General features: G+C 40.4%; 1 protein-coding gene across 1 annotated transcript; it reads left to right on the forward strand.

Annotated features, from left to right (window-relative positions):
* Window positions 1-938: 938 nt before the first annotated feature.
* Window positions 939-58,382, forward strand: pdzd2 (PDZ domain containing 2). Its single transcript, XM_049019117.1, has 20 exons — window positions 939-1,624; window positions 24,343-24,799; window positions 29,458-29,603; window positions 32,290-32,422; window positions 33,065-33,235; window positions 37,706-37,805; window positions 38,756-38,904; window positions 39,769-39,906; window positions 40,155-40,269; window positions 41,497-41,570; window positions 41,681-41,903; window positions 42,375-42,492; window positions 44,161-44,293; window positions 49,072-49,159; window positions 50,176-50,279; window positions 50,842-51,013; window positions 51,655-52,418; window positions 53,708-53,754; window positions 54,462-54,606; window positions 58,249-58,382. Exons 1-19 carry the CDS (start codon window positions 1,143-1,145, stop codon window positions 54,499-54,501), a joined length of 3,654 nt encoding a protein of 1,217 aa, XP_048875074.1. The 5' UTR covers window positions 939-1,142; the 3' UTR covers window positions 54,502-54,606; window positions 58,249-58,382.
* The last annotated feature ends 13,707 nt before the right edge of the window (window positions 58,383-72,089 follow it).

Here is a 72,089-nt window from a genome sequence, read left to right on the forward strand (position 1 = left end):
TGGGAGTTGTCCTACAGTTTCTACACCCAAAGAGATGAGGATGAATGGCCCAGATTATTAGGTCTGAGTATCATACAAGCTATTTTTTATGAAGAGCCCTCATTGTTATTTTTAGAAGACTTGTCTTGGATTTTAATTCTTAAAACAAAGTTGTCATATTTTCACTTCACGATATGTTGTAAGTTGTTTTGGTTTGTAACCCAAACTGCAACTGGCTGAAGTGCACTTTAAAGAGAAAGATAGGTCTGCTGAATTGTTGAACTGTTTTGGTTTATTTTGGGAGAAAGCTTTAAGCACTCATTTAATTGTGAGCTCTAAAAATGGCAAGAATTGTGGTTTCTCTCTCTCAGCATCTCGTGTAAACAAAGGACTACCCTGCCCAAGCAGGGAGATGAACCATGGCCTTTTCAGCTACTGTTTTTATACTTTCGCTTCCACGGGGGATGCCATCTATGCCATTAAAGCATATACTGCATCTTTCATAATTGGGCTGCCATATCTTTCATTTTTTTCTGCCAGGGAACAACGTTGAATGTTCTGACTGTTCACCCTCCCTCCCCCTCTTTGTGACTGCAAGCTCAGAAACAATAGTTATTTTCAGTGCTGCATGCCCACAAAAGAAAATAACTCTTTGTGCTTAACGACTGCAGCGAGATCTGAGGGGACTGTTCCCCTGTTTCCTCGCTATTCCATTTCTCTTACAGAGCTTTTATGTTTTTCTCTTTAGGTGACTGTATGACGCACCGGAGGAAGAATTGCCTTGCTCTCCTTTTACAGTGAACCAACATTTTCCGCTTTCGGCTTGACTGGAATCCTCTCAACTGAGCAGCTAATGGCTCCAGTTCCTCTGCTAATGCTCAGAGCTTAAGGCCCCGGAGCTGGTTGCCTTACTTCCAGATTTTTTTTTTGGGTCTTTTTTTATAGCATGACATCATGGCCCAGAGTTGGCTAGATTTAATGGCGGGAAGATGTGGTGGGCCTGTATGTTGCGCATGAGCCCAGCCGAGCTATTAGCATATCTGCAGAGATGGAGACGGATCAGGCCCACGCAAGCTGCTCCTGCCTTCCTGGGGAGCGACGACAGCTCAGGTGAGGTGGAGCCCCCATAATGTGACCTTCCTCGGACTGATTGAGCCTGGACGATGCCCATTACCCAGGAGAACTCGCTGAGCTACCTGGCCCTGCTGGGGGGCTGGCTGGAGGCTACGGAGAACCACGCGGGGCAGGGCGGCATGCACCCATGCCAGGCCGCCGTGCGTAAACTGGTAGAGTACATACAGCTAAACTTTGTGGAAGGGGACATGGCCCTGCAGCTCGTGACCCCTCAGGAGGACATGGACATGGAGGTACGTGCCATCTGGCTGCACAAGGCCCGTGGCGATGGCGATGAGTTCGGCCTTAGCTTCGGGAACATCCCTATTTTTGGGGACCCTGAGGGTCGCAAGAAAGGGCGTCAGAGGCGGAGGAAGGGCGACAAGGGCCCTGTTCTCGATGTTGGCTGCATCTGGGTGACAGAGGTGAAGAAGAATAGCCCCGCCGCCCGCTGCGGGGACATCAAGCTGCGGGACGAGCTCCTGTCCGTCAACGGGCAGCTGATGGTGGGCGTGGATGTCACCGGGGCCAGGTAGGATCCCTCGCACATGGCTTGAAAACACGGCGCCTTGCATACTTTAGATTAACTGGCAGGCTGAGTTACTTTCTAGTCATATCCATCCGTATTATCCTGGTTACTCTCACAGGGGAGCCTGAAACCACAAGGAAGGGGAATACAATCTGAATAAGATTCAAGGCAGACACACATGCACTCAGTCACATACACTACGGGTACATCAAATTAGCCTAACTGCATGTCTTTGAACTGCCAGAGGAAACTGGAGTACCTGTGGACATGGCTAAGAATGGAAAAAAGTGCAAGCTCTAGATAGAGCAGAGGCAACATTTGAACCCCCAACCCTGGAGGTGTTAGCCACCATGCCATCCTGACTATCTAGTCATAAGACAATGATGTTTAAATGTTCAGTGTTCAAATGATGTTCATGTTGCTGTAAAACTTTCATATTATGCCTGTCAAATTGTCTTAGCTTAGCCATTTTAAAACTTTTGCTAAACTCACCCCAGTATTTGCAGCAACCATCAAATACATGCATGTATCACTAGCTCACTACCTTGTATTTAACAGTTACATTGGCTGGGGTGTCCCTGAAGCGAGGTTTGGGAACTGAAGTGGTGTTCATCTAGCCACCCAACTTTTTGGAGAACTGAAGAAAGTTTTACCAGTTTTTATTGTTACTCTTATTTTGCATTTCTTCTTATGCTAAGTTGTCTTTTTCGTTCTGAGCAAAAGTGCACTTACTACCCAGATAAATAGCTTTTACACATTTCCTTTGACTCCCTAAGACTTTTGCACAGCGCTGTATGTTTGGGTTGAAAGACCAAAGGCCTAAACTCTGAAGTTTTACTTACATAAGCAGACATGTCTGGTGCCATTCGAGGTGACAGGGAGGATGACCCTGTACAGTACGTGGCCGGGGCCCTTTCCCTCTGCCGTCTCCACGCCTGCTGTCCATCTCAGCCCTGTGTCCCTTAGTGTGGAACAGCTGCTCTAAGAACAGGCAGCTTTTCTGTGGGAGAGGCAGCAAGCATGCGCTCCAGAGCCCCCGCCATATAGCCGCCGTCGTGCCCCCTGCCTCACACATCCAACTGCTACCTCTCCGTCCGCCTTTGTGCTGCTGTGACGTGGGCCTATGAGCCATATGCCTCCAGGCTGTGTGCCATGGTCTGGCACCGTGGAAACGGGCCAACAGGGCCTCAGCTTAGCTCAGAAGGAGCCCCCAGGGGGCCGGGAGACGCACGCCGGGCTGACGGCTGCGAAGGACAGCCGCCTGCCGCCTCCGGCGTAGCTGCTATCACGCCTGTCCCGCTGCCTGCTGATCTGCTTCCGTAGCGGCTGCTTTGGCCCCCGCCGCGTGTGACTCCCAGCCATTGACTCCCAGTCTCGTGGGGGAGAATTTCAAGGAAATAACAACCCCTGCTCTTGCTGTGGTCCATTTATAAGTAGGCCGGCATGTTCTCATATACATTTTGGAATGACGTTTTGGAAGGAGATGAAATTCCTCCTCGTTTGACAAAAGAAGACTATCTGTCTTCATTTGTGGAAAATGTCTAAAGCTTCCACCAGGAAGAACAATGAAATAGACAGTAGTCCTAGAAGTGAACAGGACCACAGCTCAGTGGATATATATTTGCCTTTAGCCCCTAATCCAGTCTCATGTGTCAGCGTTTCGCTCTGCAAAATCTCAGCTGGTGCTATTTAATTTTCTTGTTAAATTATATATTTAGGTGATGTGACATTTCAGTAAGTAATCGTGCAGTCGACTCTCGGAGCGAAACCACTAATAGGCCTGATGCTTTACATGTCATGTGTAGCAACTCAACCCAAAGGACGAAGTAATGCAGATGTAACGGTGCAGTGTTGTGCATGAGGGAGAACAAACGGTAGGATGTTTTGACGAGAAGGGACAAATCTGACACCACCCCCCCGGCAGACGCTTCCCACGCAGAGGCGCGGACATGGAGAGATTCTTGGGCGTAGCCGATGATTTTGCTGGAGCCTAAGATATCCGCTTGAGGAGTGTAATTACAGACCTGTCGTGCTGCCGTGACATTGCTGAATCGCAGGGCTCGCGGAGGAGGGAAGCAAAAACAAGACAGAATCGGTCACTTTGTTTTTCTGTAAATAAAAATGGCACCACTCCTATGGGAGGAGTTCTTTCCATGGCTTGAAAGGTGCTGCATTTACATTTATTTACATAGTGGTTGCTGTTTAGAAGAAACATACAATTTGTTCCTGTTTTATGCACTATTTTGCTGGTGGGATTTGGGTGAAATTCTTTTGCCCAAGACCACAGCAGCAAGTCCCTGCCTGGAAAAAGCAGCCTTTGGGCTACGAATCTGTGACTTTCTACACTATAACTACGTTCATGCCAGTGCAGTGATGACCCAAATCACCACCTGCCGTTTTGAATGGTCTCGGTTCACTGAAACCTCCGATTTCAATCGGAGCCATATCCAGTCGCTCACTTTGTAAAAATGCGTCACTAGGGTAGAGATAAGGCAGCAACGGGCTGGGGGACGAGTTTGTATTTATCACTGAAGGTTGCTCAGTTTGCCCTGAGCAAGAAAGTTAACCTGAATAGCTCCGGCAAAACATGCAGCTGTGTAGTACTGATACGCTGAGCCAGTTATTTTGCAGAGTAAACCACGCATATGGAAATAAAGAGTAAGGAAAAAAATCTTGGCAAATTTTCCTGAAGAGATTACCACTGACAGTCAGGAAAAGGCATTTTAAGGGAAAGAAAATAAATAAATATATGTGTGTGTGTGTGTGTGTGTGTGTGTGTGTGTGTGCGTGTGTGTGTGTGTGTATATATATATATATAAAATAAGGCCACGCCATTCAGTAGAACATGGCGAAAAAAAAATTTGTCTGTTGCAAATTACTGTTCTTTTGACCTTAGCTATAAGCTGAATGGATCAAGCACCAATGATTTAAGCATGCAATGAAATAAACAGCTGGCTTAATTCAATAAGCCCTTACCCACACAGAGCTGTGAAAAAGCTGGAATCACATGAGGGGGACGGTTACTGATTTCACTTGGGTGGAAACCTCTCCTTTGCTCCTGGCCAGACAACTGTGGCATGGCGGGAAAGGATTTCAAAGGATAAGATGTAAAGCCATGTTGATGAATTGAGAGCTGCCACCAGGTTTAATCAGAAGGGTAATCAATGCGCAAAAGTGTCTTCAAATATGCATTTAACTTATTTTAAAGTAAAAACTTAAGACAGTATTTTTACTGGTGCAAGGCATTTCACCTATTCAGTGTTATGAGGTATAAAGCTGAATTAAGTTTTAGGCTCTGGGTCTCTCATATAAAGTCTGACATACAGTATGTGAAATGTCACTTTACTACAATGAACTCATGGAAGCCCTGGATGGAACATTTTAAGAGACATGACAGACTGAAAGATTTTCTTGTATGTTTTTTACATCATTGTATTAAGAATCCCAGATCCAAAATATACTTCAATTGTACAGTCTTCTTGTTTTCTCATTATTTTTCTTTAATGTGTGGCTCCATATCTGTCAGTCTGAATAGAAGGTAATTCTGCATCTTTGAATGGTCTTTCAGGGTGTTAGAAGTATGGCTAATGGGGGCCACATTATAGGAGCCTTACTGGAGCAGAAATTCAGTTAAATTCAATTCAAAAAGGTTTATTTGTTGATTATATATATATGGTATATAATCAACCATTTAAGGTAAAATACTTGCTCTTCTGAAATATAAGGATTTTTCTTCCAGGCAAATGCCCATTCATAAAGTCGAAATTCTTTTTTAGCTAACTGCTGTAGGCAATGAAAATTACAACATATTTAGCATACATCATTTACTGGTTTGTTACACTGTCCTTAAAACTTTTTCCTATATTTGTTTGGTAAATTGTGCTTTTCAATAAGTGACTCTTACAGAAGCTTTTGTTCTAAGTTGCACTGGAGCATGGAAACAAAAAAACTGAAAATAAACTAAATTGATGATGCTTAAAGGCACTTAAACTCTATAATTTATGCTTTATGACCGTGTTTGTATTGGCAAATGCAATGCTATAGTGCACACTGGGCATCCGTCCTATATTTGCTGTTAATAATCCTGCTGTAAGTTGGTCTGACTTGTTGCCTGGCAGCTGCCTATGACTTTGTAGAAGGAGTTGTCCAACATTCATACTCACGATGACTTTGGTGTCCCAGGCACTGCAGATCTATTGATGTTTCCTACATGTGTAAGATAGAAGCGTTAGTGTGTATCAGGGAACATATCCAGCATTAGATTTCTGACTTGATACCCCCACATCCTACTGCAGACATGGTCATCTTGCCAGCTGGCTATGGATGGCAGGCTGGCAGAGCGAGAAGCTGACAGCATTTTCTGGTTGAGCTGCTGCTGCCTTCTATGGTCCAAAGAGAGGCTTCTCATTAGGTAAAGAAAAGGGAATACTGTATACCTTTTAATTTCCTTCCAGAAGAGTACTGTCCCTCTAAGCTTCTCAGACTCTGTATTGTATTAATATCTGTTGGGGGAAAAAAAGTTGCAGGGGTCATGTCCATTTTTTATTTCTGGATCATTGTTGGATGCTCCACTGCTCATAGTAGTTGATAATGCAGTGAATTCCATTTAAAAAGTGTTTCTCTAATCCTCAGGCAAACAGTAAGTAAGCCTCAGCCCCTTATGCATGCTGCATATACTGAGCTGCAGATGTATGACTCCCTGTTTTGAGAACCAAGCTACTTTCAGTAACTCAGTGTTCCTCAACCCGGTCCTCAGGGACCCACCAGACGGTCCACGTTTTTGCTCCCTCCAAGCTCCCTGTTAGACAGTTCCAACGGTAGGGAGCAGGGAGAGAGTAAAAACATGTATTAGGAAAAACCACAGTAACCAATTACAGCCATTAATTTTTCATCACAGTTTGAATGATTAAGACAACCACAGCCCTTTTATTGGTGTCTAATATTTGACACTATGTATATGGCAATCGTTCAGTCTGCTTTTATTTTTATCTTCTCTAGATAAGCCAAAGTGCCACAAACTCCAGATGGAGATGGATTTAAATGGTGAAATCCGGATTGGCTAGAGCTGTTGTCTTGAATTTTGGGCCAACTGTGGTGTAGGGGAAGAAGATATTGGCCTAGTTAAGCTGTGCTGATAGAATTTCTTTGTGAAATGAATGGAAATCCAAACATATTTTTACTTAATACACTGCATAGAACAAAGGAAATGTGAGTAATGCATTACATGTAAAATTCATCAAAGGAAGAATCTGAGGGAAAATAAACAAAATTAAATTACATGTTACAGATGTCAAATTTCAGTGTATGCGATTTTAGTGCAATTGCACTGAGAAAAACCCTGACCTATACCAAAACACTAAACCTATTGTTTACAAAGAATTTCCATATCAACCACAGAGCATTGGAACAACATCTGCTTGCTTTGCGGATTGTTGAAGCCTACCACCAAAATGGTAGTGGATTAGGGGTGTTTAGATTATAATTTTTGGGAATATTACTCTGGAGAAATATTGAAGTTCGTCTGTCCGTTCATCCGTCTATTCATCCAGCTGTTTACCCATTTATACCGAAGGGTATTTTATTAGAGCAAGCTTCTTCTGTTAATTCTGTGCCATTCACCACTATCTGCTGCCCTGGTACGTAGCGTATAGACTGTAGTATATTTATGGCAGGGGTGAGGAACCTGTTCCATGGAGGTTTTTGGGATTGCCTCTCCATCAGCCAATAATAGAACAGTGGTTCTCAACTCCAGTTCTGGGGATCCACTATTATTGGCTGATTGAAAGGCAATCCCAAAAACCTGCACCCACACTGACCTTCCACGCATCAGGTTCTCCTCCCTTGTTTTGTGGTAACACTTTACTTGAGAAGACACATATAACTTATTAACACAGTTACTACTCAAAAACAAATGCTGAACGATTATAGTTCCTGCATAAACTCTCATGACTAATTTCTGATGAACAAACATAGGATCAGTGCATAACTAACACTTAGTTACTGGTTAATTAATGGATGAAGTAAGCATGTACTAGTACATTATTTGTGCCCTCGTGAAAAGTGTTAGCTTTGTTTTTCCAAGGGGGGGGGGGGGGGGGGCGCAATTCAAAGTGAAATGATTTCACATGATTAGTTTTTCCATTGGAAAATTTAGTTGTGGCCACTGGGTGGCAGTATTAAACACATTTTCTTTTCTGCCTTATCTAGCACAGAAAAATACTGCAAACCTGTGGGTAACAGAGTGGTCATAACCAAGTGTTTAAGGCTTGTCTTAATGCAGTTATTCCTACATTTTCAAATACTGTATACTCACACTGTAAAATGTATCAGCTTAGTCCTATATGTGCAGTTGAATTGGTTTTGAACAAGAAAATGTTTGAGGGTGCTTATTAGATGTCATTTACTAGGAATGTACTTGCAAGTTGAGTGAGACTCTTGAGGCAGGTGAAGGACTTAACCAAAAAAGAAGAGTCACTTAAGTAAGCTATGAACTTCGGTCTGTGCAGTTGTTTACATAAACCTCTAACATGTAAAAAAAATCAGTTTAGTTTAAAATGCAGTACATGCGGCGTCCGTGTGAAGTGAAGGGGAGCTTTAGCACAACAAAATGTGATGAGGCTCGTGAGCGCGATCAGTGAGCGGAAAGCAGAAAGTTGCTTTGTACTCCTGTAATCCTTTGCCAACGTAAACATTCTTGATTAAAACGCTCGTTGTTGTACCGCACCAGTCTGGACTGTGAAATAGCAGTGACTTAATTTATCATCTCCAAGCTTTTACAGACTTCAGGATATCATCTTTCTGTTTTCTTTCGCTGGGGTGCGCGGCTTTCTGTCGTTTCACCGTTAGCAGGTGATTATCACAATTAATGTACTTATGGGATTATAAAACCTTACCAGACCAGATTAACCCTGGGTGCCAGATGGCCAACAGAGAAAACTGCGATCGGGGAGACATCGAAACAAACATGAGGTTCAAGTAAGATGTAGGTATTATCGAGTTACCGCTTATTATTAACATCTCTGTTAATAATTTATCTGTTTATCTCTTTTGCACGTAAAGCAGTGTACAGAAACCCTGGAGTATTTCGCGTAGGCCTATATCGCTGTATTTCCCATGTTTATTTGTTACTGGTAAATAGTGTGCAGTCGAATGCTGCTGAAGATCATAACTGGGCATGAACTTCTTAAAAGACTTCCAAACGTGCGAACTTTTCATAACTCGGGGTTAACTTACCTAACATTGTCTTTCAGGAAAACCATTAAGTTTACAACGATATCTGCACATTTTTAAAGATTACGTGTACGTCAATATAAGTATAATTAGGGGATTTTTTTAGACATGTCGTATTGTAAAATCTGCAAATCTAAATGATTCCTACTATTTTATAAGAAAATTATAAAGCATTTGTAACTGATCCTATGTCACAGTGGGAAGTATATAAAGTTACTGTACATATATAAGAAGAAATGTAAATCTAATGGCCTTTTAAAAAGTATTATATGAAACTAAGAAAAAAAGCTAAGTGTATATTTTTGTAAAGCATTACAGTTTTTCTGAATTTCTAAAACGATAAACCTCATTCTTAGAATAAAACTGTGAATTGCCAAAACGCATTTATTGAATCAGTCACTTATTCAGCGAAACTTTAAACAGTGCTCACTTAGTTAGACACAATTTGTAGATCTGAATCGGGCTTTATTGTTGCGAACTTTGCAAAATAGAAAACACAGGTCGTAAATGTCAAGCACAGCCAGCACACAGTAGTCATAATTTAAACAATGACTCAGAACTGTTCACAGATGTTTCTAAACATGAGAGGAAGCCAAAGAGTGAGTAAAACGTAGAATACATGCCGCATGAGAGTGCAAGTACCATCGGTGAGTTGAATTTCGACATCAAGGTACAAATGGGTCACACAGAGTATTAGGGGGTAATCAGTGTTACCTGCAAGATCGCTATTTTTCTTTTTGCTGTAATTGTCTTCATTATTACTTAATTTCACTTGACACACTACATCTTTAAATTCTCATCCTTGCATTAGAATATAGACCAGTTAATATTGATGGTATCTCATGGTGTGTCATATATTTTAAAATTACTACACACTGAATATTGAACTAAGCTTGACATAAACAATTTAATCGCAACTCAAATCGTAATCACAATGTCTGTCAGAAACATCGCGATTAGATATTTTCCCCAAATCATGCAGCCCTATTTTGATGAATGAGACTGTATTTAGAGTTTTGCAAAAAGGATGAGTCATCTGTAAATTAAAACATCACATTATTTCTGTAAGTTATATTATATATATATATATATAGTAGTGCTGGGCAGTATACCGGTTCATTCCAAAAACCGTTTTTTATTATTGTTATGGTATGAATTTTTCTTATACTGCAAAACCGGTTTTAATAGCCTACACAACGTTCGCAAAAAGTGGCGCATCTTAAAGACCGAGATTCTGGTGTTTATGAGAAATTTTGCGAGGTCAGTAAAGCTTGTATTCCAGCAACACTGAACTATTAAATACTTATCAAAAATGTTAACTTATGCACACCTTAACATTAGCTATTTATCTATAAGCAGTTAGCCAACAAACACGTTAGCCGTATGTTATTAAGGTAGTGGATAGGTGCAGTGGCTAATAATAAAATAATTTGGTTAATGTGGGAACAATGCAAAAATGTAAAACAAAAATGTGTCCTGTAAAATCCTGGAAAATGTGGTAAATGCCCAGTCATACTGGTTTTCCAATAAATACAGTCGTATACCATGAAACCGATATAACTTTGAAAAATACCATGATATAAATTTTTGGTTATACCACCGAGCTCTAATATATACACTACTCACAATAAGTTAGTGATATTGTGAGAGACTCAGTGGATGTCATGCATACGGTGTTTGTTACACTTCAGACATTTTTGGGATAGGGAGGCAATTGTATTGGGGTGATAGACACACCTCATCTTGTGTTTTCCATGTAATGGTCTCATTGTGTACTGGTGTGCCTTATTGGGGCCAATGCCACAACACAAACTTTTTCAATGTGGCATCAATTTCAACAGTCTGTGGGGATAAAAAGCTGGTATTCTCAGCAAGTCATTCCAAGTTCATCAGTCAAACAGCCATGAACACACAACGTCACTTAACGGACGACCAGCGCCACCTGGCCATGGCGCGTCTTCGGGTGGGTGGCAGGCAGTCAGATGTTGCTCGTGAACTTGGTGTGTCTCAAAGTGTCATCAGCAGACTTGCATCAAGACACAGAACTACTGGCAGAGTTCAGGACAGACCCAGGAGTGAAGCCCCACGAGTGACAGACCGCAACGATGACCAGCACCTAAGGACCACTGCACTCAGACATCGTTATGCAACGGCCACACAGTTGCAGGCCCGTTTACGAGATGCGTGGGGCACTACGGTTTCCAGACAAACCATTCGCAACAGACTCCACCGCTTTGGCTTGAATGCCAGACGATCGTTGCAGGTGACTCAACTGACACCAAGACACCGCCGTGAACGTTTGCAGTGGGCACAAGACCATGTGACCTGGACAATGCAGCAGTGGTCTACCATCCTGTTCAATGATGAGTGTCGGGTCACCTTGCACAGAAATGATGGCCGTCAGCGTTGCTGGAGATGGCGAGGAGAGCGATACACTGAGGTCAACATGGTCCCCAGGGTTTGCTTTGGTGGAGGAGGTGCAACAGTCTGGGCAGGCATCACCAGTCAGCGCAAAACAGATTTGGTTATTGTCCATGGCTCAGTCACTGCACGTCCTTACCTCAGAGACATCATTGAACCCATCATCATCCCCCAATTCCGCCAGCACACCCCCAACTTTCTGTTCATGGATGATAATGCTCCGCCACATCGTTGCAGCATTGTCACAGCTCGACTTCAGGAAGTTGGAGTGCCTCATATGGTATGGCCATCAATGTCCCCTGACCTGAACCCCATAGAGCACGTCTGGGACCAGTTGAAGCAGAGACTGGATGATCGTACCCCACCCCCACGTGACCTGGCAGAATTGCGTGTAGCACTTGTGGAAGAGTGGAACGCATTGCCTCAGGACAACATCATGAGGCTAGTGAGGAGCATGAGACGTCGCTGTCAAGCTGTCATTGCGGCAAATGGAGGAAACACCCGCTACTGACATTGTCAATTTTTGTTATTTGGGGCTGTCCCTGTTATTGTCAAAATTTTTGGGGTAATAAATATTAAGCTAATGACAATGCTGTTTCTTCTCTACATTATTAGTAATATCAAAGGAACTTTTACATATTTCATTAATATTCAGAGCAAATTGGAGAAGCACTCATGTACATTACAATATCCTTATTGTGAGTAGTGTATATTGCCAAAGCATTTATCAGTAATACAGTTAAGATGGAAAAAATATTAATGTGTTGCACTGAATGCCAGTTTAAGCAGTGCACCTAAATTTTGTGCCAGTGCCGCAAAATTTTTCAGGAAGTACAACTAGTGAAAAAGTTTCCCTGGAGCCCAGCCTTGGATATGGTGGATACCTTTGCAAAACTTAGCATTAATTAGTTGCATTCTCTGGACGTTGGATACAGTGTTTTTGACAAATTGCACCAAAACTGAAGCAGCGCTACATAGTGGTATCAAAGAAAAGTGTGCTCTTTATCATTAGTGTGATAACTGAGAAAGTATTTGTTAGATCTTTTTCAAAATTTTTTAACAAGATGGTGTAGAACTGGTTTAATTTTGAGATTAATCACACCAAAATTGAAGTAATGCTGCTTAGTAGCAGTAATTGGAAGGGTGACCACAGAAGAACATAAGAAATTTAAGAATGAGAGGAGGCCATTCGGCCGATCAAGCTCGTTTGGGGAGAACTTAACTAATAGCTCAGAGTTGGTAAAGTCTTATCTAGCTCGTGATTTATAGGAAACTAGGGTTTTAGCTTGCATTACACTAACAGGGAGATTATTCCATACTCTAACTATATGCTGTTTAAAGAAGTCCATCCATCCATTTTCCAAACCGCTTATCCTACTGGGTTGCGGGGGGTCCGGAGCCTATCCCGGAAGCAAAGGGGAGGAAGTGCTTCCTCAAATTCATTTTAAAATGTTCTTCCGTTAATTTCCACCTATGGCCATAAGTTCTGGTATTTAAACTAATATTGAAGTAGCCATTTGGCTGAACAGCATCCTGACCTATTAGAATCTTATATACCTGGATCATGTCCTCTCATAGTCTCCTTTGCTCCCGGCATCATCTTGCTGTCCGGGAGCAACTGAACCCACATAATTTCCTCAGGGATCAATAAAGTATTCTGAATCTGAATCTGAATACTTTTATTTTGAGAGAAACCATCCCAAAATTGGCGGAGCGGCACTAAGTGGCAGTAAAAGGAAGAAAGGGCAGCTGCAGTGGACACTTGATCTTGTTACATCCTGTTAGAATTGCGATATGAAATATTGCAATTGTTCAGGGACTTTCTTTCCCGATTGTACTCTGATGGACTTTTATAGTTGACCATGCAATTTCAATTGCATGTGAGGTAGACTGGGCGTTGTACTAATCATGAGAATTTAGCCACTTAGTTGCTGCACCCTTTTCTTTAATTTTAGGTGGAGTACGGTAAGGAAGGAAATGAAGAAAAGACTCTAAAAAGGGAATCAGTGTTTTCAGCAAATGAAGAATGTCCGGTTTCCCACCTAATAAAATTAGCTCTTAGCGAGGATTGTGGCTAGATTCCTACATTTCAATATTCTTGTTCCAACAAAAATTCCTGGGAGGGGTCTCCTGTATTTGCTTCCCCTCCCAAAGTCTGGAATGTCTTTAGTCTCAGAGAACGAACACCCCCTTTTCAGTGGTGTAATATGAAGGTTGGCTGACAGAATAATATTCCTGGAACCAGATTGTGGACCACTGTATCTCTTCTAATGCTGGAAGGAGTAATAAGCAGTGAACGTTTCACCTAAATTTCAATTCCTGAGATAGTTCAAAGTGAACAGTTTGAAGCAAATACTTCACGATTCTAATTTTGAAATTACATAAAAAATATTTGGTAATGCTATACATTAACTACACCTTCATATTGGCTTCATAATGCATTCATAGAACATTAAATGTATAAACACAAACATATGATAATAGCAAACATTGTAATTATATAATCATAATGTGATATATGTATATTAAAGCTGTTAAGGTAGGTTAGAATGTTAAGGTATACTTAGATGCTGCTAAGAACATTCTATGAATGCATTAGGAAGCTGCATTTAATGTTCTATGAATGCATAATGAATGCATTATAAAGGTGTAGTTAATATAAAGCGGCACCAGTTATGGTTGGCCTTTTGCATTTGTTGTGACAGAATACTTGTCTTGCAAAACCCATCAGTTCTTCTATTATTCAGCTGGTACCAAATTAGAGTTGCTTCCTCCTTTATCTTTATCTAAATTGAAATATTATTGAAACACAAGATTTACTTTAATTTGAGAAGTTAAAAAAGAGAGCGTATCCTTGTAAATTAAGTTTAATTTCTGCTGTCAAACAATCTATTGAGTAGTATTTTATTTTAGATTAATTTGTGTAGAGTAGTATTGCAGTTGCTATTAATTAATTAAGTGTTAGATTTTAAAATATCCATCTTCAGTGACTGCTTATTTAGCATAGGGTTACAGGGAGCCTGCAGCATATCCTCAAAAACCAAAGGGAAAAAATGTTTGCAAAGGCAAAAAATGAATTCATATTATAAAAGTACTATCCTGATAGTCTCTTTCTACAGTTTATAGCTTACTGACTGTCAGCTCAACCTGACTGTGACCTACTTCCAACTGACAGAAATTCCCTTAGCTGCACAACAAGGAGAACCTCTGTTTGTAAGAGCTAAACTTCAGCAAACGTCCATCACAAAAATAGATTCAGTCTAAACGATTGGGTGACAGTACACTGTAAGGCCACACCCCGACAGAGAAACCCAGAACGGCACGAAACGGAGTCCCCTCATAAGGTACCACGTTGGTCATTATGATCACTAGTAAAGAATATCAGTGGCTGAATATGTAAACAATGGCTTTCAGTGTTTCTTTTGAAATTCAGAGATGGTAGCAGTTTTGCGTTCCCTTACTCCAAATGAGAGAACCCAATAGGGCCAGCAGAAATGATGGGGATCGCCCTCTTCCAGGCTCAGAAATTCTGCTGACAGAGTGCTGCTGGTTTCATTCCTCTGCCATTCACCACTGCTCCTTTTGTTAGCCGGCAAAGCACGCACACTTCAGCAGCAGGGATGGTGAGGACACAGGATGGTGTGCTACTGTGAAAGCAGCCTGAAGGAAAATAAATACACAAAGGAAGTAGCAGCTTGAGCGTCAGCCTTTTTATTGTGTATAAAATGGAGAAAAGGTGGTTTTCCAGTGGTATTCCCAATAGTAGCAGGTCCCTTAAGCCATTCCTGTAACAGTATTGGTCGGTATACTTTCATGCTCAAACTAGTGTAATAGCCTGTAGCTATTATTGTTGAATCAGTCCTTAACTTTGCTGTTTGGTTTTATTGTGGACTGTTAAGTTTCTCTGCGTTAAAATTCTTTCTCTGTGTGCATGGAATAACGTCAAGCTAGGTTTGATCTTTGCTCAGTATTTCTTCTTGTTTATTCTATGAGCACCATCGTGCAACATCTGTCCTTCAACGCATCTTTTAGGCTGATGATATAAGGATGAGGTGCATTCAGACTTAAATGGCTGGTGATATAAGGATAAGGTGCATTCAGACTTAAATGGCTGGTGATATAAGGAGAGGTGCATTCAGATTTAAATGGCTGGTGATATAAGGAGAGGTGCATTCAGACTTAAATGGCTGGTGCAGCCTCCTGCTATGATCATTTGAGTCCAGTGCACTTGGACTCAACTGTTACCTTTTGTACTTGCCTAAAATTGTCTGGTGTCATCCCAATAGTGTATGATATCAGTTTAATACAATGCAAATAAAGCTTTTTTTGAACATACAAAATATCATAAACATTGTATGATAAAACTACCTGTAGTTGCTCGCTGAGATATACTTTTGTACCAGTTCTCCAGCTTCAAGTACCTGGGTGTACACCTCACCAGGGACCTCACTTGGACTATAAATACATCGTCACTTATCAGGAAAACCCATAAACGCCTCTATTTCCTCTGGAAGCTGAGGTGAGCTGGACTCGGAAGCACAGTCCTGAACTCTTTCTACAAGTGTGCGGTGGAGAGCATTCTCTCATTCTGCGTCACAGTATGGCATGCCAGCTGCATGGCTGCAGAAAAGAAAGGACTGCAGAAGGTGGAGAGCATTCTCTCATTCTGCATCACAGTATGGCATGCCAGCTGCATGGCTGCAGAAAAGAAAGGACTGCAGAAGGTGGAGAGCATTCTCTCATTCTGCATCACAGTATGGCATGCCAGCTGCATGGCTGCAGAAAGGAAAGGACTGCAGAAGGTGGAGAGCATTCTCTCATTCTGCATCACAGTATGGCATGCCAGCTGCATGGCTGCAGAAAAGAAAGGACTGCAGAAGGTGGAGAGCATTCTCTCATTCTGCATCACAGTATGGCATGCCAGCTGCATGGCTGCAGAAAAGAAAGGACTGCAGAAGGTGGAGAGCATTCTCTCATTCTGCATCACAGTATGGCATGCCAGCTGCACGGCTGCAGAAAAGAAAGGACTGCAGAAGGTGGAGAGCATTCTCTCATTCTGCATCACAGTATGGCATGCCAGCTGCATGGCTGCAGAAAGGAAAGGACCTCAGAAGGTGGAGAGCATTCTCCTTTTCTGCATCACAGTATGGCATGCCAGCTGCACGGCTGCAGAAAAGAAAGGACCTCAGAAGGTGGAGAGCATTCTCCTTTTCTGCATCACAGTATGGCATGCCAGCTGCACGGCTGCAGAAAAGAAAGGACTGCAGAAGGTGGTGAAGGCAGCTTATGCACCATCACTGACATTTACACCATCAGATGCAAGAGAAGGGCTTCTTGCGTTATGAGGGACCCCTCCCACCCCTCCCACCCAGCGCACAAATTGTTTGTTCCTCTCCCCTCAGGCAGGAGGCTGAGGAGCAACAAGAGTAGGACCACCAGACTGTGTAACAGCTTCTTTCCAGGCGTTGTGAGGTTTCTGAACTCTGGGCACTCCCCCCTTTAGCACCCGCACAGATCCCCCCCCCCCTCCATCTCCACCACACAAAAGGACTAATAGACTATACCCCCCCACCCCCACCAACAGCAGACCATAGTAACATATAAAATATAACATGTGCAATACACTCATACGTGCAATGTTTCCCATAACATAATATTTAAACTATTATCACCACCAACAGATATTGATATTTAACACGTGCAATATTCTCATATGTGCAATGCTCATTATAACACAGTAACTAAGTTATGAGTATTATATAGTAAATTACCTGGATCTGTTTTATGTTGCATCCACACTTTGTCTGCTTCTGTGTATTAGACACTGTATTGTACACTCCAATACCTTTATATTTAAGTTTTATCTTTATAAATGTGTGTGATCAGCTTATCCATGACCCGAGTACTTCATTTCGCTCCACGGCATGTGTGAACATGTGTGGAATGACAATAAAGTTTCTTAAATCTTGAATCTTCTTAACTTGCAATTCTATACTGCTTTGATTGAGCCCTGTAGTTTGTAGATTTGGCCCAAGGTCACATAATTTAACCTCATAAAATGAGTAAAATCTCATGTACTGTTTGTTTTATTTTTTAGCTACTGCTGTTTGTAAAATGTACAGGAGTACGGCCTGTGTGATGGGCCTTTAAGGCTTTAAGTGAAGCAGAGACTGAAATCTCACCGGGCCATTACTTTGACGAATCCTGTGTCCTGTTTCGTTATGTCAGGGCGGAGTGCTGAGTTGTGAACAGAAGCCTGCATGTGCTGGGGGTTCCTGCTCTGCGATTGACTGCCTCCCTGCTGCAATAAAAGAAAACTGGGCTCCAGCCCCAATCCGTCAGTTTATTGCGGTCTGGCAAAAATACAGACTGAACCCGTGGGGTAAAATGGGCTTAACTTACATAGTAAGTAGCAAGTTCTGTACACTGCCCATAGTTCAGTGAATTAGTGATTAACCTATGAGTTTCTCTAGTGCTAAACAGACATTTGTATTGAATCTGAAAAATATTTTCCTCTCAGTTTGTGTCCATAGTTTTCATCCTCATTTTTCTCAGACTGCACATGTCAAGAAATGCTGATATGATCAAGTATGGAATAGCCAGTGTCTGCATTCATTTGTAAATATGCTTTACTGGGTTTTATTCCCTATTTCTTTATTATTATCAAATTTGAGTAAATCTTCTGTGATACGACTTTTTGTACCATTTGTGTTAAATTAATATCAATTGCTTGCTTTGAAAGATATGAGGTTATCAAATATGACGTAGTAAACTGAGATAACATTTAGTTTAGATTATTTTTCATATGCAGCACAGTAAAAATAGCAAATAATTGTCTCTTCTTTTCAGTAGTAATTCCAGAAACATATTTAGTGGAGGGGCGGCATGGTGGTGTAGTGGTTGGCACTGTTGCCTCACACCTCAGGGACGCAGGAATCTCCGCCTGGGTCACATGTGTGCGGAGTTTGCATGTTCCCCCCCATGTCGTCGTGGGGTTTTCTCCAGGTACTCCGGTTTCCCTCCAGTCCAAAAACATGATGAGGCTAATCGGACTTGCTAAATCACCCGTAGGAATGTGCATGTGGGTGTGCCCTGCAATGGGCTGGCCCCCCATCCTGGGTTGTTCCCTGCCTCGTGCCCATTGCTTCCAGGATAGGCTCCAGGCCCCCACAACCCAGTAGGATAAGCAGTTTAGAAAATGGATGGATGGATGGATGTTAAGTGGATTTGCTTTTGGTACTTTGCTTATTCTTATCAAACCCTATTTTGTAAGCCTGAATTGTTCTCCACTCTGCTCCCATCCACCATCTATCTGTTTATTTGCACAGTATCTTATTGTGTGCATTATGTCATTTTTGTTTTGCTTTTTTGCATGGTAATTTTGACATTATATTTTTGACACACATTTATGCTGATACACTTGGCCTTTAGAACTACTACAGGGACAAAAAAATCAGTTACCATTGATAGAATTTCCAGTAACACTTCACTTGAAGGTGTCATCTATAATGCACTATTAATACCTTCATAATTCATTATGATGGTGGGTATAAAATTAAGGATACTTTATACTACATTATGAAGGTATCTACAGCGCACCTTCACAAAGCATTCATAATGCATAATGAACATGGCTATATAATGTGTTATGGCTTTTCACACCTATTTATAGCCATGTTTATGAATGCATTATAACACGTTATGAATGTGTTCATAGATTCTTATATACATGGACTTCATGGAAAGTGTTCCCAAATTACCTTTCCAATATCCACTGACATGAATACACATGGTTGGAATATAATATGGAGTATTAAATGCTGTATTAGTGCAATCCAGTGAAGGGTGTACCCCTGCCTTGTGCCTTATGTTGCTGAGGATAGGCGCCAGGATAAATGGTTGTAAGATGGATGGATGAATGAGTGGATACACTGTATTGCCTCAAGTATAGAAAAAAAAACATTGTAGGAATGACACTGAAATTAGGGCCATTATAGCTTTGCATCATGCAGTGCATTTTAAAGAAAATGCCATAAAGTAGAAAGTTTATTTTTATAGCAGAAATATAGTATATTTCTAAGAAGCTACAAAGATGCTAAGATCTTTTCGACAAATCTTAAAAGAAAACATACATCACACAAGAACATAAAACCAAAGCAATAAAATACAAAATACTAATAAAATAAACCATAAAAATGACATTGACTCACTACTACTAAAGCTATGGAGTAAAAATGTGTCTTTTAAAAGTGAAAAGAAATATTAAAATGCTGCATTAAGCAACCAAGGGGAAGCATATAAAGAGAGAATAAAATTGGACCAAGAATGGGCCCTTGAATCACTCCAGAAGTGAGAAGGAAAATTATAGAGAGGAATAAATATCGTGTTTGACACACATTTACAATTTGATAAGACAAAAACCAATTTAATGCAACACCTGATATCCCAACCCACTTTCTAAGTCTGTTCATCAAGATACCAAGGTCCACTGTGTCCAAAGCTGCAGTTAAATCAAGCAAAAGTAAGACAGACTTCTCCACATAAGATTCACTAAAGATTCTCAAAAGAGCAGACTCAGTGCTATGCTTCTGGCAGAAACCAGATTGAATTTTTTCAAAGATATTGTTAACCTCCAAAACCTGCAGAAGTTGCTTCGAGTTGGCCTTCTCCAATATCTTTGACATAAGTGGCAATTTTGAAATAGGTCTAAAATTGTTAAAATTTTTAGGGCTCAGACCAGGTTTCTTTAAAAGTGGCTGAACAATAGCCAACTTAAAACAGAACTAGAACACAGTCCTAGGAAAGAAACAAATTAACCATTTCTTCTCCCCCACGGATATAGGCACAAACTGATTCAAAACCTTAATATTAGTACGTGGGGGTAGAACTTCCATACATGAGGCGGGACATACAATCTTACCTCTAATATCAGTAATCTTGTCAATAAAATTCTTTGCAAACAATTCACAATCATCTTCAGTATTCTGTGTTCTGACGTTAAATCTGAATGTGATTACGAGCAGAAGTGGATAATTCAGGTCCAGAAAGTAAAAATCCAGACCCAGATTTTGTTTCAGCCAACCAGTTGAGTGCTCTGTGGCTATGATTCTTACTGATTGGTGGAAACAAAATCTTGGTTTGGATTTTCTGGATCTGAACTCTCCACCTCTGATTACAAGTGATCAAGTGTAGATCTATACTGTAGCAGCCTGAAAATGACATGGTCTGGATTTCAGAGAAATATTCTTGTGCTTTAGTGAATGCATGTTTATATTTATGAAAAAATATCTGTTATTGCACTTGCGAATCTTTTCGAATGCGCTTAATATAGTATTTTTTCAAAGACAACAGTGGTGGAATACACCTGATCAGCATGCCCTTCATATAGGATACACTTTTTCTCCATTGTAACCCAGTTAATCATGGTCATAATTATAAAACAAGAAAGATGATGTATCCTCAAGAGGATGACAGATGATTTATCCTCAGGGGGAGGAGAGGAAATGGGACTGTAAGTAGGCCAATTACCTGAACTGAAATCATGACATACTTACGCGCAGCTTTATGCTAGGATGTGAGAGTGCTATGACATCGCTATTACATGGAATTCATTCAATGTTTATATTTGGTTTCAGGATATCGTGCGTTAAAAATAGGTTAATTAATGTAGTCGTATGAATTTTTTAAAAAAGGGAGTAAAAGTGACCTAAAAATATTAAATGTGAATTGGTCTATGTAAATCTTAAATCTGTTTACAGTATAGAATGCTGGGCTGTTTTTTTTGTTATATTTTGATTAGCTTACATTCTAAAGGTAATTTGCTTTGGATGAAATATATGCTCTGAATTTGTCCTAAATGCAAGTACTGGCACCACAGCCATGAAGCAGCATTTCAGGAATATGCATGGATACACTGCACTGCTGTACTTTATTATTTAATTGTTTCTTTAGGCTCTTATATTTTCAGTGAATAATTAGAGTCACATTACTGTTCAGCTTTTCTGATTTGTTATATAGTTGGACTGAAAAGTGAAAAAAATGCCACAGCAGCTGTTCTAAACAAGAAAATGAATACAACCCTTATTTCTTTAATAAGTTACGCACATGGGGCCAGTAAAAATAAATACTGTGACTGCATAAACAGCATCCAGTGGCAATGTTTTGCAACTAATTGGTTTTATGAGTGGTTAGCTAATTTACTCCTGGAAAACAAAAATTAGCACAGTATCATTGCTTCAGCACAATGGTATAGTTTTAATGACTTGCTCCGAGTATTTTTTTTTCTGTTTAAATGCAATGAAGGCTCTTCTGCCAAGAATGTCACGCAGTGTCCTACTACTATGTTTTCCCTTGCTCTTTGTTGATCTGCTTCATGCTGCTGCTGACGACCTGTTCAAAGACGTGTACAGACTTTTTTAGTCCTTTGGATTGACCCTGTCTACATTCCCTGCCAGAATGGCGTGAAGCATGAAGGAATTTTTCTGACTGCTGCTGCAGTCGGCCTACACAGGAAATAATGTTGAGCCCCTAAATGCTAGCAACAAATCCAATGCCCTCAGCGGAGCGTGCTCTACAAAAATCTATGAATAAGCAAACATAACCAATGACCCTAGTCTTGCTAATGCAGATATATATTCTTAATTTAAATCCAGGTTTACAGCTATGTGGTGAAATTAGTCCCAGTTCAAATAAAATGTGCATGCTTTTTCTAGAATGGAGATAACCAAGGGGGTTTACTAAGGAAATTAAGAATAAAGTCAGGAGGAAAAGGGCTCTTTTCCACAAATGGAAAATAACTAATGATTTCAAAATAAATCAGGAGTATCTTAGTTTACAGATTGAGTTAAAAAACAACAGTAGACACTCCAAGAGGAATGTAGAAAGAAAGATTGCATTGGAGGCATGACAATAAAAGTTTCTTCAAATATTTTAACTCCAAAAGAGCTCTAAAAGCTGAAATCACTAACTTGCAGGATAGTAAGGGCCTTATAACTGAAAATGAAATGATATAGTAAATGAGTTTAATGATTATCTTACAGGGGCAGCATGGTGGTGCAGTGGTTAGCCCTGTTGCCTCACACCTCTGGGACCTGGGTTTGAGTCTCCGCCTGGGTCACATGTGTGTGGAGTTTGCATGTTCTCCCCATGTCGTCGTGGGGTTTCCTCCAGGTACTCCGGTTTCCCCCCACAGCCCAAAGACATGCTGAGGCTAATTGGACTTGCTAAATTGCCCATGGATGTGAATGGTTTGTGACCATTCACTCTGGACCCCCCACAACCCAGTAGGATAAGCAGTTTGGAAAATGGATGGATTATTTTACACAGGTGTTCACAGTAGAGAACACGAGTAATTTACCACCATTTAGTACGAATACAGCGTCATCTATAACCAATATGTGTATAACTGAGGCTGATGTGGTACTAAGCCAAGCTAAACTCAAAATAAATAATTCACAGGGGCCTGATGGTATCTTACCTATAGTTTTAAAAGAGATGAGGGATATTAGCCAACCTTTAACTTTACTATTCCAGAAATCCTTATCTAATGGTGTGGTACCTTTTGATTGGAAGCATGCTAATGTAACACCCATATATAAAAAAGGGGATAGAAGTAATCCAGCAAACTATAGGCTAATCAGTTTAACTAGAATTACTGGAAAAATAATGGAAGCTATAATCCAAGTGAAAATGGTAGATTACCCGGATTCAAGTAACATTCTGGGGGATAGTCAACATGGATTTAGGAGAGGTAGATCCTGTTTAACTAATTTACTTGAGTTCTTTGAGGGAGCTACAAGAAAAATTGATCACAAAAAGGCCTACGATGTGATCTACTTAGATTTACAGAAGGCCTTTGATGTTGTCCCCCACAAACAGCTCTTGCTTAAGCTCAAGGCTGCAGGGATTTTAGGAACTGTAGCAGCTTGGATCTAAAACTGGTTAACAGACAGAAAGCAGCAAGTAGTTATTAGAGGCACAATGTCACAGTGGACCTGCGTTCATAGTGCGGTACCACAGGGTTCAATTTTAGGACCATTATTGTTCCTAATTTACATTAATGATATTGACACCAGTACATACAGTAAACTGGTTAATTTTGCAGACGACACCAAGCTGGGTGGTGTAGTACATACTGATCTAGCAGCAGAGAGGCTACAACAGCATCTGGATTTAATTAGCAACTGGGCTGATACCTGGCAGATGAAATTACCATAAATGTAAGGTAATCCATACAGGGAGCAGAAATATGAAGTACAGATATTTTATAGGTTCCACGGAAATAAAGGTAGCTTATTACAAGAAAGAACTTGGTGTGTATGTTGATGCTTCCATGTCCCACTCTCACCAGTGTGGCGAAGCAATAAAAAAGGCCAATAGGATGTTGGGTTACATCTCTAGGTTTCTGGAGTTTAAGTTAAGGGAGGTGATGCTATGATTATATAATGTCTTGGTAAGACCTCACCTAGAATATTGTGCGCAGGTTTGGTCACCATAGATTAAGAAGGACATTGCTGCCTTGGAAAGGGTGCAACATAGGGCGACGAGAATGATTCCTGGTCTTAGAGGAATGTCTTATGAGGAGAGGTTAGCTGAGCTGAATCTGTTTAGCCTTGAGCAAAGGAGACTAAGGGGGGACATGATCCAGGTATATAAGATTCTAACAGTTCGGGATGCTGTTCAGCCAAATGTCTATTTCAATATTAGTCTAAATACTAGAACTCGTGGCCATAAGTGGAAATTAGCGGGAGAACATTTTAAAACATATTTGAGGAAGCATTTCTTTACACAGCGTGTAGCTGGAGTATGGAATAGTCTTCCTGTTAGTGTAGCGCAAACTAAAACCTTGGGTTCCTTCAAATCAGAGCTAGATAAGATTTTAACAACTCTGCGCTATTAGTTAAGTTCTCCCCAAACGAGCTTGATGGGCCGAATGGCCTACTATTGTTTGTAAATTTCTTATGTTCTTAAAGCTGCAAGGTACAAGTTGCTAGTCATAGAGCCACAGTATCTACGACTTGTGCAAACTACTGTAACAGCAACGTGGATATCCTGTTTACTTTTGCATGCAGTTACCTGGCTGACCAGTGCTGGAATGGTGGGTGCATCTATCTAATCATGCTGCGGCGTGTCAAGAGGAAAGCCCCTCCGCAACCATGCCGAGACCCTGGCGGTGAAGATGCAGACAATGTGGGAGAGAACTGTGGCAGCATCTCTTCAGAGTCTGGGGGCATCCCCACACAGAATGGAAAAAGGACACGCAAGTTTGGCGTGATATCACGGTCGTCATTTAACTATGACAGCAAGGACAGTACTGACCTTGAGGACGGATGCTGCTCCTCATTGGACAAAGGGATTGTCTCCCAGGGCAATGCACTCACAGGGGTAGGGTCAGCGTCCATCTCCTCCAAACCAATGCAGACCCATAAACCCTACAAGAGGTCATCTGCGACCTTACCTGCCCACTCCTGTATGCCCCTTTCTGCTAGCTGCAAGACTGAGTCTTTGGACTGTGACATTTCTAGTCAGGTAAGGCTGTTTAATTAACATCCCTTCTGTTTCATTTGGAAAAATAAGGAAGAATGTAAATTTATGTCATAATAAAAATCAAGATGCAGTTCTACGTACGCAACACATTAAGGCCAGCAAGTCTGCCCCCATTTCTCTTAACTACTTTAATCAGCATATATATCACATACGTCCTTCAGGAGGGTAATATTCTGCTAATGAGAAATTGCAAGTTGGAGCAGTATTGGCTTCAGGTGCAGCAACTTGAAACCTCATTCAACCTTAAAAGCAAGGGAGGCACAAACATAGAATTACAATTTTCTCTACCTATAACATGATGGCTTGATTTCTGGAATGAAAAAGTTGCACCCTACCTTCAGAAGTCCTGATGTATCAAAAGCACAACTGCGCTAAGTACAACACAGTAAAGAAACTGATGCTAGCATAATATAGAACTACTAGTTTTATTGTATTACATACCACAGGATTTGAGAGTACTTTAGCCCAGAATTGACTTCTGAAAAGTGATTTGACAGTACAATGATTTTGCATGTTTAATATTCTGGAAATGTGATCCAGGTACTGTTTCTACATTGTACTACAGTTCAAGTGAAGTAATAGTGATTCCATAAAGTTACCATGGTAAAATTAAAGATATTATACCATTAAAACATATTTAGTGTTTTATTTTATGCTCCCAAGTATGTCACTACATTGTTAAGTTGAGTGTTCACATTTTTGGGTGATAATGAGGGAAAGAAAAGTATTTTATGTGCTCTGACTCATTGTATGGAGGGCAAGGCTGTTATTAAGCTCACTTTGTAGGAGTTTGTTTATCCACATGGTGTAATACAGCCATCATGTCTCAGAATCCCTTGACAGGAGCCAGACGTAACTGCAGCGACTGTTTTAGCAATTGCTGTGGTGATGTATAGAGTCTGTTTTTCTGAATAATATTTTAGTAATATCTGTTTACTTGTGTCTGAATGTGCACATTAGCAGTGGAAAAGGATCAGGTGGTATTTATGTTGAGCTTGCAAATTATTTTAAAAGGAAATGTTATAAATGTTCCCTCTGTGTTACTCAGAGCAGACGTTCTTCTATTTTCTGTGTGTCACCTCAAGGAGAGCTCACCATTTTAGACAGAGGGTAGGACGATCATTCAGAGGTCGAGTGCCATGCTGCAATGTGCTTAACTAACCCAGATTGACAGAGGTGTTTGTGATGGTACAGAAGTTCTGATGGTGCTGCAATGAAGCCTCCTCTTAGTCATAATCTGCAGAGATCCGGTGGGCACTGATCTTATAAGTCATAGAGCCCGAAGAGTGAAATAACTTGCAGAAAGTGTATTATGATTCAGAATAGAAGGGATTTGCTCATTTATATAACCTTGCCCCTGGTGGTTGTAATGGGATCAGACTGCTCTGGGGGTGGGGTGGGGTGAAGCTCGAACCAAAGTAAACACAAGGCTGTGCTTAGAAATAAGGCTGCATGTGTGGTACATTCCTAAGCCCAGAGAGCAGGTCCTTTTTTCCTCTAGGAAGAGGTGGAGAGAGGGGGCACTGTGGGCACTGGGAATTGCCAATAGATGCTGGTACAGCGCTGATGACCCTATATTCTGTGTATGAAGCTGGCCTACCACCTGGAAGAGCCTGAAAAAAGTGTCTGGACACCTTTTCGGGGGGGGGGGGGGGGGGATCCATTCATCCATTAGACCCTGACAGACCCTGAATGGCAGCACCAGGGACTGCCAGTACTCTATCAGGTGAGGGATAGCTGCTGATTCCCTCTGGTGAAGTTCATTGTGGAGATTAACCTGGCTTTTCTCAGTCATTCTACTAGCTCATCCCTCTGGGTTTTGGGGTAGCTGTCAAAATGAGGCACCTTATTAACCTGCTCAAGTGTAAGATGGCGTCAGGTTTGCGGACTGTCACTGTGTGGCTCAGCCAGAGCTGTGACATCTTCTCCATAAAGATTTAGCAACTGGGGATTGCTGCTTACCTTCCTGATTTGCAGCATTGCTGTCTGGCTCTACCATGTATGTGTTAGCTTTTGTCAAATGGGTGGAGAGTAGTCCCACACAGGATCTTGAATCTTGGCAAATTCTGCTCCAGCAGAAGCTCTACTGGGAAGTCCGCCATGAGGCCTACAGTAATTAGCATCTCCCCATTTGGGCCAGCAGTACTGATTGTGATTGTTGGCACCCCTCATATACCCCCACAGATTGAGGCAACAGGTAGCATATCTTCCATCAACTTTGGGGGGCTTCACAAGGGACATGATACTGCCTGAACTGAACAGCACCTAGAGGGGATTTCTCTGGATGGACATGGTCCAGGGGAGGGGTGGGGCAGGCTTATCCCAGTGGGTCACACAAGTTTTGGCCCCTTAGGCAGCCTCAGGTCCATGAACTTTGGCATAGATCCCCTTCCAGTGGGGTTCAGGATTCAGGCCAGGAGGTGCCTACTCTCTCCCACCAGCCCATGACCTGGTCCTTAGGGTTGGTTTTCCAGATTGCCAGGTCAGTCTTTTCACTTCCCTCATGTTCCCCCAGGAATGCATAGGTGGCAATAGTCCATTCAGTGGCTTCAGACATCCCTAGTTGACAGTCCGTCATTCGGCCTTCAGGAGTGTTATGGTTTCCGGCTCTGTGGTGTAGCATTCTGATAACTGTATGGCTTAATTAACCATCAACTTGGGGTTGCGATATGGCAACTCATCACCCAGTTGTTGCTTGCTGGCTTTATGGCCATTTTTTCATAAGCGATAGACAAATTCGCTAACCCCCTTGCAGTTATGAGCTGGAGCTTAGTATTCCTTTATATCCACTCACTTGCTGTAATTTAATAACTACAAGCAAACATTTGGCTACTGTCCAGAATCTCTCTCTCCTGTCAGGAATGGTGAATCTCACCATGGCGCTATTTTCTTTTGCAGTTTTCAACAGCCATAAAAATTCCTCGCCGACTTCCGAAAATGAGCCCTGTATAACAAACAGGAAAGATGTTACAAATAGTACTTCCAACTCCTATATGGTACTTCATTAATATAATTAATTTTCTGATTTTTTTTTTGTTTAATCTAGTAGGCAACTTCTCCAAGACAAACATAGCAACCTAGCATTAAATATGTTGTATTTATTTATAATTAGCGGCTTGATCTGTAATCCCTGAAGAATGATGTTATCACTGTTACTGGGAGAAGATAAGTTTCTTGTTCAATGCATTATGTGTTGTTTTAAAAATGGATTATGTGAATACATTTTTTTTTATAAATGCAATGGATCACATTTGTAAAGAATTTATGTATTGAAACGTATGAAGTGTGTGATTTACATGCACATGCAGTCGCCTCAGTAATAAGGAGCCTGCAAATGTTCACATGTTACGTGCATCAAACAATACTGTTGTTCCAGAGTACAGAAACAACTATACTAACTATACAGTTAAATACTAGGTTCACATCCCTGCTCGCTTCCCCCATTCACATACATTTCTCATTCCATTTTAAAATAGGACTCGTCTGATGTCTAACGATTAGCATGAGAAAGGGCCAGTTGCATGTCCATAGTAACACAGCTGCTGTGGACATGGATACCATGGAGGCCTTGGGCATACTCTCCACACAAATACGAACCTACTATAGCTTATGTCGGGGATGCGGTGCTCAGTAGGGTAGCTGTCATTTTTCATATAAGCTTTACAGAGTAATGGGGCACTTTGCAGGTGAATAATGCTGTTTGTTACACTGCACTTCTGGGTCCGCTGCAGCTGAGTTCAGTGAGTTGAAGAATCAGCCAGTTTGTTTCCTCACATGATCCAAGGCAACCCAAGATCAAGACATGAAATGTCTTATGAAATGTACTCTTACTGAGAAATATACTGTTACATTATGGGATTTCTTCAATAAGCAATATTATTATATGGATTCCTGTGTACAAAAGTGGTTTTTGTACCCTAATTAATGCATCTGCCCGGGCAAGCAATTTCCCATTTTATAATCAGAATGGAAGTTGCACTTATTAATTTATCACCCTAAATAGTTATCATTCAGTGTTAAGTGTAAACTGAAAACACAAATCAAAAGGGGTGTTTTAATTATCAGCAATTCTTTTATATATAATATACTATCAGTATCTGTTTTACAACATTGTTATAATGTTATATGCATTGTTATTGTGATCGGTTTCCTTTGCCTAACTATTATTTAGGTTTTCAGTAGGATGCTAGAAACATGACTTAACAGTTATAGGCCATTATAGCTTAATCGCTGTGAGATGTACGATGATCCAAAGTAAAGAAGACGTCTATTAAATAACATTTTGTGGTGTTGACTGCTGTCAGTGTCCGTCCCTTTATTAAAACGTAAGATATTATGGGGAAAGAGGCAAATAAGCGTACAGCTTGTGGTTCTGGATGGACCTGCCATGTTGAAGGGGAGCAGGTTTTGGGGGACGTCAGTCTTGGGATTTCACTGCTTTAAAGCTAATTTAGAGATGGCTGTGGTACACAAATTTTAATGCCTACGTATGAGAGACTGTTTGTTCAGCAGTGTTTGTAACATTCTCTTTTAGAACAATAGTCTCTGTGTAATGCAAATGGCTGAGCCTGTAGGACTGTCAGCTGGCAGAAGATGCATGGTAATCAGACCACTGTTTGTCTCTCTTTGGGCCACTGTAGTCCAGGGACGGTAGCCGGCTATGGAAGATGCACATGGTGAAAGGGAAGGACGGCTTGGGAGTTCAGATCACAGGCGGCCGGGGCTCCAAGCGACCCCCCCACGGCATTGTTGTGGCACGCGTCGAGAAGGGGGGTTCTGCTCAAAGGTAACGTGAAAAAGGAGTAAATAAAAAATCACAGATTCTTGATTTTTTGAAACTTGACTGCTTGAAACTTCAGAAATACAGTCATTGATGAGCTTGTCTACTGTCTACATGGTTTAATGAAACTGCTCATTCTGAAACTGAAGAATATGGAACATATGAAGGATGTCTGTTCTAGCCAATCCTGAAGCTGTTCAGTGTTCCTGAAAGTAAAGCTTTTTTCTACATCTTCCAAATGATAAAATTGCTATATCACAATATTAAAATGAGTAGTTATTTATGCACAAACCCACAATAAAGTTGTTTTTCAGGTTTTTTTATTCCTCTTTTGGGGCAGAAATAACAAAACCCACAGGCCAGAAACTGAGTTTTCAGTCCAGAAACTGAGTTGCATTAAAAATCTTAATGGAATTTTTAGCACATTTCTTTCAGAGCCCAGGCATAAGGGTGAATACATTTCTTAGATAAACACACAGTTTAATAAAAAGTACATAAAAATATTACTCTTTCTCTACTCAGAATAGCTAATCCCAGACAAGTCAAGCATGGGGCCTATGGCATGAAACACATGTGGTTTGTTCCGTCCCAGATGCCAATCAGTCGTAGAACACATATACTAGGGGCAATGTAGAGACATGCACCCCCTAAACCTGCCTTTGAACCATAGAAGGATGCTCCCACAATGCAGACCAAAGGCAGAAATCAAACTGACAGTCATGTCGCAGTGAGGTCACAGCACTACTGAGTAAAATTCTTCTCCGTGAGTCACCACATTACATGTAACATTTTCTGAAAATATACACTGCCTGTCAAATAATATTTTCTGTTCTCTCCTGTCCAAATAATTGACCTTTGGTGAGAAGATCATTCCTGTTTTTCTTCTGAATATTTGGCATTAGAAACATTTTAAGCTGTAGGTATCAATAAAAAACCGAACTCATCCCTTCGACGGTGTCCCCTTTCTTCTTATTCCTAGGACTGTGGGTTCACTGTGACCCTATATTGGAAAATGGGAGAGGGATGCATGGATGATAGATAGTTATATTTATATATCAATATTTATTTTAACATACTTACACAATTATTGGCCCAATTTTCAGTGCAGAATACAAAAACGTAAGGCAAAGCATGTTTGTACATAAAACAATGTGCTTTCATTCTTGGCACCCTGAGTTCTTATGACAGCATTTCTCTCCGATTGCTTTGCATCAGTGACAATGAGAAGCCCTTTATCACTGCGCAAACCTTCTGTCCAAAAAACAAGCTGCTCAGTTTGGCTTCATAAGGACTGTAACTACAATGAATCAGATCTGCTGTCTAAAGAATCCTGTGTTACCAATTATGTATAAAAGGGACATTTCATTTCTGATGCTTTTCTGGTGTTCTGCCACATACACTATGGACTAATGTACAGATTGTATTGCTTGCCTTCTGTTTTGTTAAATTTAGTCAGAAGTCAGAAGCATGCAGTTTTAACATTTTTTGAAGATTCCAGAATTTTTTTAAGGGTCCTGGTTTGCTAGACACCGTCTGGAAGTTAGATCCAGAATCCACAGCAGGGGTCTTGATTATTCTTTTACTACAGTAAATTTCACACACACACACACACACACACACACACATGTGGGGTATATCCTTATGGGGCCTGCTCATTCACTTCTATGGGAAAAATGCTAACGCTAACTATGACAACCTTAACCCCCACCCTGCCCTAACCATAACCATAAGTAACCAAACAAAAGAGTTTTTGCATTTTTTTGTTTTTTCATAGCAGTGACTGATTTTTATAAAATAGAGTTTTTCCTTATGGGCACCAGGAAACCGGTCTCCATAAGGGAAAAAAATATATATTTATCACGTTATGGGGATATTGTGTCCCCATAAGGATAGGTATACCCGTGCGCTCACACACACACACACACACAGACAGACAGACAGATAGATGTTTGTAATTATATCTTTGTGGGGACTCTCCATTAATTTCTATGGAGAAAACTATAATCCCAACATGACGACCTTAACCCCTACCCAGCCCTAACCTTAACTAAACAAAATATGAGACTTTTGGAATTTTTGGCATGGTGGTGCAGTGGTTAGCACTGTTGTCCCACACCTCTGGGACCCAAGTTCGAATCTCCGCCTGGGTCACATGTGTGTGGAGTTTGCATGTTCTCCCCGTGTCGTCGTGGGGTTTCCTCCGGGTACTCCGGTTTCCCCCCACAGTCCAAAGACATGCTGAAGCTAATTGCACTTGCTAAATTGCCCATAGCTGTGCATGTGTGAGTGAATGGTGTGTGAATGGATGTACTGGCCCCCCATCCTGGGTTGTTCCCTGCCTCATGCCCATTGCTTCTGGGATAGGCTTTGGACCCCCCCGCGACCCAGTAGGATAAGCAGTTTGGAAAATGGATGGATGGATGATTGCAGTCATATATTTATATAACTGAAAAAATCGTCTCCACAAAGGCAAAATTGCAGATTTGATCAAATTATGAGGACATTTGGACATGATTTTATATATACATACCAAATATATAATATACCAATATATAATGCTTAAGTCTATATGAGGAAATGCATAAGTATAAATGTGATGTTAAATATTAATTGGAGTAACGCTTCACACACTGTGCCTGAGACCTGCTTATCTGCAGAATCTTAATTGTGTGTGGCGGGTGGGCGCCGACAGGGACGGCAGGCTGAAGGCGGGGGATGAGCTGCTGATGATCAACGGGCAGTCGCTGGTGGGCCTGGCGCACCACGAGGCTGCGGCCGTCCTGCGCTCCGCCGCAGGGGTGATCCAGCTGGTGGTCGCCAGCAGGGTGAGTGCGACGTCCGGGTCTCTGCTGCGTGAGTGCGCCGATTCAAGGTCTGCCACTGACTGAAGAGCTTCCAGGTCGGGGCAGAGGCCTGTCACATTTTAGCATTAAGCCTCTCATTTGAATAGCTTCTTTAAAAATGCATAGTAATTTAAAAATGCATATATGCAGCTTTAGGTAGTGACTTCCACTGACCAGCTAATAAATATGCTCTGTGAATTTTTAAAACTCTTACTCTTGTCACATTTTGCCACCTCACTTTTTGCAGCTGAAAATTGTCAGTTTTTTTTCTTAAGGATTAAATATAAAGACATAGCAAGTATTGAGCTTTCATAATATTACAAAGCCTGTATTTTTGGCAGATATCTATCTGAGCCTGTGAAGGCTTCTACCGTGTAGCTACTTTTTTTTTCTTCTCCCAAAGGCAAAGCCAGAGATTGTGGCCTTTTAAAATGTTAATGTAAAATACTCAAAATGGTGGCAAGGTCCTTTCTGAGTGTGTGCACAGCGTATTTTTTTTTAAATTTCTGTCATTGTGCAGGCTTTCCATTGACTCTTTTTCAATGCAGATAATGCATAACCTCAATTCAACAGAACAAACACGCATGTCCTCAGACCTCCTAAAAGACCCTCATCTGTTTACAGGAGGAGTCTGCTGTTGATTTCCAGAAGTACCCCTCCACCAGTTTGCCGGATCTAGTAAGCACATGTTCATCGAATGACCCCAACTTATCCCCATTCAACAACAAGGAGAATGTGGAGCTGGGGGCGGAGGATGTCTCAGCTAGCAGCCTCTCCTTGCCGACACATGACTCGGTATGACGCCTGCCGTCCTCTATCACGGTCAGCACAGTGCGTCAGACTTTGTTTACCTGCATGCTGTGCTGTCAGAGTGGCAGCGTCGGTGAATTTTAAACAGCCCGCATCTGTTTTGCGAATAGTGCCGCTTTCGAGATGGATGGTGAGTTAACTGAGCCTTGAGAGCTGCTCAGTAAATGAAAAAGAATAATTAATGTGCAGCTCGTTCACACTAGGCTGGCGGCTGCCCATTGTGTGTAAACAGTGATTTGTTTGGGCAGGAAATAATGTCAGTAAACAGTATATGGAGGTTTCCCCTCTTGGGCAAAGGGAATCATTTATATCCCCTCCCTGTGCCTCGTGCTCCTTTTTTCAATTATTCATTATATCTCTTTTTTCATATTGTCCCTGTGTTGCCTTCAGTCAAAATGCTATCATACGCTGTCACACACAGCACATGCACACACAAACTGTTGGGTTAAGGTTAGGTTTGCTCTAACAATCACAGGACAGACACTCACACATACAGTCACACAGGCAAAATTCAGATAGAGCGGTTCAATTAAGCGGCATATTTTTTGACTGTTGGGATTAAGTAGATCACAAGAGGAAGCTTGCATCCAGCCACTATGAGCATATGCATCCAGAGCTGGGATGGGACCCCATACCCATGGAGGTATAAGGCCACAGTGCTACCCACTGAATCACCACCTTGTCCTTATTATATAAAATATTCAAAGTATCCAGTTCATCCAGTTATCCATATCCGGTTGTATCCATGGTAATGTAATGTAAGTATCTACTTTGTGCCTAGCAACAGTATTGTTAATGCTTCATAAAAAGATAGCAGAGATGATAAACATGCTAACAAGCATGGTAAATACAATCAGCTAAGTGTAACTTTGCTCGACATAATCAGATAGGAGGTGGCATCCAACAACAGGGTAAGAATTGCATAATAACATCCTGACAGATAGATCCTAATAATATCACAAAAATAATAGCCTGCAGAGGCGTATACTGTACAGTATGACCACTGACGGCCCAAGGTTGGGAGAAGATGTCATTGTAATTTCCAGCCCTTCAAAGATGGGATGATCAGGCAAGCTGAATGCAGTCAGTTCCGGTTTCCTCATGGTGTTTGTCCTGATGTGCCATGCGTGGGGCGAAGGTTCCTTTCTGTCTCAAAGATTTCAGTGGATTTCAGTAAGGTGCAACATGGCCACAGTGTCAGTACATCAAACATACGTGTCATTCCATGACCATGCATACTGTAATACTGCTCCAGGTAATTGTTAGGAGACTGATTCTAAGAAATTTGTTTTGTGGCTTGTTTAATGGATTATATCTTTGTTTTATCTAACAATGCCAAAACAAATAGAAAGACCATTCAATTTTTTCATAGTACATTTATGGCTTCTTGTTTATAGACCAAAAGCATTTGTTCCTGTTACATTCCATCGTACCACGACAGTGAATGTCTCCAAAAAGATATAAGTGTTACCAGTTGTCAGAATATGGGGTATTGGTGCTGTTTTTTGTGGGTGGCTTATGCAAGCAGCAACTGGCTCTCTTGACTGGAATAGAACCACATGTCAAAGCATTTGAAGTGGCAGGAATCCACTGGTATGGGACAGGGGAAGACCTAATACTTGGGGAGTACACGTCAACAGCCATGAAAAGCAGGTTTCTTAAAGTCACGCGTGTGTGATGTGTGTCAGAAATGCAGAAGTTACATTCTTAAGTTATTTTTCGTATTAATTGGATCCTGTTTTTGGCACCATTTTATGAAGCGACCTCATTATAAATAAGCCAGCATTGACGTTCATCCTTTGAAAGACTTTACCTGGCATGCAGATCTGCCCTGACTCATGAGGGTTCTGCTAAGACTGAGGGTTGAAACACTTTCGGTGTTCATGTTGGGTTACTTCTTTTGCCTAATATCTTGGTGTGATTATGAAACAGTCTTGTTAGTGATGTTGTTTTTTGGTACTCAGGACATTTTACTTAAGATGTTTTGGTTAAAGCAGTTTGTAATTTTCATTTGAGGCCAAATCAGTCCAGTTTAAGCCTTCAGATTAAAGTAAAGCCCCAGAGCGCTCACTCTAGAAAGTAATGAATGTGCTTGAAGGCTGATACTACCTTAAAAATACAGAAATGCAGTGAGTCCCCACTTCATTGTCGCAAAAAAACAGATTATTCATTCATATTCTGACCTTACCATTTCATAATGTGCTTAACACACTTAACATCCCTCCATCCATCCATCCATCCATCCATCCATCTATTTTCTACACCCAAGTGAATGCAGCATCGTGGGGGTGCATAATCCAAAATATATTTCCAAAGTAGCTTGCATGAAATTATATCATACATGGCAAATAGCTGTTTCCTTATTAAATAATTAGTTAGTTTTCCTAAAAATAATTAATACAATGTATAATTTTAGCTAACAATTTTAATATTTAGTCATCTATAAACAGCTTGGCCAAGTAGAAAATCATGTTACCAGGCATTTCACATTTCAGTAATCTTTTTCCACATGTTTTTTGTTAAAATGGAAATTCCATTGACATTTCAAAATTTGACAAGCTGCCATGTTTGCTCTATTAGGAATCAGTGCTAGATGAGCACCTACTAATCAGCAAGGATGCTTGTAAAAAAATTTTTCACTTTATATAGTATTATAGATTATTGGAAATGTTAGATGGAAAAATCTGTGGGATCTATTATTACCTATCACTATAAAATATACAAATAAATATATATGTTTTAAAACAGTATAAAGCAGGCAACCCAGGCGGTAGATACTGACAGAATTTTCTGTATGCAAAATTTACATGTTTATTACCTTTGCTTCGAGGCCTCAACCACCCCCGCCCCCCACCCCCAGTGTTCAACTCAAAATTACACCCTGGTATGAACTGATGAACTGATTGAATTTAATGCATTGTCAGGACAAATTCTAATTTCAGGATAATTAAAGTCATCCAATTGTAAACCGTAGCAGGGCATGAAATTTTATAGTGTTCCAAAACCTTCCTTTATATAAAATTCCAAAATTTGTTCAAGTAAAGCAATAAGTGGACTCAAAGTAGACAACTTCTGCTGATGTAGTAATCACGCCAAGACTGTAACAGTACTGCCCTGTACATAGCCATGAGCTCCAAAGCATTTCAGAATCCTGTTAACTGGGGTGGAACCATCTGACAGTAGTTTGAGGAACAAACCACTTTCTCTGGGCTCTTATTTGTACAAGATGCTGTACATGAATTGCATTTTGATTAATATGAAATATATCTCAGGCTTCAGAAGGTTATTGTTATGACCGTGCTCAGGGCGAACGAGCAGGGAGCGGGGAATCAGGATCAGGTAGACGGAAATCCAAGAAACGGGGTTTGTTAAGGCAGAAACACATACACACGGTAAACTACGTCAATGACCGGGCCGGGGAAACAGACTTGAACGTGGACTAAATACACAGGACTTCTCAGGAATAACACGAAACAGCTGAATACAGTCAGGAATTGACACGAGGTAACGAGGGGGCGTGGCACACGGAAGGATCATGCGAGCAGGTTATGACAGTTACTGTGTCAAAGATAAGATGATGAATGGTCTTTTTCTTCCAGCAGTACTAGTATGTTATAGAATGTCATTCAGGATTTTACTTTAATATCCAATAGGTAGCGGTGTTTCTAAATGAGTCGGAAATGGACTTTCCCTTATAACTGTGGAGTGCAGTTCAAATGCAAATGATAATTAAAGTGTTCTGTGTTTGCCATAGTTTATAATAACAAATTTTAAAGGCTTACACGTAGCAAATGAGGCATAAATTGCTAAATTCCACTAACCATTATTTTAAAATCCATTATGTACCATCCTGTTAAAAACAGCTCAGTACGCTCAGGGATCCATTTGGCTGATTAAATTGAATTCTCTCATCTTGCCATAGGCAAGAGGGAACCTTTCAGCAACCTCTGAACGAAGTGCAATGCCATGTTCTTTATTCAATTTGTCAAATTCTCAAAAACAGTTGTGGAAAAGAAGTACACAATTCTTAATTAAAATTAGATTTCTAAAAGTGTGTAAAGTTTTAGAGATGTAAAAAATATTTGAGAATAGTTGGAAAAAGTGAGCTTTTGTGAATGGCCTCTTGGCACTAGTTCAAGCCTTTGAAGAATTTTCATCATTTTTCACACTTTATTATGCAGTTTCCCATTTCAATAGAACATGTTTGAATTCTTCAAGAAGTCACCAATCATTTTTTAAAGAAGCATTCCTGCTGTTTTCTCATGGTGATGGAAAACTGTTCTGATCAAAAAACGTTTCACACATACCTGAATTAACTGTAAGGCTTTGTCTGATTCACACTGTGATCTGATGCTCATGTGATATCAGCACCTGTTTGGTAACTTGGGAACTTTGCATTACCTTGTGTCATAAGGTCAGAGTAAGAGAACCTCCTCATCTTCACTTTACTCGCAGTTCCCAGAAATGGATAAATTGGACGAGCGAGGGAGGATGGAAGGGCCGAAAGGATTTTGTCGCAGTCCCACCTCCATGAAGTTCAGAAGTCGATCGCAAGGTCAGACTTAAATGTGCTTTCGCTCACACTGAAAATAAACAATCCTTTTTTTTAACCATTTTAATGCATAATTTTCTCATCAAGTATTGTAATGATCTAATTCATGGTACTGTATAACAAGTGTCATGACTATAGAAACACGCTGTTATGTTGTTATAAAAATATACAAGCAAAAAATCGCTGTCTATGTTATTAAAATCATAAGACTATGACTTTTAAAGGGGCAGTCTTCCCCAAAATTGAAAAAAGATGTTCTACAGGGGCTTTAATGCAATCTATTTTAGTTGCCTAGTTTTGGAGATAATGGTCATAGAAACTATTTTCTTCTACTGAACTCCACACACCAATCCTATCACAGTGCAGAAGATACCATTTGGCTGCTTATATCTTCTGTGCAGTGATATGATGGGTGTGTGGAGAAAGAACACCATTCAGTTTATATTTCAGAGAAGCCCAACATTTCTATGACCATTATCTCCAAAACTAGTCAACTTACAGCAGAACAACCTAGATGGACAGACAGCATTAAAGCTCCTCTAAAACGTCTTTTTTTCTGTTTTGGGGTGGCTGCCCCTTTAACTCCTGTTCAAGCATTCTTTTTATCTGAGATGCGTTCAGCACATTTCCTGCAAAATGACTTACTCATGCAGCGAGTAGCCACAGACAAGACCATTTAGACACAAGACTCCACTTAACACTTATTTTAAACACCTATTTTTATAATTTTCCCTTTTTTTTACATTTTTATATTTTAACATTTTTATTCTTCACACTCCTGTTATATTCAATTTTATATTCTATTGACTTATTTATATTCTGTTTATTTTATGTTCTATTCATCTTATTTTTTCCATAATTGTATCCTTCCTGACTATGGATAGTCTCCCAATTTCATCATACCTTGTGCAGTGATAATAAAGACATTCATTCATTCATTCACATTTCCTAAGGTGGAGGCAGCCGTTTGGAGTCAGTCGGGGAGGATGATGAGTTAATCGTGGAGAACGGGGATGCTGGCAGCGACATGATGGAGAAGCCGACTCGAGGGGGCCGCAAGCACTCGCTGCCCCACCAGCTGGACACCACAGGCGTCCGACAGGTTGGTCTGCTTGCCTGGCTGGTGCCTCCATTCTCATTGCACCATGATGCAGGCAACATGGAGGTTTGGGAGCTGCTTTTGATACTGCTGCCAGAAGCATTTCAAGGAAACAACAACAAGTTTTATTTGTCACATACATAAACATACACTGTAGATTTGTAGTGAAATTCATGCTATTTAGACGTGCTACATGGATTGTGGTCAAAAGCAAAATATGTAATACAAAGGAAAATAGTATGAAATAAATAAAAAGACCAAATGTGAGTCTGAAATACTCTATGTCGACAAAAGTATTGGGACACGTGGCCATTACACCCACAAGAACTTTTATGACATCCCATTTTAAATCCCAATCATGTCTTTATGGTCCTTGCTTTGCACACAGGGGCACAGTGAAGGGTCTTTCCTAAACTGTTCCCACAAACCTAGAAGCATCGAATTGTCTAAAATGTCTTGTTTTGCATAAGACATGGTTGGGTGAGTCTGGCAGGTTTGGCAGGACTTGACTGGTCCGTGTAGAGCCCTGACCTCAACTCCATCAAACACCTTTGGGATGAACTAGAGCGGAGATTGTAAGTGAGGCCTTCACTTCCAACATCAGTGCCTGACCTCACAAATGCTTTTCTGGATGAATGGGCACAGACACACTCCAAAATCTTGTGGAAAGCCTTCCCAGAAGAGTGGCAGCTGTTATAAGGCGGGGGGGCAACTCCATATTGATGTTTTTGAATTTAGAATGGGACTACTGATAAATGTTATTTTGTGCTTTAAAGCATTATTAAAATGCTATTGTAATGCAAGTAATGGTTCAAAGGGAAAGTCCAAAGCTGAGAGTCATTAACTCTGAGATCTCTTTTAATTCAGTTTGTTGGATGCTCTCAGGAATATCAAATTGTGAAGAAATCAGCACGCTCCTTAAGCACCGTTCAAGTGGAATCTCCATGGAGACTGGTCCAGCCATCCGTTATCTCAAATATTGTACTGATGAAAGGACAGGGGAAGGTAAGTGTCCACGGTTTGCTAAAAATGATGGCAAATAAAAGCTAAACAAACAGCACTTAAATCTCCATATTTAATGCATTATTTGTAAAGAAACATGTGGATAGTGGTAGCCTACTGAGCATTACATAATGTTTTTATGGCATGAAACCGATCCTGCTTACAACAAGCATCTTATTTTCTCTGCATCTACAGTATTTTTTTGAGAGGCAGAGCACCTGCACTTACAGTGTTCATCATGTATGTATCAGGGGCTGGGCTTTAGTATCGTAGGTGGACAGGACTCTGCCCGCGGGAGGATGGGCATTTTCGTGAAGACCATTTTCTCGAATGGCGCCGCCGCTGCAGACGGACGACTGAAAGAGGGTATGCTGATGTCTCGGTGTCTGCATTAAGCTCCATGATATCTTGTTAGCATCATGACCCATTCTTGGGAAATACGCATGTTTTGTGTTCATTAATCGCACAAGGCACCTGTACAGAAAGTAACAGTGCAAGATTTAACTAAGAACTTTTAAAGACTTGATTGAGGGACTCATTATTTATTGCCAAAAAGTATAAACTTATATACCGTTCTGTGGAGTGTTCCCCTGTGTTGTCCTGTACTTGATGTTTGGCACTGGACCACAAGCAATTCTGGTATCAGAGCTGCCAGCTTTGGTCAGCTGGCTGGAGTGAGATTTTCAATTCGAGTCTACAACACTATGCACATTTACATGTATGTGACAGTTTTATTATCTTGTAAATAGTCTGTGGGCTTTGCAAACTACCCCAAAGCTAGTTTAATGTTTATAATGGAATATGGCAATGGCAACTTTATTCGTAACGCACTTTACACGCAACGAAGTTGACCAAAGTGCTACAAGTGTATCAGAATAAGAAAAAAAGCCAAAAATAAATTAAAAATCACATATAAAATACATTAACATTAAGATAAATTGAATAAAATATAAAATAAAAAACTAATTAAAAATAATATAGATTTGCTGTAAGATTTCTTGTCTGAAAGCGTGAGTGTCATGCCAGATACGTCACAGTTGGCAGCCCTGTCATATGCTTGCACATATTGGCAATTAAGTGTGGTCTGATTTTCATACACACATACTCACACACAGGTTTGTAATTACTTCTGCCAAGCCCTAACCTTGACTATAAGTAACCAAAGAAAATATGAGGCTTTTGGCGTTTTTACTTTTGTGATTGCATTCACAGATCTTTGTGGGGACCTGAAAAATGTTCCCCACAACGTCAAAATAATAGGTGGGGTGCCCACAATGTAATATAGCCTAATCAACACACACGCATGTGCGCATGTACACACACACACACACACACACACACACACACACACAATTGGACTTATTAATATGCATAAGATATGGTCCGTTACTTGTGTTGTTAATGATTTGTTATTTGTACTGCCCACTGGTCCTGTGGGAATAATGTTTCATTTGATTGTGTACTATGTATACGATTGAAATGACAATAAACCTACTTCACTTGAAAATTCTTTTGGGGAAACCTGGATTGTCGCATGTCATACCATGCAACCTTTCAGCTGCATCTGCTGCTTCTTTTATGACTCTTCCCCAGGGGATGAAATCCTGGAGGTGAATGGGGAATCCCTGCAGAGCCGCACTCACCAGCAGGCCATCAACACCTTTAAGGTAGCTTCTGCTCCGTTTGTCCCCAAACCGCAGAGGAAGGCCTGACGTCTGAAGGCCTGACGTCCGTCAGTGAGTCTCACTCCGCTACCCCGACGCCTCTGTGTCTCCAGCAGCTGAAGAGAGGCGTGGTGACCCTGACAGTGCGCACACGCCTGTGCAGCCCGAGCCTCACTCCCTGCCCCACACCGGCGCCGCTGAGCCGCTCCAGCTCTCCCAGCTCCAACGCCAGTGGGGGGGCACCCATGCCCGCGGGGCCCGAGGATGGTGATGCGGTCTGCCGCAAGGGACCCGGGCCCAAGGATCGAATCATAATGGAAGTCACTCTCAGCAAAGGTTCTGGTCATCAGCTTTTATGTCTGTCTGTGAAGTGAGAGAATGTACTACCATGATGTTGGGTAAAACGTAACACCCAGCTAGATCTCTTAACAATTGTTACTCGATGGACCAAAAACACCGGAAGTAGTTTTTCACTAGTAAAGATTAAAAATTACTGTTATATACATGTTGCAGCTTATATAATTTAAACTCGTAGAAGTTATGTTTACAGTACATAATAAAATCTAAATCATCCTTCATAAAGTGGGTTTGTGAATCTAAATTTATGACATGAATTATGTTTTTCCTAAAAACTAGTTACCAGGAAGATATTGTTTTCTTTTATTAAATGTGTTCTTTCAGGAGTCTCATAGGAAGTCATGTGCTTTTTGTACGGGCGCCACACTGTACTGTATCGCTCTTTGACAAAAAGTAGGGCTACTTGCTACAGCTGCATCTCTGAGTGGCTGTGGTGCCTCTTCCTTTCAGAGCCAGGGGTGGGCCTGGGGATAGGGGCCTGCTGCCTCACTCTGGAAAACAGCACCCCAGGGATCTACATACACAGCCTAGCCCCCGGCTCTGCGGCAAAGATGGATGGGCGGCTGAGGTGAGCTCTTCCTAGCACCGGCCACATTTCTTTGGATGCAGGTTTACATTCACAAACTTAACACAGACAAAACTGAAACCTTTCTGGTTGGCCCTAAGTCATTAGTTTCTAAATCCTCTAGATTCACTGTTAGGGTATGATCACACTAGGAAAGCCAAAAAAATGCAAAGAAAAGCATAACGCGTTGTACAGTGATTTAAAAAAAATTTTGCACGCTTTTTTCTGCATTTCATCTCACGTTTGTCCATGTTCTTATGTGTTTTTTTACTTTTTAAATGTTGCGTTGTATTAGACATTTCTATGATTGTACATGATTGTCCCTAGTAAGGAGTAAAAAATGCATAACGACACTCGGAATGTGTTTGTATACATTTTTCAATGACATCAATGGAAGTGCATGGCACAGAGAAATGTGTGTAGCAGTGTGTTTTCACTAGTAGGGACATCATACATTACTTTCTATGCAATATGTGATGTTCTAGCGAATGTCAGAATGTGTACGCTGACGAAAAGCGCAACGCAACACGCATAGTGGGAACGAGCCCTTAGCATTGATGGTGTCTCTGTAAAACCTGCTATTGTTGTCAGAAATTTTGGTGTACTATTTGAACTATTGAAACACTGGATACCGGTTCAGTCTTGGATCAAATTCTAAATATTGCTTCTCACTTTTAAAGTTCTGCATAACCTCGCTCCTCGCCACCTCAGTGAACTATTGACTCCTTACTCACCCTCTCGCTCTCTCAGATCTTCTAATAATAATCTCCTCACTGTTCCACACACCAGACTTTCCACCATGGGTGGCAGATCCTGCAATGCCATGACCCCAAAATGTATAAGTTGCTTCCAGAATGTCTCGGTCACTGCTTTTCCTTCTCTTCCTGCAAATCTGTACAAAAGACAGACTCTTCCATGAACATTTCTGTACTGTCTATTCCTGATTTATTTTTTGAATTTTAGTATTAACACTTAACCAAGAACATACTGTATGGATGTTTAAACAAATAGAAAACCTACGAGAAAAACTAAAAAAACTTGCTAAAATTGTAACATTCACAGTCAGTTTTGGTCACTGTTTTCAGCAGATGGGTTGGGTTTTTTTCTTAATTTTTCCCATTCTGAGCTGATAGAGGTCGCTAACAAATGGCACGTAAAAGGAGCCTGGTGTATTACTGGGATCAAGTTGGGTCATGAAACAAAGTCTTTCAAATTGGGCACCATCAGAAAATATGTGCAGACATGCAAGGTACAAATCGGGCATGCACAGTCAGATATTTCACAAATCAAAGTCATCTGAATACTTTGTCAGGCTACGGACGGTGTTTTTGGGCAGCGTGCTTTGAGTTATGTGCAAATAATTTTTTTTGAATTATGAAAAATTAAGTTTTCGTTTTTTCCGCAGAAAATTCTCATAGAGATATGAACTCGTAAATCAGGAGCTCGGAAAGCAAGAACTACCTGTATAATTAATTTATTGCAATTGGGACCAGTGAGGCCTGTCTGCCTGCCTGCCTGACTGCCATAATCTGTGTCTGTGTGGTATCACATATACTCCGTGACGGATAAATAGAACAGATCGCAGTTGATTAAGCGAGGCTCCCCTCCCCTTGCTATCCCACACCTAGTTGATTAAGTGAGGCTCCCCTCCTCTTGCTATCCCACACCTAGCCGTGGTGACCAGGTCCTGGAGGTTGACTCTGTCAGCCTTCGCCATGCTGCCTTGAGTGAGGCCCACGTCATCCTTAGCGAGTGTGGACCGGGCCCAGTCAGCCTTCTCATCAGCCGCCACCCCAACCCCAAAGTAAGGCTTCTCACCGCTGTCTCCTTCCTGCAGAACATTTACATTCTGAACTTTGCCATTTTAAACTGCTGATTCGAATTAATTAAGATTTGCACTGTTTTCCCATTAATCTTCTTATACCAGTGGATGCTGAGTAACAGTTTTGCATACGGTTCTGCTTCTGTCTAAATATTCATATGTTTTTAAAGAAGTGGGTCATATTCTCTCACTGGGCAAACTATAATTAGACAGTTAATTGTGCTTAGTGTATGGTTCAGAATGGTTGTTGCTTTCAAGAACAAAACTCATATTGAAAATAATTTTCCCCTTAATGAAACAGCGTATGCATTATGGAAATCCATCTATAAATGTTTGAGTTGCCTAATAATGCAAAGAAGGATATTAATCCAGAAGGTCAAATATGCAGCATATTTGGTAAAATATGCAGCATCAGTGTGTAGAAATTAACAAGTCGCTGGTGATATTTTGAAACTTTGAACCTGTGCCAGTTACCATCATTGTTCACTAAATAACAGATGTGATAGATATTAGACTCTTTATTGACATTATAGCATAAGCAATTCAATAATAATATAACAGAGTCATGCTAAGGTGAGTGACTCCTGGGAAACTGAATGATGGGTTTTTCCCTTTGGAGATGTTTATACACGTACAGACAAAGGAAATATATAATAGAGAACTACTTTTTTTGGCAGTGAGAATATTTTTAGTCATTTTTAGTCATTGTTGATATACACTTGACTGGAATGCTGAGTCAAACATGTTATTGTTATAGTGTAAGCCCTCCAAATATTCTGGTAGCCAAGCACAAATATTGACACCTGTAATGATGAAAGATCAATTACAGATGCGAGGAATAAGCAAATGGAATTGATTCATTTGGCCATCCTGTATTCCATATGTCTTACTCAATAAAATGGACCATAATAACACCAGTAAGTTAAATGTTCAGAAGCCCATGGGGAATTTTACTTAATGTTGTCTAATAGCTTTTTGAGTAAAGGTTGCAGTTTTCCAGAGACAGGGATGTTTCCCCTCATATATTAACTGCTTTGTAAGCAGAGTCATTATGTAGAAAACACAACTTCAGGTGCTTGAATTACTCATTTTATTATTATTATTGTTATTTTTTTTAGTTATTTAGTTATTTTTCTAGTTATCTGCTGACTCTAGGATTTGCGTGAATATCATCATATCATTCTCACATTGCTGTGTGCAGTTGTTTTGTATTATCAGTCTAAGGTAGTGGTTCTCAATCCTGTTCCTGGTGCCCCAACCCCCCATAGAACATGATTTGTAAATAATAGAAGCAGACTTTAGACTACTAGTTCTCAATCCTGTTTCTGGCAACCCCCCATACCACCCCCCCACTATTTTTAATAGTGTAAAAATCAATGATGCAAGTGTGAGTTTAAAAAAAGAAAGATTTTGGCTGGGGGGAGTGGGGGAGGGTGGAACGGCGGGTTGGCAGGAACAGGATTGAGAACTAGTGGTCTAAAGTCACAGTATTATTGCTGTTATTTACAAATCATGTTCTGTGAATTGGAACAGTATTGCAGAGATACAGAGAGTTCAGGAAGCAGAGGACTACTGTATATTTGGCAGAAGTTCCTCTTATCCCAGAACACACACACACACACTTACACGGTCACGTTATTGAGGGTAATTTAGAGGGGTCAAGGTTACTTCAAACACATGACTTTAGGCTATAGGAGGAACCTACAATATACAAACCGCACACACACAAAGCAGGGGATAGAAATGGAATATGCTAATTTATAGGGACACTGGGAAAAAAGTCAATGGCAACAATGTCAGTCATCTGAATGATTCTGCTATCTTGTTATTGACAGCTGCTATATTATAGTTTTTCTCTGTTTCTTTGGACAATTTCTCTAAACAGTTTGAATATGGACAAACAGCAAAATGAAATAATTCATTCAAAACCTTTCATACATGTATCAAAATGCAATCTTCTTGCCAATTATTCAGTCAGTGCCACCAAAATGTGAAATCTCTGAATTACTGCCTAGAGACATACCAGTCAAAATGGTTACTCATGTTATCAACATGAAAACATGCTATGGAAGTATTTTTTCTCAATCGCTTTCATGCAATTCTCTCATCAGGAACATCATTCTCACCAGTATTAATGCAGTCCTCAAAATAGTTAATGCATTTTTCATAACACAGTTACATTTTTCATAACCTGTGCAAAACACAGTAAAACAATCAAAACCTTTGTCACATTCCAAAGGATGCCAATCTGTCAATAACTCCAACACTGTGACCAATGAATTAAGCCTTTAAACCTGTTTAAAGACTTAGACACTACTGACTTTGAAAAGGATACTGCATGAAACTATGCATTAGAAAACAAAGAAAACATATGCAAACTTAGAACACACAACTACATACCGTACTATATAGTACAGTAAAGTCACACTACATATAAGTATCTGCAAAATATGACATGTATTAAAGGACTTTCTGTCTTTCATCTCTATTAAGCCACATCATTGTGGTTATCTAACACCTGATGTCTTCTCTTCTGAGACACAGAGGGTAAAATCTTTTTTGCCTGCCGCACCCAGCCCCGACAAGCCTCAGGAGTGACGTCCTCACAGCCAGTATCCATTGCTTCCAGTAGGGACATCTCATTATGGGGCTGTTGCTCATACACCTTCCACCTCCAAGCAGAGACAAATCCCTCAGTCGGGCTGAGGAATGGTGATTACAGTAGCCGGAAAACCATTAGCATTTGTTAGTGGGTTTCAAACCAAACCCTCGCACAGTTGGAGTGGTGAAAACTTACATAGTCCCAAATTAGCTTGTGAAGTAGCATGTTGCCTCTCACAATAACCCTTTAGTTTTTGGGAATGAGGTCATTGTGGAGCTCATCCAAAACTGAAGAAACCGGTCTGTGTTGCAGGGCCCAGTGGCTGCAGCATTGTGAATTACCTCATGTCCAAATCCTGCCTCATCCACATGCAAAAAATTGTGTGGCGTCTCATGTGCCTCCAGCTCAAGTATTCTCTGTATAATCCAAAGAGTGTTGGCATTAGAAACATTTTAAATAGTATAGCTTGGAAAAAAAGCAAACGTCTCTATATCCTTACCTGTACATATAGGTGTCTGAGCTCTTTTACTGAGCACTGTTCCTCTTAAATGGAACCTTGTATAGCTGTTTTGTGGACACCGCATGTCTTCAGAGCCCAGTTTAAGATGGAGACACTCACAGAAGTAATTTTTGAAAAATTCCATTGTCCGCCACAACCAGGCTGGATCTGTTTCGTTTCAGCCTAATGGCTTTGTTTTCTCTCACCATATCCGCAACTCCTATCTGCTGCTAGTGTGTCATAAGTGGCCCTCTGTCAGTACAATGAGGGAGTGGTACTATTCTGACAATACAAAGGTCATCAATATAGCAATTGTTATAGAGAGGCACATATTTGCAGTAAAATGCAGAAATGTTGCATATCAGACAGAAATACAGTAATTGTGAGATCAGATATGTGTCCTCATTCCTGAACGCGCATATTATAGATACCACAGTAGACCGTGTCTCCTGAGGCTGCTGCACCCGTCAACCAGCTTCAGCCAAACTTAGGCCATGGTTGATAACATGGTCCACAGTTGTTGTCCTTATTTTATTAGACACAATATGGAACATACTCACTGCTCTCCCTCTACCCCTGCCCCTAATTCTTACTTGACCTCTATGTGCTTCCCTTACCATACTGCACATTCGGACACCATGTCCTCTCACAAAGCCTGCTTCTTGTGCATGCAGGACACCTCCTTCTTGCTCTATTTTCAGCACTATTCACTATTCGCCATGACTGCAGCATAGCACAGCAATGCCATGACATGCACCTGTGATAAAACATTGAGCTCATATGTTTCTATTTGTTTCAACTAACCATCTTCTGTTTCTATTAGCTTTCAATTGAAGGACCATTTACTACTAACACTGACAGTGTGCAATTGGCCTTGCTCTTTCATACATTTTTGAAAAAAGTTTCAAGTAATTTGTTTGAAAACACAAATACAATGCTGGACAGTATTAAGGTGACTGAGTGATCTGTAGTTCTGACCGACAAAATTGTTTTGATGAGTTGTCAGAATCAGATGAGAAATGCATCAACACAATGACAAAACATGTTTAGTAGTCAAGTATGTGTAGAGACAATAGCAGTGTGTACAACGAATGAGAAATGCTAATTTGGGTGTGGAAATGCATTATGGAGAACTGCATTAAGAGTAAGGAAAATGACATTCCTGATATGAGAATTGTATCAAAGGGATCGAGAAAGACTGTAAGAATTAATCCTCGTCAATTGCTGCTCAGTTTACTTCACTATCATTTTTCTATAGCCAGCTGAATTTGCTTGTGCACCAAACCACATGAACTTATGTTCTACAAACCATTACAAGGTTCTACCACATTGGTATCTTCTGCAAGACAGGAATACTGTAACATTTGTACGGTGGATTTTTTGTTATAGTCATGTACAACATATTTTAAGTAGTTATATTGGAAAGAAGAAGACCAATTATACATCATGGGTTGTCCTGTCACTTTTGCTGGTCTGAACACATATTTCATGTACATGATATTCTCCCTTGCAATATATCGAGGGAAAAAATGTGCAGGTTTATATATGTGGTTATAAAAAGTACCATTTTCATTTGAGAATTTGTCCAAAGCAACTGAGAAAAGCTGCAAGAAAACAATTTTGAGAGTCCTGCTCCACCATGCTGTTGTGATGTCATAGGTCTCAGAACAGGAAATGGATGGAATCATCACTCGCAGCAGCCAGAGAGAGAGCCTGAGCAGGGACCACCACTCCTCCCATCCTCTAGGTATATGGTTCACTGCTTCAGTGAACAGATCTCACACTGGGCATCTGAGAATAACACTGCACTAATGTAGCAACATTTTTTTCTTTCTAAACACTTTTTCTAATGTTTTTTTTTACTACTGCTACGTATATGTGGCTCAGTGGGTTAAGCCTCTGTGCCTGTGAGTGGAAGGTTGCTGGTTCAAGCCCTGCTTTGGCAGAACAGTCACATGTCTGTGAGCCAGGTCCTTAACCCCAAGCTCCATGGGTGCTGCTCTAGGTGGCTGCCCTTCACTGTCAAGCTTGCTCTTACCTGCACATGTGTCTGTGTGTCCTGGAGAGCCAGATGGAGTAGGCCAAAGGGGAATTTCCCCTTCAGGATCAATAAAAGAGTCCTTGTTATTATTAAATATACATTGAGTCTGAGAAACTGTGATTTCTTTCATTTAACCCTGGAAATAGTTTTGGTATGAGCTACTGTAAGACATACAAGCGCTTCACAATGAATCACTGAAAAAAAGTCCTATTTACTGATGAGACCATGTTTGTGATTTAGGGCTGTAACGACCACAACCCCATAAAACATTTATGAGAGCACTGGAGGACCGAGAAAGTGAAGCATTCAATAACAATTTTAGTGGAGTCATTGCTAGCTGTGGTGTCTCTGTCATTAAAGCAAAAGGGGACATATAAAATACAAAAAAAATCCAGAATTCATGTACATTTTTTCAGTGATTCAACTAATCAAATTGTTATGCTGCTGAAATTATTTGTAATGAAAAAAAAATTTATTTAATTGGAAAACAATGCAATGTAGAAACATCCCAGTTTCACTAGTGGTGTTACAGTTCGGTATCTTAAATAAAATTATATTTTTTTCATTTGTTGAACAAATATTTTGTCAGTATAATGATTAAATGCCTATATATATATATATATTGCCATGTATCACCTGAGAGCACATGCTACAGTGCTACAATGCAGCAGTGACACTGGCACTTAGCCGAGCTGTAACTGCGTCTGTCTCCTTCTGCTCAGGCATCCCCTCCAAAAGCCCTTCACCCTCTGTGAGAGCCAGGCAGGGTGAGGCCTCTGCCCCTCTAAGTTGGACTATGAAGAGATTCCTTGAGCCAGCCAGCAGGGTAACAAGGAACATTAAACACCCATATATATACTGTTATATAACATCCATCCATTAATTCGTATTCTTAGTCAGGGTCATAGGGGAGTTTGGTGCCGATCAACATCGGATGTGAGCCTCGAATACACCTCGAACAGGATGGAGAAACATTCAGTGCAGACTGCTTTTGACTTATAACATGGTTCTGACAATGAGGTTGTAAGTCAATTTTGTTGTAAGAAGAGATTATACTGCCACCATATCATTTTAACGCTTGCTTGCTATTTTCTCAGCAATGGTACAGCATCAAACGCAGAATTAAGCACAGTGGACACTTGTTTTCTAGGCATATGTATGCTGACACGCAAACATTGAACAATCGATCGATGTACCGGCACTCCTGATTAAACACTGCGTTTTTTCTGGCTTCATTACTTCCACAGGTCAAAACAGATTTTAGTATCGATTTTTAAAATAGTGGTTTAATAAAATAAAAATACATTTTAAATTAATTGCAATCATTTCTTATTGTATCTGTTTACTGGGCTGCACTTTCTCTTATGCTGTTTTTCCCTGGACTGCAGCAGAGCTCCTTGAGTTCCGAGGCCGAGCTCTCGCAGTACTTCTCACACAGCGTCCCCAGTCAGTCCTCACTGTCAGAGAGCGCAGTGACAGGCTCCAGTGATGACAACCCACTGCCCCATAGGAGCTGCAGCGCTTCATTAGACGAGGCAGGAGCTCCGGCTCGTGCTGCAGGTGCATTTCCTGATCGCCGCTTCTCCTCTTCTGTTCGCGCTGGTATTTTATGATTTATTGCAGGTTTGTTTGTTGCATTAATGAAACCTCACAGTAGCATTTTGCCTTGCCCTCAGAATAGTGTATATAAGTGGAAAATACTGGATAAAATTGTCACACCAGTACTCATAAAACCAATACAGTGAAACAGAAAATATCGTTGGAGTATTGATACAAGCTTATTGGTTCCAGATTGAATAGACTGGATTTTATCTTGAATATGTGGAAGAATTAGTCATGTTATTGATATGACAATAAAATTATAATAATTGTGAATCATTCCTAGACTAAGGCAAGTTTTTTCTGAAGAGTTTTCGTAAATCCCTTTATTCAAGACTTTTTAGACTTCGTTAAATATAGGTCCACATATATACTGACTGATTAAAGGAGATTACACTGGCTGATAGGAGGTTTGTCTTACACACCCTTGAGATTATTCTAGGACTTTTTTTGTTGTGCTGATAACCTGAATGTACCCAAGAGGTACATATTTAACTGACGGCCACTGCAGTTACAGTAACAACTGTATTTGTAGGAAAGGCTTTTTGTTCAATTATTATTTGAAGAACGGAAATGAGTGCCTTTCTGTCATCTTTTGACAGCCTCCGCAGGTGTGAGCATGGATAGTGAGGCTGTCTGTCCAGATGAAGCCGTAAAAATCCCTGAGCCCATGGACCGGCATGCGGATCAAGCCAGACTCTGCAGCATCCCCGGTTCCATCCGCAGCCCTCTGCTCCGGCAGCGGCGCGTCATCTGTTACGATGACGAGGCCAGCGACGAGGACGAGGACCCCCGATGTGTCTCGGACAAAAAGAGGCTTTTTGGGATGCAGCCAAAAGCTGAAGCAGAGTGCCGGAAGCTTCCAGGGCATGGCACAGCTATCGGCGTGTTTTCACTGGAGGCGGACGAGGGCCGCGATGTCAAACCACTCCCCCCAGGGGCGGAGTCACCCTTCATGCCCATTCGCTGCTTAGAGTATGAGGGTGGTGGGGGAGGAACAAACCTTGGGATACAGAAGGAACCCGTCCGCGAAGTCCTGCTGGAGTCAAAGCGCTCCCCCAAGCTTGAGCACAAGGCTGTGATACGGGTGAAGAGCATGATGAGCATAGAGTGCAATAACCTATCGAACCAGCCCAAGGGGGAGGAGACACACCCATCCAGTGTCCAGACTGCGCCCTGCCCCCTGGTCTGCCCAATGCCCCTCTGCAAAAAGGCCGAGCTCCGTAAAATGGGGAGTGCATGCACTACAGAGACAGTGCTACTGCAGAGGAATGAGGAGGAGTCCTTTGGTCTTGATCTGGAGATCAAGTCCTCCCCCCTCAAAGTGCTGATTACTGGGCTACAGCCAGGAGGGCCTGCAGAAAGAGTATGTCCTTCATTTCAAAACGCATCAACATCACATAACAGTCTGATGCTTTAAAGCAGTGTATCCCAATTCGGTTCTCTAGCAGCCACAGACAGTCCCAGCTCCCAACAGGGAGCAAAAATGTGACTGTCTTGCAGGGAGCTGGGAGGGAGCAAACACGTGGACAATCCATGGGTCCCAGAGGACTGTGTTGGGAAACACTGTTTTAAAGATTTTTTTGTCTTATCACAATGCAATTACAAAACTGACTGAACAAATATATGTAACAAAAACATGACAAAAACTGGTTACACATGGGTATAATCTCATCTGCATCCATCACATCCATTTTATCTACCTCCATTACATGCATTTTAGGGGTTAAATCATTCATCCTCATCTATATTGAATAGGGTATATAGTACTATACTGGTATTTCAGTAATGACTGAAAAAATGAGGTAGCGAGTGCAAGCAGCCGAAATGAGGTTTTTCCTCAGGGTTGCCAGACTCACATCCCGCAATGAGGGGTGGAGTTCAGAGATCCAGTGCACCTTGAAGTAGAGCCGCAGTTCTATTGAACAAGGAGTCACTGGGCATTTTATACCAGTGCCATATGGGCAACTCCCAAAGGAGCTGTCTTGGGTACATTGCACTGGGTATCCTGCAGGAATTACATCTCCCAGCTGGCTTGGGAATATCTGGGGATCCCCCAGAACCGGTCTATAGCCTTGGACAGAGAGGTCTGCTTTGGCTCTTATATTTTTGCTTGCAACCTTTTTTTAAAGCTTTGAGTAATAAAGTAGGGACTCATTGCGCATTACATTCATACCTGTGTATTGTTGGCTGAAGCTGGGACTCTGTCGTTGCACTGCTGCTTCACACTTCTGTGGTTGTCGGTTCGAGTCCAGCTTCCGCTCCGGTGTGGGTTCGAGTGTGGTTGCATGATCTCCACATGCTATACCAGGTTCTTCTGTGTTCTGCCATTTTTTCCTGCAGTCCAGAGTCTTGCAGTGAGGTGACTCTGTGCCACTTTATTTCCCATAGTGTATGTGCACTGTGATGGACTGGCAACCTGCTCATGGTGTTTTCTAGCCCTGCTGCCTGGGATAGGCTCCTTATCAGGATAAGCATTAGAAGATTTAGGTTTATTGAATGTTTTCACACAGAAATATATAAAGATGGGCCAAACTATCATGAGAACCCTCATGTGGCATGAATAACATTGGCTGTCTTGTAAAAGCACTCACAGCGAAAATGACCTGAATGACTGATGAAGGCCTGATTGTTTTGGCCGGATGACTGGGTCAGAGCCTCTCCAAACGACAAGGCTTGTTGGGTGCTCACGGTAAACCATGGTGAGTATCAGCCAAGACAACCTTCTTCCAATGCACCAAGGTCCGGTTCCGATGGTGTTGTGCTAATTGTAGGTGCTTGTGACAGTGGACAGGGGTCGGCATGGGCTGTCTGACTGGTCTGCGGCTAAGCAGCCCCATAGGCGGGAGGGCTCGATGCCATGTGTGTCGTGTCACATTAGTCCCATGATCATGACTAAAATCATCTGCCATTTATGCCCTTCTATTCATCCTGTCAGCAGCTTGTGGAGTCTCCCTCATGCCAGTCTCAGTAGACCTGTACTCACCACGGCTGACCAATCTGGCCCTTGTCAAAGTCACTTAGATCATTATTTGCTTCACATCTGGGTGGTCGTAATGTTTTGGCTCATGGGTGTATATTTCCATTTTCTTAGGCATCCTTACAATTATAAACTTTCTAGAACCTGCTTCGTGGCTGTAGCTCTCTGCAGCAAGTTCCTTTGCAGACTGCTGGTCCATGTCAGGCATCCGTCACACTCAAACACTGCGGACTCCCCTGCATATCGGCTATATCACGCTTCTGTGTATAAATCTACAGGTGGTTAAGCAGCTATACAGAACCTGGAAGCTGCTCCAAAGTTACAGCACATTCTCTGCAAATTACTTGCAAATATATTTTAGATCTAAAGTTAAATAGTACTTTAATGCTGCATTTTGTTTTTGCATTCTTTTCTTTCTAATGGTCTCAGGAATCCATGGGCAAGCTATGTGTTGGAGATGAGATACTAGGGATAGGAGACAAATTGCTGTGCACCTCCACTTATCAAGAAATCTGCGATGTCTTGCACAACCCCCCAGTATCTCTCACTTTATATGTTAAGAAGCCAGTTTCAGGTGGGTAGGCCTATAATAATTATGTTTTGGGCATTTTTTGTATTTATAATGAGATATTGTGAGATCCTGCAACCACTACATCTGACACCAACAATCATATCACATTCAGAATCACTTATATCGCATATCTTGTAATATTTCTGTTGTTAAATCCCCCAGTAACCTAACCTCGTGACTTTGTCATTGCACTGCATATTGAGTTGTAGGTACACGATTCACTGAAGGAGCAGGCAGTTTGCATTAATAAGTAGGTGTGCATAATAAACTGGTCACTGAGTGCATATTGTCTACAGTATAACAACAACTGTGATCTAGCAGGATGGATCTGATTGTGTGGCATCACATAGAAAATTAGCTTGATTATGATATAGATAAGCAGCATCACAGAGAATGCACAAATCCCTTAACAGGGAACCCTCCCTTAGCAATCTGAAAAGTTAACTTTACTAATACTCTACTAACACATTGTCATTTTGAGAAACTCGATTATAGTGATCCAGAAATTTGAGGTTTAAATTTCAGTTATTGAGGTTGACTGATGAGAGACGACTTTATTTTGAGCTCTGTGTAACTTGTATCGCAATGATACCATCGTCTAACTCTCACTGAATTTCACTGATGGAAGTTGCCACCACTGCAGACCGGATAAGATCTATTATTTCATATGGTGAATCAAACATACAGGCAGCTGCTGAGTGCACGTACTGTAGATATGTACAATGTGTCGTTGTGTTAAGTTTACATGGGAAATTTTTGATCAAAATTCCTCATACAGCTTAGAAGTGAAGCAAATAAGACGATATTTTATCCATCCATTTGTACATAACCTTTCCTAATAATAATACTGTAACAATGTAATATTTTGTATTGTTTTATAAGTGAACTGTGCAGCTTTGCCATTTTCAAACTGGGTTTTTTTTGCAGTGGCTTTGATTTTTGACTTTTATTAGTGTGGTTATCCAAAGTGTGGTAATTAAAGATTAGATATTTGCGGATAGATTTTAGCATTAAGTCGTTATAGACCATTCTGGTCAATCTGAATCTGTTTTGCTCCGCTCAGCTGAGTTTAGTATTTGACCATTAACATGAAAGATGCCTGATTTAATGTACTGTATTTCGTAGTTCCAGATTTCTATGAGGTCATTGTAAGGACTAAATGTGATGCTTGATTTTTGTTAAACTTCACTGAGATGGAAATGAGCAGACCTGCCTGTCTTTATTTTTGTTTCGTAAGCGAAGTTGGAGCATAGTAGTGTTTTCTTGCTGGCAATGCTCTCTTCCATCTCTGAGGGAGCAGTAAGTAGATGGCTTTGTGTCAATAGTGACCATGGCTTCATGTATACATTGTAGATGCTGTAGAGCCATAGTCAATATCCACCCTCATTTATGGCTTTCCTGTTCTGTATCTGTTTGGTAGTTTGGTATAATTTCTGTGTGTTAAGTGTAATTTTATTGGTATTTTAAATCCTTATGGGTCCAGAGTTTTCTTTTGATTTCATGTCTTTTAAAAGTTAAATGAAGTGTGCATAAAGTGTACATAACTGTGAAATGAGGGTTAGCTCGAGCCTCACTATCACATTTGGTAACACTTTACTTAAGGCCACATTTTTAGTAATTTATAAACTCATTAATTACAATTAATACATTCATAACACATTATAGCCATGTGTATCATGAATGCTTTATGAAGCTGTCACCTATAATGAATTTTAGATACCTCATCCCTCCATCAATTTTCCAAACTGCTTATCTTACTGGGTCGCGGGGGGTCCGGAGCCTATCCCGGAAGCAATGGGCACGAGGCAGGGAACAACCCAGGATGGGGGGCCAGCCCATCGCAGGGCACACTCACACACCATTCACTCACACATACACACCTATGGGCAATTTAGCAAGTCCAATTAGCCTCAGCATGTTTTTGGACTGTGGGGGGAAACCGGAGTACCCGGAGGAAACCCCACGATGACATGGGGAGAACATACAAACTCCACGCACATGTAACCCAGGCAGAGTCTCGAACCCGGTCCCAGAGGTGTGAGGCAACAGTGCTAACCACCATGCCGGCCCATTTTAGTCACCTTTAAAATACGTTTAAATGGTCAGTATAAGCATTAAGGATGCTTTGAATTGCATTATAAAGGTATTGACAGTGCATTATAGATGATAGCTTCATAACTCGGTCATAACGCATTATAAACATGGCCATAATGTATTTTGCCTTTTTATAAATATAGCCATGTTTATAATGCTTTATGAATTCATTAAAATGCATTATTAATGTGTTTATAAATTACTAAAAACATTGGTACTTAAGTAAAGTGTTACCTCAAATTCCCCCCTTTATTCATTTTTTTTATGAATAATTACTGTATTTCTTAAAATCTATTTGCATTTCCATTCACTCCAAAACTTGTTTTTAAACTCACAGCAATTATACCTAAATACTTCTAGAATTCTTCTGCAAGATTACAGAAGACATTGCAGGCTGAATTAGCTGCCCCCTGTGATGTCACATATGCGTTAAATGCGGAGGACACATTTCGTTGTTGTGCTCTGTGTGCTGTGGTGCGTCAACAATGATCACTGATCGCCAAATTAAAAAAAAAAAGCAGGATGGATGTTTTTACCCAATACATAGAAGCACTGGCTGCTTTTGTGCAATCCATATTGAATTATGCAATGTCAAGATTGCTTGGTTGCATTGGCAAAAAAGGGAAGAAAACTACAAAAGAGGGACTGTATTGTCCCTGTTGTTGTTTACTTTTCTTCCTTTCCTCACTTGTCTCCTATTTTTTTCATAATTGTCAGCTTATGGTGCTCCTGTGAACAACTTGATATATTCAGACATACTGTATGTTATCATAGATCATTTTTTCCAAATACAAATCTGTTGTTAGTTTTTAATGCATAAACAAACAACGATAAGAGATGTGAAGGCTGTGCTGGCAGTACTTGATAGTTGTAAATTTTTTGTTACAAAACCCAGACCTGAGAAGCCGACACTATCATCCTTTGGCTGAAAATATTCTTTTCACATACGTGTCTGTGTCACTCTCTCTTAAGTATTTCTGAAGTATAGTGCTGTTGTGTGTTTCCTTCTGGACATTACAGAACATCAAAACAACCATATCTGTAACTGGAGTCAAATGTGGTATAATATTTTCTCGTTTTGTTAAAGGTCTCTTACTTTTTGGATAAACAAACTGGAACCATGTGATTTTGAATTGCATGTATATCACATTCAATTTGCAACAATTATATCTTTCAGTTTATGAAAAATGTTATATTGTCAATGATTTTCTCACAGTTAGTCTCAGCTAGGCCTTACAACTGATTTAATTATCTGCTCCCTCATTTACTTTTGCACCAGTAAATGGTGGTCAGTTTAGTTCAGAAGTCATCACACATCGCTCTTGATCAGACTTTGAATTAGGAATTTTCTGTCTATTTTTTTCAAGACAGACATCTAACAAATCTAACACCAGCCTAATGAATGTCTCATTATATAAATGAATAATATTAGTATTCTTTTAATATTTACTCTGGATAGCACATTAGTTGTCTTCATATGCATGTGATGTTACAATACATAGAATATTTTGAATAACTGTTTGTTTTTATTATTGTATTTGCATTCTGCAGCTGTCAACCGACTTTCCAGCCTCGTGATGTCAGTAGGTAGTGATGGAATGTCCTGCAAAAACCTTTTGGAGGGAAATCCAGAAGAACTGGAGAAGGACTGTAAAAATCTGGAAGGTGCTGCTATGCAACCAGAGTTACAAGAGACCTCAGAACATTCTAATTTAAAAGATTTGCTAAATGAGATACCTGTGACTAACATTGACGATTTCATCTGTGAGTTAAGCTCAGCAGGAAATGTTACTGATGATATTAACACCAATGCCAGTATGGATGTACACAATAGGAATTCTCCTACAAGTAAAGCAGAGGGCAATAACTTAAACAGTATGAAAAATACTCGTATTCCGACTTCAGAATCAAATAGTTTGGACTCTGTTTTGCCTCTGGAAAACAAAAGCAGGCCTCTAGCTGTCAGTAAAATGTTTCTAAACAATTACTCCAGAAATTTCAAAAATTCTTGCAGTGAGGACCATTTTTATACGAGAGAAGAAAGTGGAGCAAACAATAGTAGCTCTCGCAAGTGCATGAATGGCATAGTGGATGAATCAGAGAGTGATTCTGAGGGTGTTTCCCAGATAAAACGCACCGAATGTATCGACCCTTTCCAGAGTGGCGATCGGCAGGCTTTAATCTCTGATGAAGAGCAAGTTGAGATTCGTTTCAAGGAGGTATATCACTCCAGCATGGAAAGTCAAGCAGAGATGAGCAAGATCCAAGAAAAATCTATCTTATTTCAACATGAACGCTCAGATGGTACGTGTATGAAAAAAACACATTCCTTCCATTTGCAACAAGAATTGCCCTCGCAAAGACTGACTTGCTCAGGTCTTCAAAAACAAGTAAATGAACAGATGAATTCATGTGAATATACACAGCTTCAAAGCACATCCATCAGAGGTGCCACTGCGAAGCACCAATCCGTCGCTGAGAACGATTATTGTTTCATAATAAAGCCAGCAGTGTCATCACTAGTGGTTCAATCTGGCAAAGCACAGAAAGCCACTTCAAGGCTAAATAACTGCTCTCTTCTGTCAGCCAGTGGTCATGTTGTCTCAACGACTAAGGTTGTCACATTGCCTCAAACAAATGTACTGCTTACTTCAGACAAGCATCCTAATCTACAGCCATCACCCCAACTGGGATCAGCAAAGTTAAAGGGGGTTCTTTACAGCCAGTGCAAAACAAGAGGAGTCCAGTCAATCGCAGTGTCAAATGATAAGGAACGAAAGAAAGTGCAGACTTTGTCAGAACCACAAAATAATGTTAGTAATCACATTGCCGGGAGCCCTGGGATGAAAGCTCAGAGTGATACTTCAGGCCTAAACCCATTAAACAACAGGCCCAGACTTCATGATAAAGTATATAGACCAAGTAAAAGTAAGAGCAAAAGTAAGGTGCAAGATCAGTCTGTCACTAGACTAGCAGGAGCCGAAAGTCCATTTCAGAAGCAGCCTCTGGCTTCCTCTTGTCAGTCTTCCAAACAGCTGAGCAAAGTGTCTTGCAGCTTAAAAGCAAGCAAAACGTTGGAGAAAAGTCCCACATTGCCAAAAATGTGTGGGTATGGACAAGATAAGGATGTGCTCAATTGTAAAAATCCCATTATGGACTTAAAACTTTCAGAAAAATGCCATTTACATTCTGAGCAACTTGCAAACAACAACAATAAATTCTCACCCTTAAGAGAAGAAGAATCTGCTAAACATGATGGTACTGAAACAGTTTCAGAGCCAGAAGCTGAGTCAGAAACAATGTCCTGCCCGAGCACTTTCTCTGAGATCACACTCCCACCCCCATCTTCTTTGCCATCATCATCAGTAGCTGCGTCTTTTCTAGGAAGGCAGGTTATTCCTGAGAACAAAGTAGATTCAGGCCTGACTCTCTTAATGAGAGAATCATTAGATCACAAGCATTTGAATGGAAATTCAGCATCATCAGGACCACCTTCTGTGTTTAAACAAGAAAATCCTGTAAGCCCTCCATGTAACAGGGAGCATTTCAGCATTATTTCACATGAAGGAACAACTGCTAGAGGAAAACTCTGTCCCCAAGTAAATAACAGTCAAGCTGATAGTGCGTTCAACAACATCACAATTAGGGGTGATGGGAAGGCTGATAGGTCCAAATTAAGACTTTCAAGACTGGAGAGACGAAGTCACTTGATAGACACAATTTCAGCATGGTCCAGTCCCTTTTCGGTCCAGCAGAGAATCAAATCCTTTGAAAACATATCTTGCTATGACAGGACAGTTACAAAGTGTGTCGGCGTTCATCCCTATACGCTTTCCTGCAAAGTGTGCAGGAGGTCACCTGGTCATGTAAGACCAGTGAGTTCCCATGCATCTGAGCCTCATTCCTTGAGGAGAAGCTTAAGTTCGGTCATTGGAAATTTTAGTAAAGTTCCAGCCAGGTCCATCCAACTAAGGACATCTGCGTGCAGGACAAGTTTGGTTGATTTTAATTTGTTCCACTTGCATAGCAAGAAGGAGTCCCACAAAGAAGAAAAATCTGTCAGTCTTTTGTGTGCTCTGGAGCAGGACAGGACCAAGCAAAGCATAAATGCCCAGAAAATTTCTGGCTTGCCTCACTTGAGACTGAGGGAGCTGAGGACACTGAGTATGCCAAACTTAGATAAATTTTCCAATGGCAGCCATGCAGTGGACAAAAGCACCATCAGTCCTGAAAACAAGCTTGAGGTCTGTAGCCAGGCAAGGTTGGGGACAATGCCTGAGGATATTGAAGGTCTGATTTCACTCTCCAGGGAAGTAGATTATTCAAGCTTGAATAGGAGTACATCAGGCATTAAAAACAGGATCAACGGGAAGAAAAATCTAGACTGCAGCTGGTCAATCAGGTGGGTGAAAAAAATTGTCACCATGCACCCAGTTATACCTAAATATGTTTGTTTATGTTTGTGTACAATGTATCAAGATAATGATTTCATTACAATTATAATTGCTAAGTATATGGTTGCTTTCCTTATATATTTGAACTTTCTTTTATGCTCCAAACCTGCAGGGAACTGTTTTATGTTCTCCAGTAGAATAACTTCACAGTGCTGTAGGGAGAAGTTTTTAATCACCATTTTTAAATGTTTTATTATGGTAATAATGCTAACTTTCTCTATTCTACAAAACTAAGTATTCAAACCAAACCGTGAAATCCTGTAATAATGTGTGCTAAAGGCCTCACTGGGTTTCCAAAAAGATTTTTTTGTCAATGTACTGATTAAGTAGTTCTCCACCTACAGAGATGATTCATCTCTGTGCTGGATGGGAAAATATGATTTTATTTTTGTCAGAATCTTTTATATTTCATATTTTATAGTCTTTATCGTGTGTAGTGATGAAAGACTTCCATATTCTGAACCTTTTTTTATATGTGTATTTCTTGTATAGTAAGTTTGAAACACTTTGTTGTGTATGCTGTGTAATTTTCAGCTTTAGGTATGTAGAACTTAATCAAAATATATCATTAAAGAGGTAAGTGTTCCAGTACTTATGTCTTATCTGTTGATTAGATTTTTTTATATTCCGTATCAGTTTATAGAGCTGCACTCATAGTTTAGTTGGCACCAAGTCCAGATATTCTCATGGAGAATTTTGAGAAGTTTGTAGGATTTATGTAGTATAGCGTTGTTAAGCCAATGTGTGTTGGGTGGTGTATTACTGTGGAGGGTATCTGCACTCAGAAATTACACTGAAACATTTTCTTAGAATTCCACCTGTGCTGCCAAGTCATTATCCCGTTTTATATGCAAAGTTAAAAAATGACATGGCTTGGGTTTTCTAAGATTGTTCATAAACTTTGCTGTTGCTGACCGTTTTATAGTTTTACGGTATATGATATACCGAGGGGCACCTCCCCCAATCTGAAATATATGGAGGGGGATCTCCCTCAATTGGCAAAATATACCAAGGTGGACCTCCACCAATCAGCAAAATATACCGAGGAGGACCTGCCCTGATCGGCGAAATACACCAAGATAGACCTCCCCCGATCGGCGAAATATACTTAGGGGGACATCCCCCTACCGGCGAAATATACTGAGGGGGATGTCCCCCGATCAGTGAAATATATGATCGTGATTTGGTAGCTCTCCAGAGTTTTTCTTTTTTGTAAAAGTAACACTCACTGTAAATCAGGATGTGCACCACTGTCATACAGAACTCAAATCTAAGTATTTCCATCTATCCATCCATTTTCCAAACCGCTTATCCTACTGGGTCGCGGGGGGTCCGGAGCCTGTCCTTCAAGCAATGGGCATGAGGCAGGGAACAACCCAGGATGGGGGGTCAGCCCATCGCAGGACACACTCACACACCATTCAGTCACACATACACCTATGAGCAATTTAGCAAGTCCAATTAGCCTCAGCATGTTTTTGGACTGTGGGGGGAAACCGGAGTACCCGGAGGAAACCCCACGACGACATGGGGAGAACATGCAAACTCCACACACATGCAACCCAGGCAGAGACTCGAACCCGGCTCCCAGAGGTGTGAGGCAGCAGTGCTAACCATTGCACCACCATGCCGCCCCTCTAAGTATTTCATTTTTTGTAAAAGTTGGATCATTTTTCAGTGCGCATTTTTAATGTATGAGGTTTTATGGAATTTGAGAAGTATAAACAGTGCTTGTTTTGTATTTTCCTGGCAGCTTGAAGCATCTGTCTAATTCCGCCCTGGATCAGAAAAAACTGCAGACGGTTCTGAACTCTTTGACCAACCAATGGAATGTGTTGAGCTTCATTCAGGAAATCAAGGCTCTGTCTGAGGTAATTACTTCATCTTGTCGAACTTGGCTTAGTAAGTTTTTTCCGCTTGATCAGCACATTTTGTATTTATCACTCCGGGTGTATGTTGAACTGAATTTATGAATCTGGAGTTGTGCTCATTTTTTATTATAGATATCTCTATTAATCCAAACCACAGCAGAAAACTTTCAGAAATGTGTTTAGTTCTGTTGCCAATGGTGATGGCAGACAGTTTAGTTCCTTCAGTTAAGAGAGAAGTGTGAGAGTCAGATTAAATTTAACAGAACGACATTTGGGGAGATTTACTTTTTGAAAATTCTTTTGTACTCTTTGCCATATTACACAATGAAGTATGTTCCCATGTTCCCATCTGACACTGCTTTGTCTGTTTTATTGTCATTTTCCTGGTCCACTCATCTAGAACAGAGAAGACATTTACTTTGTGGTTTTAACTAAAGAAGAAGGCTCCAGTCTGGGCTTTAGTATTGCTGGAGGGATTGACCTGGAGCAAAAATCAATAACCGTAAGGAATATTCCATTAATTTTACAGTCGACTGAATGTCTACTAGTCCATTGCTGAGATTTAAATAGCCGTTGACTCCCAGGTGTCAGCAGATTTTCATAATGTAACTTTCATCATTACAGATTTGCAAGTAAGCTTATGAAATACAAAATTAAACAGATGACATAGTTGTACTTACGCTACCCTCTGTATTATTCGCTTTTAAAGCTGGATCACCTCTATCTGTTGATTTGTTCCAACAAACTTCTTAATTAAGCAAGACGGGAATATTCACTTATAGTTAGAAATTCTCAGTTGTGAAGATTTATGAATGGTGTGTGCCAACGCAAACCCTCTTTTGCTGTTAGACTAGTACTGTCATGATTTACTAAAGGCACTTTAAAGCTATATTATAAAGTTAGTGGTGGAAAGGCATTCACATGGTTAATTTGGCGACTGGCCATATTGCATATGCATTTGTAGGAGTTCCTCTTCAAAGTGCAAAATTACGGGAAGAATATTTAAAAGAAGAGTATTTAAAAGAATCACTTAATATGATTTACTAAGGTTTGCAGTAGGCACTCAACAGCAAATGATACCATTATCTAACACAAAAAAAACGTCTTATTTTGCACTGCCCTTGGTAGATTGGGTTGGTCATTATTAAAATGAACCGACTGTGTCTGTGTTAATAAATTTGTGCAGTTTTAGTAGGTCACTCACTGAACTGCGCACTACCACTGCGCCCTCATGCTAGTATTTCCTGCTTAGTAAATCTGTCCCTAAATGTGTTTTTTTAATTCATTTTATGTCTTGCAAACAAGTTTGAAGAAAGGACACTAAATTGTAAGTATTGACAAGCAGTATCTTTCTCCTTCTGTCAGGTTCAGAGGGTTTTTTCCAGAGGGCCTGCTAGAGTGGAGGGAACCATTCAGCGGGGGGACAGCATCATCTCCATTAATGGAACTGCCCTCATTGGGAGCACACATGGTGAAGCCCTGAGCTACCTCCACAAAGCTCAGCTCCAAAGACAAGCATTGGTTATCATAAGATCAAGGAAGGACAGTGAACCCACACAGGCTTCGACCACTGATAAAGCAAGACAAACTGAGTATCTACAAGACATCTCTATAGAAACAGGATCAGGTGAGAAGTCCAGCAATATCTCATGTTAAAAATGTTACAGTGGTCCCCCCGTATTCATGGGTGGTATGTTCCAAGACCTACCGCAGATAGCCGAAATCGCGGATAACAGCAAACCACCCACGGACCCCATATATATGTGATTTTCATGTTTGGTATTTGATAAATTACCAACATTAAATACCCTAATAATAAAGTACATTGTACATTATTACAGAGTACTATACAACTGTACTTTCTCGAACGAACAAACAAACGAAAGGGATTCTGATTTTTTTAGCCTAATTTTCAAGAGATGATTGAAAAAGTGTCATTTATCAAAGGATGAAATGAAAATCATGCTTTTTATACCCATGAAAAGATGAAGAAGAGAAAGAAGATGAAGGAACAATGAAAAAACATATTAACATTTTGCAACTGGATGAGCGATTACTGAAACTGCAGATACTGGGGCCTACGGTATAGTTAAACTGCACCAATCCAAGTCAAACTCATCTGCAAGAAAGGACATAATTTATTGTACCGTAACATTATGGACCTACCAATATGCAACATTACGGATCTGCCAGTTTGAATTTTTGTTTTCAATAAATCTGTTTAAACAGTATACCTCAGCTACCTGCTACTTATTTTTAAACTGTGTGTCACAGCTGTGAAAGATGATAGTGACGGTGCCCTTAAGGTGGAGCCCCAAAAGACATCTGCAGGCCTGGGCTTTAGCTAGGATGGAGGCAAGGCCTCTGTTCAAGGGGACAGACCTCTCAACATTAAACGCATTTTCAAAGGTAACCTGACATCCTGGAACTTTGAACAGAACCACATGCTACTGTAGGATGTTGCCCTCATAAAACTTTTTCAATAGGATATTGCTGAAACATCTTCAAATGCTAGTTCTTCCATCTATCTTCTATCTAAGGCTCAGATTAGAGATGCCAGGCACCCTAACTGCATGCCTGTAGCCTCTAACTTAATTTGTCATTATTGTATATTTTTAACAAGCTATAAAATTCCGAGCCAGAGCAATAGCTCATAATGACATCTTGCAATAGCTAGCTAGAAAATTTAATCATTACTTTTTCTCATCCCAGATGTTATCCCCTTAATATTTTAATTTGTCTTGGTAATGCTAATAATTTACCAAATTATTACATTTAGTGTATTAAAAATAAAAGTAGTTTTCGAAATACTAAAAACTGTAGTGTCCACCCATTGTCTCCAGGTGGCGCAGCAGAGCTTTCCAAAGTCATTGACGTGGGAGATGAGGTCTTGGCCATTAATGGGATTATATCTTCAAGGGCTTATGCACTATGATGCCTGGAATATTATCAAAACAGTCTCACTGGGTCCTGTACAGCTGGTAATAAGAAAGCCTAGAAGCTGTATATGAGAATAGACCCTTACTGTGTATATTAATTCCATTAGAAATGAAATCACATCTGACTTGAACCAAAAGATGTAAACAAACTATTACTTCTCTATTACTTATCTTTGTTAATGTGTAACACTTTGTTTCTTTGTATCAAACAACCTTTTGAATGGACATTTCATGTTATTGTTGATGACTTTAGTGTACAAGGTGATACTATGAGTCTGTGCTGAAAAAAATAAAATTTTAAATAACGCTTGTGTTTCATTATAGTTTAAGCACCATTCAGCCGTTTCTCATACAAAACAAGAATGTTGTGTAGGACTCTTTCACACCTCTTGCTTTTGAGCTACAGGTGTGTATTATGGCAGGAAAAGTGGGCCTACAGTGTATAAACATTGAATTGTACCTATTTTTGGAATATATTTGGAATTATCTGATAAAATAAGATATTTTACCTCCAAAGTTATAACACCAATAAAATGCGGTACTTGAATAAAGTCCTTAATTATTATTTTTTTTTCATTTCTAAACAGAGAAATATTGAAAATTGTAATTTTAAGTCAACTTATGAAATAAAAAACAGTGTAGATTTATTAAACTTCGTAACCCTTGCCTTTCATATCATGAATGGTAGTGTATGCTAATTTTGTTCTCCCCATTAAGTCCATGACTGTTTTTTATTGAAAGATCACAGCTGATATTGCTGTTACCCTGAACCAGCCTCATTCACTGAACTGCAGTAGATTGATTGTCTTTCGCTGAATTGTAAACCTAGAGCTGTGCTTCTTAGGTGAATCCTTGGGGGATCGGTAAATTAGTGCGAATTTTACGTATCGTTTTTACAAGCAGTTTTAACAAGCATTAGATTCCATTCAGAAAACTTTGCTTCTTTTCAACAGCCCAGAATACTCCACGTTAAATCACAAGATATTTGTGAACATTACTAGAATGAAGATTACAGTGGTTTCCAAACAAGAATGGATGGGGCGTCACTATAGGACACTAGCTTTTTAGACTAGTTTATTAGATTTTCTTATTTTTCAATTTTCAGTCAATATTGATGGACTTTTTTATAACAACCCCACTGCAACCTCCATCTTCTATTATATGTAACACCATACAATATACTGTTTACTAGTCTTGCGCGAACAAATACAATTTCCAGGTTGTCACTAAATATTGTAGACAACCTAGAGAAACTCTGGAAGTATTGCAAAACATTTGATGTGGCAAGCTATGAAATATTCAACTGATTATCTTATCTCACTGCAGTTAAACTTTGTGTACAATTTTGCACTGAACGATGTGTCATGTCACACAAGATATTGGAAACATACTGGAGGATATTGTTAGAATACTGCAAGCAAAATAAGATGTTTTATATCTCACTACATGTTGTACTTGTATAGCTATGTCCTTGACAAATAAAGAATCTTGAATTAGGGAATTGTTTGCAATAGGACATTTTATTACTGTACTGAATATTTAATTTAAATTATTAATTAGTATTCCTATTTGGAACAACGGCATGCCAGCCAAATGACATTGCAATTTGGTTTTCTTATTTGCTTTTAGGGGAAAACAAATCAATCATTTATCACAAAGATCAGATTGTAATCTACTAGACCATTAACCTTGATGTGTTATATATACTCATGCGGAATCACCCCCCCCCCCACCCCCCCTCCCAAGTCCTCGTGATAAACAATAATGTGTTTTCTACAATATTCTTACAGTTCATTTGATTTTAATTTTTATTCATGCCATTTATAAAATTGTTTCCAAGGGTGTTCATTATCAGTCACAATATGATTCCTGGAGATTTTCAAACTCCTCCTACTTAGGGGAATTAGTTTTCTGTCCACAGATGCACCACTGTAACATTATACCATAATAGAGAAATATTTTATGTAGCAAGAGCTTTTACATTCTTCATATTTATGTATAGGAAAGATTTTCTCTTAGGCTTTATGGTTTTACAAAGTCATTCATAGAAAATGCCATTGTGTACAACTTGCACATTTTTCATATTTTATATTGTCAAATTAAAATGGATTTAAATGGGATTTTTGCCACAACATGCATGACACATGACATTGTGATGGTGGAAAATATTTTATTGTAACATAGATGGTGATTTAAAAAGCAGTCATTGTTGGTTGCAGATGTATCCAACTCCCTGCTGCCTAGTTAATACTTCGTAGGACCGTCTTTGGCTTTATGTCTTTTGGGGTAAGCTATTGGCTATTGTTATAATAGAAGCGAATCTCTGTTCCAGTCTCACTTTGTTGGCGGGATTAAAGCAGGTCTTTTGGTAGAATATGGCTCCGTTCATCTCACTCCCAATTCTAACTAATTTTCCAGTCCCTACTGATGCCTCCACCATCCTTTGCCACGTGGATAGTGTTCTCAGAGTGGTTAACAATGTTGCCTTTCCATCATATACAATATACTGTTTTACCTTTTTACCAAAAGGTTAAATTTTGATCTTATAAGACCAGAGATCCTTTTACTCGCATGATTCATATCGTAGGTTCTTTTTAGAAATGCTCCCCTCTCACCACTCATCCATAAAGTCTAGTTATAATTGTCTCAATGAGAGTTTGTCCCGTCTCAGGCTATGGATCTTATGAGCCTTTTCAGTGTTGCCACTGGCTTCTTGCTTGCTTGTCTGATTAAGGACATCCTTACCCAATCACTGAGTTTCAATAGATGGCCTTCGCCGTTGTGATATACTGTATATATACAGTACTGAATATGTATATATGTGTGTGTGTGTATTTATGCTTTATAGTAAACAATCACAATGAATGTTAAACAGAAATTCTCTGATAATACAATGTAAGAAAATGCAGTGAATAAAAGACTTTATACAAAAACAATTTATTGTAAGGGTGCCCTCTACTGGAAGTTTGGGGGGGGGATGCATTTCTGTCCACTTACTAAACATTACTAAGCTACAATGGAGCATTTTTTTGTCAGAATGAACTGCTGGAGGTATTAATTCAAACCTTCATTATCTCAATCACAAGGCGCTTACACACATATTACCATAGATTTGGCAGTTAAGATGGCAATTAGCCTTATTGCATGCCTTTGGGAAATGGGAGAAAGCTTGAAGCTAGACGGAGGAGATCTGTACAACCCTGGGAGTACATGCAAACACTACGGTGGTGGGAGTCAAACCCTCAACCACGGTATAAGTATCACATATAAAACATTCAAATATCATATTACACTGTATATGAGGACAGTGTGAGGCTCGGTGGACTATATATCAGTCATGTCAGAAAAGTAAAACAGCACAACATCATGAACATTATGAGCAACCTATTGGAAATAAAGCGAAGAATCTAGTGCAATTACATAATTTTCAATTTCACCAAGACTTATATTGTACACTTGTCCTCCATTGAGGGTCAGGTAAGTGAGAATGGTCTGTGTGGTCTAATCCTGAACCAGAGGAGGTTATAGGCCCTATTTCTTGTCTCTGACTCCTTGGAAAACAATTATTCTGGAAACATTAAAGCAATTACGTCTGCAGGGCGTGTATTGAGTCCTGGTTGTGATAAATATGAAAACTTGAGATGTAATGACCTACTATTCATTCAATGAATGTACATATAAAAAATCATTAAAATATTTCCATTATTCATAGTTTCATCACAATACAAAACATTTCATCAATAAAAATTTCCACAATATGATTATATCTTTGTACGTATTTGTTCCCCCTCCTCAACCAATAACATGGGGGAGTGGCATCCTGTATTTCATAGTGGGACCCCCCAACTCGATTTCTGATATTTGTTCACCCCCCCATAGGGTCAAATCCTAAAATCCCAGCTCTGTGAGCCAGTGGTAATTGGTTCTGAAATGTATTTAGACAGAGCAGTGAGCATTCATTGTCATTGCCCTTAGAACACAGGGCTCAGAGCTTCTGAGTGTTTGGTCCTTGGTTTTATTCTGGGTTAGCAACATGGTCACTGGCTTTTTGCTTTGAGTGTTGACATCCTGGTTTTGAGTCCATAGATCTTGACGGCCAGTATTCTGTCTGAAGTTTCTGGTTCTGGTTAGCTGGTATCTTGTTCCTTGGTTCACAGCCAGTAGAGTAGTTGCAGCCTGCAGCTGGTGTGCTGGGCAATTGGTGTCTTGTTCTTAGGTCTGACATGAATATCTTGATTATATTTGTTGTAGCTGCGCTTCTTGTTTTCTGAGGTCTGGTTCCTGTTCCTCATTCTCCAGTTATCTGCACTGGAACCTACTTTTCTACGCCTCATCCTGGAACTGCCTATCCAGTCAGCAGATGTTTCATTGACCAAGTGGAAAGAAAATCAGGCGTAGTGGAGGGACGGCCCTGTTTGGGCCATTTTTTGGACCGCGATTGTGAAAGGCAATAAATGTGCATTGAGTCCTAGTTGTGATAAATATGAAAACTTACATTCAGAGATGTAATGACCTCTGTACATTCATTCAATGAATGTACATACAGTATATAAACATTCATTAAAGTATTTCCATTATTCATAGTTTCATCACAGTACAAAACATTTCATCAGTAAAATTTACACAATAAGATTTACTGACAATGTATGGAGAATGTGAGTTTCAGCATTTGTGCTGTATTATATGAATTAGTGTATGACATAGAAACCAAGATAATCAGTATCCAGTATGGGAAAGCAAAAACTGTGGATATTTCAGATGGAAGTAACCCAAACTTACCCAATAAAACATTTACTATTTTATAAAATATGAGAAAGCTACATATTGCTAGATTAATGGATAGATTAAAGGTTTTAGAGTAGTATTATGAAGTCTTCCAGAGATGTTGGAAACATTTTTTATGTCTGCAGAAGTTCCTGACCATCACCATTCAAAGTCTGGAAATGTCGATGCTAGCTTCTCAGTATTTATAGGTCATTTATAGGTTTTATAAATATTATAGGTACACAAGAATAAATGCAGGTGTCAAATTCGGTAGGATGAAAGAATATACAGTAGTGAGAAAACTGTGGGGTGTTAAAAGAGTTACAAATATCAGTGGGTGGTAATAACAGCCAAACTTCAGACACTTTCAACTTTGGTTTGTTGTTTTAAAGGAGGGAATAATAGATCTTTTCTAGCCTGAATTAGTGCCACCTTCCATCAGTGAAATACAATGATAACTGGAAGATGACATAAGTCAAACTTAAGTCAAGAAGAGATTGAAGTAATTTTTTCAATACAAATTCCATCCATCCATCCATTTTCCAAACCGCTTATCCTACTGGGTCGGGGGGTCTGGAGCCTATCCCGGAAGCAATGGGCACAAGGCAGGGAACAACCCAGGATGGGGGGTCAGCCCATCGCAGGGCACACACACCCCATTCACTCTCACACGCACACCTACAGGCAATTTAGTAACTCCAATTAGCCTCAGCATGTTTTTTGACTGTGGGGGGAAACCGGAGTACCCGGAGGAAACCCCACGACGACATGGGGAGAACATGCAAACTCCACACACGTGTGACCCAGGTAGAGAGTCAAACCCGGGTCCCAGAGGTGTGAGGCAACAGTGTTAACTACTGCACCACCATGCCGCCCTCAATAAAAATTATTAATTAGAATTTAAACTTGAATTAAAATTTTTATTTATCAGTATAATGAATGAGAATGCATTAGAAGAGTATTTGTAAAATTATCTATTCAGATTTACTGTAGAAGGGGTGGTTCTCTGTTGGGGACTTATACATTCCCTGTGATGCTGCGTGTTACATAATCAAGCTTGTTTTCTATGTGAGGCCACACAACCAGATCCATTCTGCTAGACTTTTCATTAAGAGTAGGAATGACAGCTGCGGTTTTAGCCATACACTTATGCATTTAGTGGCCAGTTAATTATGTACGCCTGCTTATTAATGCAAAAAGCCTTCATGCAGTAAATCATAAGGCTGTAACAGGTACAACACACTGACCCAGGTTCACTTACTCTTCAGCTGAGTATTGGAATGGCTAAGATGTATGATGTCAGTAATTTCGAATGTGGTGGTTCCAGAATCCTAGAAAGCAACACCCTCCTGTGACTTTCACAC

This window comes from Brienomyrus brachyistius, chromosome 7 (assembly GCF_023856365.1).
Source record: "Brienomyrus brachyistius isolate T26 chromosome 7, BBRACH_0.4, whole genome shotgun sequence".
Lineage (NCBI taxonomy): Eukaryota > Metazoa > Chordata > Actinopteri > Osteoglossiformes > Mormyridae > Brienomyrus > Brienomyrus brachyistius.

Bases quoted from the DNA above. Each gene is read 5' to 3' on its own strand.
- pdzd2 (XM_049019117.1), top strand. From the start codon at position 1,143: ATGCCCATTACCCAGGAGAACTCGCTGAGCTACCTGGCCCTGCTGGGG. The intron at 32,423-33,064 runs GTGAGTGCGACG...ATCTGTTTACAG, and splicing joins AGCTGGTGGTCGCCAGCAGG to GAGGAGTCTGCTGTTGATTT. The intron at 42,493-44,160 runs GTGAGCTCTTCC...TCCCACACCTAG, and splicing joins AAGATGGATGGGCGGCTGAG to CCGTGGTGACCAGGTCCTGG.